Source organism: Rutidosis leptorrhynchoides, chromosome 6, assembly GCF_046630445.1.
Source record: "Rutidosis leptorrhynchoides isolate AG116_Rl617_1_P2 chromosome 6, CSIRO_AGI_Rlap_v1, whole genome shotgun sequence".
Classification (NCBI taxonomy): domain Eukaryota; kingdom Viridiplantae; phylum Streptophyta; class Magnoliopsida; order Asterales; family Asteraceae; genus Rutidosis; species Rutidosis leptorrhynchoides.
Window position 1 is genome coordinate 432,237,163 of NC_092338.1, and position 72,089 is coordinate 432,309,251.

Here is a 72,089-nt window from a genome sequence, read left to right on the forward strand (position 1 = left end):
TAATTATTCAAATTAAATTTCATATAACCCGAATACTCGGCCCAATTTCAGAATTCATGTACGGCCCAACTACGGTTTGACAACAACCCAGTTTCCAAAAACACAAAAAAAATAACCGTCCTTTATTCTGTTTTATTTCCTCTTCTTCTTCACTAAACAATTTGACAGCGAATTCCTCAAACTATTTCAATCAATTCTATTTCGGTTTTTGGCCTTCTAATTTATATCAAAGTCTACGTGTGTGATTAACAGAAGCAAACAACAATCGAGAAAAAAAAAATATATATATATACCCCTCTGTTGTGCCGTCGTATATAAAGAAAGGAAACAAAAATTGATTTTGGATTTTGAGATGTTTTTAACTATCGTTCCAATCATAAATTGTGTTTGAAATCATCCATAGAAACTTTCTCAAACATCAATTGTACCCAAAACGACCTGCAAAATCTTAATTTAAATAAAGAAATTCGTTTTATCTTTTTGATTTAAAAACTCGACTATCAAAATTCGAAGTTAATAAACCAAATTGGAGTATGAAAACTTTCAGGTAGTTCGAACTGATTATTCCTAACACTCCTGAAATTATGGATTTTCGAATTTTGTTAGGATTCTTGCTTTTAGAAATTTTCATCAAGAACCAAGGTATGAGCAGCAAAGGAAAAAAAATAATAATAATAAAGATATATCTGTTTTTCTTCAATCTCACAGCTAATATACCAACTAAAAATGATTGATGTCGAAAAGGAGAAGCAAATATATAACAGATCGAGACTAAGACAGGAGGTCACAGGTGAAATAGAAGAAGAAGAAAAAGAGAATGAAGATAAAATGGGATCTATGTGTTATAATAATAATAATAATATAGATATGGATAGTCAATTTTGGTGTATACATATAGTCAATTTTGGTACACAAAGTATGTATTTTTATATTGAGATTTTAGGCTATAAATACTCATGAATGCAAGCATTAAACTTGCACCATTTCTCACACTTACAAAGTGTTTCTTTCTTTCTCTCCATTATCATCTTTGTTCTTACACTTCATTATTAGTATTCTAAATCAAGAATCAAATCACTAAAGGTAGTTATAAGCCTACTGAATTATAACATCAAGAATCAAACCACTAAAGGTAGTTATAAGCCTACTGAATTATAACATCAAGAATCAAACCACTAAAGGTAGTTATAAGCCTACTGAATTATAACACGTTATCAGCACGATAATCTTAATACTAAATATGGTTGGCTCTGCCACCAAAATGATATATGGTCGGTTATACCACCAAAATGATATATGGTCGGTTATACCACCAAAATGATATATGGTCGGTTATACCACCAGAATGATATAGGTCGGTTATACCACCTGAAAAAATATATGGTCGACACTGTCGCCAAATTTTCATTTATGTTTACTAATATTTATATTTTTGTTATATAACATTTATTTATGATTACTTACACATGGTCGACACTGTCACCTACTTATCATTTATGTTATATTAAATTTATGTTTAATGTTTATATACTTATGAATATAAATTGACTCTAATTTATCATGATGTTTGTTTTAATTTTTGATAATAGAAAATGTCGAATCTGGAAAAGCTTAAATTTACTCCTTTAGAATCAACTGGAAACAACTACATGCCATGGGTTATAAAAGTAAAAATGCATCTTAAATCAATGGGCATTCTTGAAACCATAAATGAAAACAACACTTGTTCTGAAAAAGAACAAGCTACGGCATGTTGCTTTATTCATCAACATATTGATGAATGCTTACAAAATAATTATGTGACTGTAGAAGATCCCCATGTTTTATGGGAAGGTCTCAAAAGCAGATTCAATAATCAAAGAGAAATTTTACTTCCAGCTGCAATGGAACAATGGAGAACATTAAGGTTCCAAGACTTTAAGAAAGTAAATGAATACAGCTCAGCTCTGTATAATACATGTTCACAACTTAAATTCTGTGGACATGAAATTAGTGATGCAGACATGATGGAGAAAACTTTCTCCACAATGAATGCTGCAAACATCACAGTGCAAAGAAATTTGAGAATGCTAAAGTTCAAAACATATCCTGAACTTAATTCATATCTCTTAGTTGCAGAGCAAAATGATGAGCTATTAATGAAAAATCAGCAATCCCGTCCTACTGGTACACTTGCAATCCCTGAAGCAAATACTGCAAATAATTATAAACAGGGACAAGGACGCGGGCAAGGTCGTGGTTATAATAACCATCACCATCATCATGCCAAAAGCCATAACTATGGTAGAAACCATCCTTATGGTAATGGTAATGGGCGTGGACGTGGTCGTGGTCGTGGCCGTGGTGGTCAAAGAAATAGTAATCCACGAAAATATAAATATCAACCACAAAACAAGCCCATTAAACAAGATGTTGAAGAAAATTCTTCTAAAAATTCTGAAGAATCTTGCTACAGATGTGGTAGAATGGGCCACTGGGCTAATACTTGCCGAACATCTAAACATCTTGTTAAGATGTATCAGGATTCGCTGAAAGGTAAAGAAAAGGAAGTAAATTTTGTGGATAATATTGATCCAACAGTCACTGAGAAACCATCTGATTTATATGAAGATTTCTTGAATGTTTAAGTTGTGTGTCTTTTGAAAAATAAACGATTTAATATCGTCTGTCTTTGTCATTATGTTTGCTAAATGTTTCAGTACTATCTATTTGCGTTTAAAATATTGTGTAATATTAATGTACTCACTATTTATTTCTTATATATGAAGTTCAATATGAATTTTGCTGGAATACAACATCAATCAAGTGGTGGAGATCTCTGTATAGCAGACAGTGGAACTACACACACTATACTTAAATCCGAGAAATATTTTATTGATCTAAAACCAACGGAAGGAACTATACATACAATATCAGGACCTGCTAACTTGATAAAAGGGATAGGAAAGGCAAATTTCATACTACCAAATGGTACAAAATTTTTAATAAATGATGCCTTATTTTCTCCCAAGTCAAGCAGAAATTTGTTGAGTTTCTCCGACATATACCTTAACGGGTATGATTATCAGTCAGTGACAACAGAAAATGAGAAATATTTAAGTATCACTGACAAGAGTCATGTGGTTGAAAAACTGCCAAGACTTAGTTCTGGATTACATTATACACATATAAATGTACCAGAAATACATATGGTAGTTAACGAAAAATATATTGATCCTGGTGTATTCAGTTTATGGCATAACAGATTAGGCCATCCAGGATCAACAATGATGAAAAGGATTATTGAATGTACTCATGGACATCCACTAAAGGATAGAAAAATCCATCATGATACAATGGTTCCATGTACATCTTGCTCTCTTGGAAAATTGATAACTAGACCCTCACCACTTAAGGTTGAGAAAGAATCACCAATGTTTCTTGAAAGAATTCAAGGTGATATATGTGGACCAATTCATCCACCATGTGGACCATTTAGATATTTCATGGTTCTAATAGACGCATCTAGCAGATGGTCTCATGTTTGTCTGTTATCAAGCCGTAATGTGGCATTTGCAAAATTTCTTGCCCAAATTATTAAATTGAGAGCTCATTTTCCTGATTACACCATTAAAAGGGTGAGACTTGATAATGCTGGTGAATTTACATCTCAAGCATTTAATGACTATTGCATGTCTATAGGAATTGTTGTTGAACATTCTGTTGCTCATGTGCATACACAAAATGGTTTAGCCGAGTCATTGATTAAACGTTTACAGTTAATCGCTAGACCATTGATAATGAGAACAAAACTCCCTGTATCTATATGGGGTCATGCAATTTTACATGCTGCTGCATTGATTCGCATCAGACCAAGTGCAAGTCATAAATATTCCCCCCTACAACTTGCTTTTGGTCAAGAGCCAAATATTTCCCATCTTAGAACATTTGGTTGTGCAGTGTATGTTCCAATTGCGACACCACAACGTACAAAAATGGGTCCTCAAAGGAGGTTGGGAATATATGTTGGATATGAAACATCTTCAATATTAAGGTATATTGAACCTATGACAGGTGACGTTTTTACAGCACGTTTTGCTGATTGTCATTTTAATGAAACATTGTTCCCTAGATTAGGGGGAGAAATGAAAAATAAAGAAAATGATGTTTCATGGTGTGAACCTCAATTAAAGTATCTTGATCCTCGCACAAAAGAATGCGAGACAGAAGTTCAAAAGATAATGCATATACAAGAACTTGCAAATCAATTGCCTGATGCATTTACAGATACAAAAACGGTGACAAAATCATATATACCAGCAGTAAATACTCCAGCTCGAATTGAAATTCCAAAAGCTGGCAATAACGTCACTCATGAATCTTTGCCACGTCAGAAACGTGGAAGACCAATCGGTTCAAAGGATAAAAATCCTCGAAAAAGAAAATCAGCTGATAATGAAGTAAAAGAAAGTGTTCAAGAAGAACCACAAATCAGTACTCCTACTGCAGAGGAGATTGATGATGTCAATACAGAAATTGCAATCAATTATGCATATTCAAAAATATTATGGAACCGAAATGAAATGAAAAATCTTGATGAGAAATTTTCATTTAATGTTGCATATGACATCATGAATAATGATGATGATCCAGAACCAACATCTATGGTTGAATGTCAAAATAGACATGATTGGGCTCAATGGAAAGAAGCAATACGAGCTGAATTAGAATCACTCAATAAAAGAAAAGTTTTCGGATCCATCATTCTCACTCCTAAAGATGTGAAACCTGTAGGATACAGATGGATTTTTGTCCGAAAAAGAAATGAGAAAAATGAAGTTACAAGGTATAAAGCTAGACTTGTAGCTCAAGGTTTTTCTCAAAGACCGGGAATTGATTATGAAGAAACTTATTCTCCTGTTATGGATGCAATTACTTTTAGGTACTTAATCAGTCTGGCAGTTTCTAAAAATTTAGAAATGCATCTCATGGATGTTGTGACTGCTTATCTATATGGATCACTTGATAGTGATATATATATGAAGATACCTGAAGGATTTAAGGTACCAGAAGCATCAAATGCAAAACCCAAAGAAATGTATTCGATTAAATTACAAAGATCTTTATATGGGTTAAAACAATCGGGACGTATGTGGTATAACCGATTGAGTGATTACTTGATAAGCAAAGGGTATACAAATAATCTTACTTGCCCTTGTGTTTTCATTAAGAAAACAACATCCGAATATGTGATCATAGCTGTTTATGTTGATGATCTTAACATCATAGGTACAAATAAAGAGATCCATGAAGCCATTCAACTTCTAAAGAAAGAATTTGAAATGAAAGATCTCGGAAAAACCAAGTATTGCCTTGGTTTACAAATTGAGCATATGCCTAATGGTTTACTTGTACATCAAACAACATATACTGAAAAGATTTTGAAACGTTTCAATATGGACAAGGCAAAACCATTAAGTACTCCTATGGTTGTTAGATCACTCAATGTTGAAGCTGATCCATTTCGTCCATGTGAAGATCAAGAAGACATTCTTGGACCAGAAGTACCATATCTTAGTGCAATTGGAGCTCTTATGTATCTTACAAATTGTACAAGACCTGACATTTCTTTTGCAGTTAATTTGTTGGCAAGGTTCAGCTCTGCTCCTACCAAAAGACACTGGAATGGGATCAAACACATATTTCGATACCTTCGAGGAACTACTGATTTAGGATTATTTTATTCTAACGAATCAAAACAAGATTTGGTTGGTTATGCAGATGCAGGTTATTTATCTGATCCACATAAAGCTAAATCTCAAACTGGATATGTATTCCTAAATGGAGGTACTGCAATATCATGGCGTTCTCAAAAACAAACACTTGTTGCTACATCGTCAAATCATGCCGAAGTGATTGCATTACATGAAGCTACTCGAGAATGTTTTTGGTTGAGATCAATGACACAACTCATTACTGATTCTTGTGGACTAGAACGCGATAAAAGTCCAACAACTATCTATGAAGATAATGCAGCTTGCATAGCACAGATGAAAGAAGGGTATATCAAAAGTGACCGAACAAAACACATACCACCTAGATTCTTCTCATACACTCAAAATCTCATTAAGGACAACCAGATTGAAATGAGATATGTGCAATCTAGCAAAAACTCTGCTGATCTTTTCACGAAAGCACTTCCAACTGCTATTTTCAGAACACACGTTCATAACATTGGCATGAGACATGTTCAAAAGATGTAACAGCTGAAGCGATGTCTACTTGAGGGGGAGTCAACTCCATGCTGCACTCTTTTTCCCTTAGCTAAAGTTTTTTCCCACTGGGTTTTCTTTAGCAAGGTTTTTAACGAGGCAGTAATTTATAGTTGATCTTCAACAAAATAAAATTGCTATCCAAGGGGGAGTGTTATAATAATAATAATAATATAGATATGGATAGTCAATTTTGGTGTATACATATAGTCAATTTTGGTACACAAAGTATGTATTTTTATATTGAGATTTTAGGCTATAAATACTCATGAATGCAAGCATTAAACTTGCACCATTTCTCACACTTACAAAGTGTTTCTTTCTTTCTCTCCATTATCATCTTTGTTCTTACACTTCATTATTAGTATTCTAAATCAAGAATCAAATCACTAAAGGTAGTTATAAGCCTACTGAATTATAACATCAAGAATCAAACCACTAAAGGTAGTTATAAGCCTACTGAATTATAACATCAAGAATCAAACCACTAAAGGTAGTTATAAGCCTACTGAATTATAACACTATGCATATATCTGTCTTATACTCAATACGTTTTATTTTATTTACTTATTTTTTTTTTTTTTAAAACTATTAAATGTTAAATATCTTGATATTAATTATACTTGTTAGTATTATTAATAATAATAATAATTATCATCATAATACTAATAATTAATGATACAAGTATTAATATTATTAATAATAATATTATTTATAAAGATACTAATATGATACTATTAACAATGATGATAATTAAATTTGATATTAATAATCTTATTAATGATGCTAAAATAATATTAGTTATAATGATATTAATGATAGTGATAATAATAACATAATAACCTATACTCTTCTATAACAATATTAATAATAAAATTATTAATGATAATAAGATTATTAGTATAACTTGTATATTTTAACTTGTAATTAGATTTAAAATATAGAATTTATATCTTATTAACTATCTAATAATTAATGAATATATTATAATAACACATTTTGAATATTTATTACAATATACACATAATGTTCGTGAATCGTCAAGCATGGTCAATGGGTAACTGATTGTCCAAATATAGATTTCAAACTTTTCTAGACTCAATATTAGGATTTTTGCTTATCGTGTCGGAGGCATATAGAAGATAAAGTTTAAATTTGGTCGGAAATTTCCGGGTCGTTACAACCAGGGAAGGAAGATGGGTTTCGGTGTAGGAATATAGTTTCTACCTATATGTTGGCAATGAGCTATGATTTGGTTCTGATGAACTTGCCAATCTTCAAATGCTCTCTGTCTAGCATTTTCGTATTCCTGAGAAGCTATAAACCTTTGCATTTCTTGCATCTCATTCCCCCCTCCTACATTACCTTGCTGTTGGTTTCTCTCCACCTGTGGATGTCTACCATGGTATCGTACTGCGGCGTTATTTCGCCTCTTCAAAACTTTCGCACCATGGTATACATTTAAACCTATAGTATCGCGGGGTTCTGGTTCTTCTACTAATAATCCCCCCCGACTTATATCCACACCGAGATATTCACCAATCAAAGTAATAAAAATACCACCTCCTATTATGCTATGTGGTCTCATCCCCCGAACCATAGCTGATAAATAATAACCCACACAATATGGTATACTTACAGCGCTTTGTGGGTCTCGAATACACATATGGTAAAACAAATCCTGTTCATTTACTTTTTCCTTGTTCTTACCCCTTTGTGTAATCGAATTAGCTAAAAACCTATGTATCACTCTTAATTCGGCTCTATCTATATCCAAATAAGAGTAATTTCCCCCTTTGAAACGGTGATGGCTTGTCATTTGACTCCACACACCGTGTGTATCAAAATTTTCATCTATCTTTCTACCGTTTAGTATCAATCCTCTACAATCGGCAGACGCTAACTCCTCAGGCGTATATATACGTAAAGCCTGAGCCATGTCCAGTAAAGACATGTGGCGCATCGAACCGCCTAACAAAAATCTAATAAAAGAACGATCAGTTAAACTAGCTACCCGATCATTCAACTCTATACTACATAACAATTCTTCACACCATACTTTATATAGAGGTCTACGCATGGTGAATAAACGTACCCAGTCATTAAAAGAAGAATTACCATACCTCTGTACAAGTAATTCCCTAATTGGCCCGGCCAATTCTACAGCTTCTAAGGGTCCCCATTCTATGACCCTCGGTACCTCAACAACGTTAGAATGAAGAGTATGCAAACCCCTTTGATATTTTGGATAATCTATCCAAAGTCTGTCAAATCTCAGGTTCGGGTGCAACTCTTCCAAGTGCATATCAGAAAAGGTCATGACTGGATGAGGTATATCCTGCTTGTAGTAGTTATCCACCTCCTGTTGTTCCAAATTCTCAGCAGGAGCATTGCGGGCTTGGGATGAAGATTCACCCCTTTCATTCTGCAAAACACATCAAACACAATTTTTGTGCATCCAAATATGCATTAGTGTCAGCAAAATCATCAATCAAAATAATTACAATGACATTATCAATTTATATCAAACTTAAGCTCATTTTCACATTTTTATCAAATCTACACTTTTTCAAATAAGCATATACGAAAATGTTCGCCAAGTTCATAAGCATTCAACTCAAATAACATGTCAAAATAATCATTACTAGCAATTAAACAAGTCTCAAATGGCATTATCTTTCAAAAATCAAGTTCATGAATTTTTAGACTTGAAAAAAAGTCCACTTTAATTCTCAAAATCATGTTTGGGCTCAAAGTTTGGATCATTTAACTACCTAGACAAGTTACACTATTCAATTTAGCAACAATTCATGACAAAAATCGGCCATAACCTGTTTATATCAAAAAGCCCCAAATTTGCTCAAGAACACAAACCCTAGATTATTCAAAATTTGAAGTTTAAGGTTTCTAATCATGTTAAACAGCATCAATCTAGGTTATAAAAGCATAATACATAAACAATTTAAGCATAATTACACTAAAAAGCATCAAAATCAAATTGGGAAAAAAATGACTCAAGAACACCAAATTTCGGATTAAATGGTGTTTAGGTGTAGAAATTTACCGTTTTTCTTGAGTAATTCTTAGATAGCATCCTTCTCAACATGATTTTAGCAAAAGATTTGATGATTAACGGTTAAAAATTGTGATTTTGGGGGTTTTTTTCGTGTTTTTGCGGAGTGTTTTTCGCAGTATTTTTGAGTTGTGGTGTGTGAAACTGAGCTGTTGCAGCTCTTTATTTTTTTTTCTGTAATCCGACTCCTCCGCGAGTCGCGACGAATTGTACTTCAAACTCCGCGACTCGCGGAGTTTTTTTTTTTTTTTTTTTATTTTTAAAATCATTAACTTTTGAAACAATTAAGTACTTAATTTTAAAATTTTGTTTCCCTTGTTATTTAGGACGAGGTCGTTTCGGATCGATGTCCTAGTCCGTCCCTCGACAAAATTTTAAAATTTGTCTTTTTGTAGCGATTGTTTTAAAAGCTAAGATTTTTGGGGTTTTTTCAATGTTTTTGGCATACTTTAATTCAATAAGATTAAAAATAATGATAATAAAAGTTCTCGTCCCTCTCTCGGGTAAAGCAATTTCGGTTCAAAGACCTAGTCTTCAACTTACGACGAATTTAAAAATCATATTCTTAACTTAATGAGATAAAGTAAATTTTTGTTTTTAAATTCACACAACTTAAATATAAAGTTCAAAATTAATATTAAAAATTCACACCAAACTTAAAATTTGAAATGCATAAAATTAAAAATTCATATTATAAATTCACACCAAACTTATATTAATTTTTTAAATATTTACAATTTTAAATATATTGTTTTTACAAAGTTTACAATATTAATTTAAGATTTAAATATTAATTTTAAAAACATGGTAAAAATAAAATTAAAAATCTTTTTGTCTTTTTATCCCACTTTAATCAATCAAATATTATCAAAAATATGCGCCCCTCTTTTCGGTAAAGTAATTTCGGTTCCAAGACCTAATTTAACTCATGACGAATTTTTGAAATATTTTGGGTTGATTGTTTAAAGATATTTATACCTTAAGAATAAACGTTAAATTTCGCAGTGATGTAATAAATTTTTGAATGATATCAATAATTTCGGTCGCCAAACCTAATTTTATTTAATACCAATTTAATACTTTTTAGCGAACAAATTAGCGTTTATTATCAAAAGGTTAAAAATAAAAATAAAAATAAAAACTGTACAGACATACCTGTGGAATAGATTTCTTAGTTATATGATCTATCCCATTCATAAGATAGTCGGTTTAATTGATTTTCCATGGCTACATAGGCGTAACCTCGAGCATTCAGTGTCTTTTCTTCTAAACATATGAACGGTCCGTCTCTGCATAAAGTAACAAATTCGGTATTTGAATAGGTTTGATTATTTGAACATTTACCTCCATGTGACCATTTTCCGCATTTGTGACATCGTTCTAGGTGTCGTGCTCTTCTTTTCGCTGCGGATTTTGATTTTCCTTTACCAAATTGTAACTTATTATCTTCGCATCTGGATTCTTTTCTAACTTCGTCCATTCTTTCTCTGATTACTGATACTAGTTCACTCGGTAGTATGTCATTATTTCTTTTAGTGATCAAAGCGTGTAGCATTAGACCATGGTTTAGTTCACAGGCAGTCTTCATTTCGTAAAAACCTAAAAAAAAATAAAAATTCAGAATGGGGGGAGAAGACTAGTTCTTTAGGGTCTGCTAGGGAAAGACCATTCGGGTTCCATTTTCGAGAACTACACGAAAACAGACAATCTAACTCTAACAGAAATACATATTATCCTTTAAAGACTTGATTCTCCCCACACTTAGTTAGCTGTGGTGTCGAAATTGTGATTAACTTCGTTGTCGACTTCCATCGGACCATGTATGTAATGTTTAACTCTGTGACCATTAACTTTAAATTCAATCCCATTTGAATTTATCAATTCTATCGTTCCGTATGGGAAAAATCTTTTGACTATGAATGGTCCAGACCATCTTGATTTCAATTTTCCAGGAAATAGCTTGAATCGTGAATTGAAAAGAAGAACTCTGTCTCCTTCTTTAAATTCTTTTGAACTTATGATTCTTTTATCATGCCATTTCTTCGTTCTTTCTTTATAGATTAACGAATTTTCGTATGCTTCATGTCTTAATTCTTCTAATTCGTTTAGTTGACTTAATCGTAGACGTCCAGCTTCATGTAAATCAAGATTACATGTTTTCAAAGTCCAAAATGCTTTGTGTTCAATTTCTACTGGAAGATGACATGCTTTTCCATAAACAAGTCTAAAAGGTGTGGTTCCAATTGGAGTTTTGTAGGCTGTTCTAAAAGCCCAGAGTGCATCCTCCAATTTAATGGACCATTCCTTCGGATTTGATCCTACGGTTTTCTCTAGAATACGTTTTAAAGCTCGGTTGGTATTTTCAACTTGTCCACTTGTTTGTGGATGATATGCGGTGGAGATTTTATGAGTTACTCCATATCTTTTAAGAACTTTCTCAAGTTGATTATTACAGAAATGAGTACCCCGATCACTTATTAAAGCTTTCGGTGTTCCAAACCTTACAAAAAGACATTTTAAAAAGTTGACTACAACTCGTGCATCGTTAGTTGGGAGAGCTTGTGCTTCCGCCCATTTAGATACATAATCAATGGCTACGAGTATATATAGATTATTATGAGATTTTGGAAATGGACCCATAAAGTCAATACCCCAAATGTCAAATACTTCACATACTTGGATGACATTTTGTGGCATTTCATCATGTTGACTTATTTTTCCGGCCCTTTGACATGCATCACAGGATTTGCAAAGAAGGTGTGCGTCTTTGTAAATTGTAGGCCAATAGAATCCAGCATCATAAACTTTTCTTGCTGTTAGTTGAGGCCCATAATGCCCTCCTGTTGGTCCTGTGTGACAATGGTTTAAAATTTTACTAGCTTCATCTCCAAATACACATCGGCGTATTATTCCATCGGGACAACTTTTAAACAGGTGTGGATCTTCCCAGAAATAGTGTTTTATATCACTGAAGAATTTCTTTCGTCTTTGGTACGATAATCCTTTTTCAAGGAATCCACAAACTAAGTAGTTTGCATAGTCTGCAAACCATGGGATTTCATTATAATCTATCTTCAATAGATATTCATCAGGAAAGTTGTCTTGTATGGCCGATTCATTTAGAACTTCTAATTCGGGATTTTCAAGACGAGAAAGATGATCAGCGGCGAGATTTTCTGCTCCTCTTTTATCTCGGATTTCAATATCAAACTCTTGTAAGAGTAAGATCCAACGGATTAATCTTGGTTTAGCATCTTGTTTTGAAAATAGGTATCTAAGAGCAGAATGGTCGGTATAGACTATCGTTTTGGATAGAACGAGATATGAACGAAATTTGTCAAAAGCAAAGACAATAGCAAGGAGTTCTTTTTCAGTAGTTGTGTAATTCGTCTGTGCTCCTTGTAATGTCTTACTAGCGTAATAAATAGGTTGAAATCGTTTTTCAATCCTTTGTCCTAAAACGGCTCCCATTGCAAAATCACTTGCATCGCACATTAGTTCAAATGGTAGATTCCAATTTGGTGTTATCATGATCGGTGCATTAGTGAGTTTCTCTTTAAGAATATTAAAAGATTTGATACACTCATCTGAAAAGATGAATGGCGCATCCTTTTCTAGGAGTTTATTCATAGGAGTGGCAATTTTAGAAAAATCTTTTATGAAACGTCTGTAAAAACCGGCATGCCCTAGAAAACTCCTAACTCCTCTAACATTGGTGGGATGTGGAAGTTTAGCAATTACATCTACTTTAGCTCTATCCACTTCATTCCTTCTTTTGAAATTTTATGTCCAAGAATGATGCCTTCTTTAACCATGAAATGGCATTTCTCCCAATTAAGAACTAGATTTGATTTTTCGCATCTAATTAGCATTCGTTCCAGATTAACTAGACATGATTTAAATGTATCACCGAAGACTGAAAAGTCATCCATGAATACTTCCATGCATTCTTCTATCATGTCGTGAAAAATCGCCATCATACACCTTTGAAAGGTTGCAGGGGCGTTACAAAGTCCAAATGGCATGCGTTTGTAAGCAAAAGTACCATAAGGGCACGTGAATGTGGTTTTCTCTTGATCTTCGGGTGCTATTGGAATTTGAAAATATCCGGAAAATCCATCTAGAAAACAATAGTAACTATTTCCGGCTAATCTTTCCAACATTTGATCTATGAAAGGTAAGGGAAAGTGATCTTTTCTGGTGGCGTCATTTAATTTTCTATAATCAATACACACACGCCATCCTGTTACAGTCCTAGTAGGAATAAGCTCATTTTTCTCATTTGTAATGACAGTCATGCCACCCTTCTTAGGCACGCATTGAACTGGGCTTACCCATGGACTATCAGAGATTGGATAAATTAGACCTGCATTTAGCAGTTTAATAATCTCTTTCTTAACAACATCTTGCATATTTGGATTTAGTCTTCGTTGGCGTTGCACATACGTTTTATGACCTTCTTCCATAAGGATTTTATGTGTGCAATACGAAGGACTTATTCCTTTAATATCATGAATCTTCCATACAATGGCTGGTTTATGAGCTTTCAACACAGAAATGAGTTGTGATTTCTCATTTTCAGTAAGAGAAGACGATATTATTACAGGTAATTCAGATTCACCATGTAAATAAGCGTATTCCAGATGGTTTGGAAGTGGCTTTAACTCTACTTTCGGAGGTTCTTCTATCGATGATTTGTATCGATATCTGTCTTCTTCTTTTAGCATTTGAATTTCTTCTGTTGTTGGTTCATATCCATTAGCTATAAGTGTAGCTAACATTTCAGCTTCATCAATTGGTTCATTACCTTCTCCTAAAGAACATTCTCCTTTTCCTTGTAATTCTGGAAATTCTTCTAATAATTCTGCATGTGCATCTATAGTTTGAATATAATAACATGTATCATCTGCAGATTGTGGTTGTTGCATTGCTCTATCAACTGAAAAGGTAACACTCTCATCCTCTATACTTAGGGTCAGTTTCTTACCGAACACGTCTATCATTGCTTTAGCCGTGTTTAAGAATGGTCTTCCTAATATGAGAGGAACTTGAGAATCTTCTTCCATGTCCAAAACAACAAAATCTACTGGAAATACTAAAGTACCAATTTTAACTAGCATGTTCTCCATTATCCCTCTAGGATATTTTATTGATCTATCGGCTAGTTGTATGCTTATTCTGGTTGGTTTCAATTCTCCAAGGTCTAGTTTAGCATATAGTGAATACGGCATTAGATTTATACTAGCACCTAAGTCTGCCAATGCTTCTATTGAACTAAGACTACCCAGAAAACATGGAATTGTGAAACTTCCTGGATCAGATAGTTTTTCTGGTATTTTATTCAACAGCACTGCTGAACAATTAGCATTCATAGTAACAGCCGAGAGTTCTTCCATTTTCTTTCTATTTGAGATTAGATCTTTCAAGAATTTAGCATATCTAGGCATTCCTGAAATCACATCAATGAAAGGAAGATTTACATTTATCTGTTTAAACATATCCAAGAATTTGGATTGCTCGGCTTCAAGTTTTTCTTTCTTCATTTTACTCGGGTAAGGAAGTGGTGGTTGGTATGGTTTAACATAAGGTTTATCTTTAACTGTGTTATCTTCATTAACCTTTTCAACTACCGGTTCTTTTTCCTTATCTTGATCAGGTTGTGGTTCTTGTGGAGTAGGAATAGCTTCATCAGAAGTTACAGGTATTTCAGGTGGTTTAAGTGTTATACCACTTCTTGTGGTAATAGCTTTAGCTGTTTCATTCCGGGGGTTAGCATTTGTATCACTAGGTAGACTTCCCGGTTTTCTTTCACCTATTAACCTTGCTAGGTTACTTACTTCTTGTTCCAGATTTTGAATAGAAGCTTGTTGATTTCTAAATGCTTGAGCATTTTGTTCATTAGTTTGTTTCTGAGATGTGAAAAACTGCGTTTGAGTTTCAACTAGCTTCGTCATCATATCTTCTAAATTCGGCTTTTTATCATCGGTTTGTTGTGGTGGTTTGTTTTGAAAATTAGGTCTTTGCTGGTTGTAAGTATTATTGGATACTTGTTGATTGCTAGGACCTTGTTGGTTGTTGTATGGAATATTTCTGTTATAATTCTGGTTTTGATTGTAAATCGGTCTTGGCGGTTGATAATTATTCTGATAATTATTTCCAGGCCTTTGGTTTATGTATGAAATACTCTCTCTTTGTTCCATTGTTAATTCAATACTGAGACAATCTTTTGTCAAATGTGGTCCTCCACACTGCTCACAACTAATTCGTATTGAGTGAATATCTTTAGTCATCTTTTCCATTCGTCTCTCCACAGCATCTATCTTTGCGGAAATGGAATCTAAGTCATGGCTAGAATCGGCTCTAGCTGCTTTAGATGATCTAATGATGTCTTTTTCTTGGTGCCACTCATGTGAGTGGGAAGCAGTATTATCAATAATTTTGTAAGCATCAGTTTCGGTTTTCTTCATAATAGAACCACCAGCTGCTATATCTATGTCTTTTCTTGTAGTGATGTCGCATCCTTGGTAGAATATTTGTACTATTTGACAGGTGTCTAAACCATGTTGCGGACATCCTCTTAATAACTTTCCATATCTTGTCCGCACCTCATATAGAGTTTCATTTGGTTTCTGTGTGAACGTAACAATTTCTGCTTGAAGTCTTACGGCTTTAGATGCAGGAAAGAATTGTTTAAGAAATTTGTCAACTAAAACATCCCATGTATCAATCGCCCCTTCAGGTAACGATTCCAACCAATCTTTGGCTTCTCCCTTTAAAGTCCAGGGAAATAACATGAGATATATCTGTTCATCCTCCACTTCTCGAATTTTAAATAGTGTGCAGATCCTATTAAAGGTACGTAGATGTTCATTTGGATCTTCCTTAGGCGCACCACTAAATTGGCATTGATTAGTCACCATGTGTAGAATTTGTCCTTTGATTTCATAATCTGGTGCATTAATGTCTGGATGAGTAATTGCGTGACCTTGGCCAGTGCGTTTAGCTCTCATTCGGTCTTCCATACTTAAAGGTTCCAGATTTTCCATAATTGAATTTGTTGAATCGGTATCACTAGATGATTCTGATTTAATGGTTCGTTCCTCAACAATCTCTGTTTGAATGATTGGTGGCTCCGGAGAAAAGTTTAATGGTTCAGGATCTACGAACCGTTCCTGAATATTTTCCGGATTCTCAATTGTGAGGCTGGTTTCAAAAAATGGATTATCGGAAATTTGAACTGAAGTACTTGGTCTACTGGATGACGATTCTAAAGAAAAATCAACGGCGGTAATATTTGCTAAATGTCTTGATCTAGTTACAGGTGGTGAACGTACAAAAGGTGATGAACGTCTTGCTCGGTGCATTCACTGAATATCCTATTAGTTTTTAAAAGGAAAGAAAAATTATAATAAGTTATCCAATCAATAGACTTTTCTGATTTTGCCCACGTTTCGAATAGCCAAAAGATGCAGCAGAGGGGCAGGATTCGTTTGGTCTCAATATAATTGAGGACTGTTTGGCTCCAATAACCCGGTCCACGTACAAATCCAACTATTACTACGAACCAGAAAATTTTGATGTCTATTAATTTAACCACTTAAAATAAATTTTCGTAATTTTAAGAAATTTAGATAAGAAGTAGAATAAAAATCTATGTCCTAAAACTAGAATAGCGAGAAATAAGAAAGAAAAAGAGTTCGTCGAAAAAGGTCGAAAAAGAAAAAATGGTTGAAAAATAAAGGTGACGGAAAAATGAAAGAAACTTATAAAAACTTAAAAATACTTGACTAACCTAACCTTATTACTACAACTAACTTAAAATTATAATCGCAAATTGAGATTACTAATTGGAATGATAATTGATACATAGTAAAAAGTGTCTAAAAATATTAAAGCTTACAGGAAAAACTATATCCCAAATGGAAATAACTTAAAAAGAAACTAAAACTTAAAAAGGCGTCGCAAAATTCTAAAGTACCTAAATCTTAGTCTAAAGAAAAAGCACTTAAGAAATTCTACGGCAAAGCCTAAAAATCTAGGAGTAAAAATGACTATAGCAAAAACTAAGTTTAAAATTAAATATGAGCTAAAAATACAAATATTACGCTAAAACGATTAAAAAGGAACAAAATATAAAAATATACAAAAAGTTGTAAAAAGTACAATTTTTATAAAAATATTATTTTATATTATTTATTTAATAAAACTACTAATTTTACAATTTAATAAAACTAATTAATACTAAATACATAAATTAAATAAAAAGTAAAAGTTAAAATAAAATTAATTATAATAATAATAATAATTAGGGTTAATAATAATAATAATTATTAAATAACCCGTAATTAATGCTGAATTAGGGTTCTGTCGCGTGTCAGAGTCACTCCGCGAGTTGCGGTAATTTATAAAGAAAACCCCGCGAGTCGCGGGGTTCAGAAATTCAGATGACAGCTTATTAAATTCGACGCGTTTTTCTTTATTTATTTTTTTTTTATTTTCTGTTTTCTGTTTTTATATAAATAAAAGATATTTAAATAAAACTTATATTTTTATAAACTAAAATAAAAATAAAGAAACTTATAAAACTTAAATATTTAACAAAATCTTAAAAATACTTATATTTTTGTTTTTGTTTTTATATTTTTGAATAATTAAAACGTATTTTTACAAAAACGAATTTTAATAAAAGTTAACTAAAAATCTTTTTTTTTTTATATTAGCGTTGCGCTTCCGGCGTTTAAGAGTGTCCCCGGCAGCGGCGCCAAAAATACTTGATGTGCAGCGGGGTGTATATAAAATAGTTATTAATTTTAGCAGGAAATACTATTAAATACGATACAATTTTACACAAGATATTTATTTATTTAGAGAATGGATATACTTAAACCTTGCTACAACACTTATAGGCAGTGTACCTAATCGTACAGTAGTGTAGTTTTTAGTAAGTCCGGTTCATTCCACAGGGAAATCTTTAAACAAAGCTTAACGCTATTTTAGTTTACTTTTATAAAAATACAAATATATATATATAAGTAATATTATTATTATAAAGGGGGGTTTTTACCGTTTAATGACCGGTTTGTCGATTTTAAAACTTTAGTCGCAGTTAAAACCAAATGTAAAATATTAAAAATAATTACAAGACTTAAATTAAAGCATAAAGTAAATAACGATAATGAAATTGCGAATAATAAAAGTGCGATAAAATAAACTTGCGATAATTAAAGAGTACGATAATTAAAAGTGCAATTAAATAAAATAACAATAAAAATGCGATAATTAGAAGTGCAATTAAATATAAAATAAAAGAAATTAAATATGAAATAAAAGAATTATGCTTATTTAAACTTCCGTAATCATGATGTTTGACGTGTTGATTTTAGTTTTATGCCCATGGGTTAATTGTCCTTTGTCCTGGATTATTTAATATGTCCGTCTGGTTTTTGTCCATAACAGTCCATCAGTCATAAATATAAAGTGCGAGTGTCCTCGTCAAATTATCCTTATACCCGAAGTTAAATATTCCAACTAATTGGGGATTCGAATTGTAACAAGGTTTTAATACTTTGTTTAATGAATACACCAGGTTATCAACTGCGTGTAAACCAAGGTTTTACTACTTTGTTAGCAATTACACCAATTACCCTTGAATGTAATTTCACCCCTGTTTTAATTATTCTAGTGGCTATTAATCCATTCACGTGTCCGGTTAAATGAACGATCATTCGTACATATAAATACCCCGCCCATCGTGTCCGATCGAGTGTATATGGTAATTTATACGGACGCCCAATTGTAAATCTTTATATTAACATTAACAAACTATCATTTAGTTAAACAAATATAAAGCCCATTAATAGCCCATAGTCTAATTTCCACAAGTGTCGTTCTTTTGTCCAAACCCCAATTATGGTACAAAGCCCAATTACCCAATTTTAGTAATTAGCCCAACATCATGATTACTTCGTTTTAAATAAGCATAATAATAACTTAGCTACGAGACATTAATATAAAAAGGTTGAACATAACTTACAATGATTAAAAATAGCGTAGCGTTACACGGACAGAATTTCGACTTACACCCTTACAACATTCGCTAACATACCCTTATTATTAGAATTATAATTAAAATTAAAATATAAATTATAAATATATATATATATAATTTACGTATGATAAGAAGAAGAAAAAGATTATGAATTGCGATCAGAATTCGGTTGCTTTTATAGGAAAAGTCGACTTTTGGGGCTCCGCGACTCGCGGCATTTTTGCCTTCAAACTCCGCGAGTCGCGGAGAATGAAATTACAGCTCAGTCCCTTGGAGTCTTTCTCTGCCGACGGTTTTTATTTATAAATATAATATATATATATAATTAATATAATTAATTATATATTATATTATATTTATATACATAGTTAACTTGTAATTTTTAGTCCGTTGCGTCGAGCGTTAAGAGTTGACTCTGGTCCCGGTTCCGGATTTTCGAACGTCCTTGCGTACAATTTAATATCTTGTACTTTGCGTTTTGAATCTTGTACTCTTGTAATTTCGAGACGTTTCTTATCAATAATTGGAACCTTTTTGATTGTCTTTTGTACTTTTGAGCTTTTTGGTCATTTGCGTCTTCAATTCGTCGAATCTGTCTTTTGTCTTCACCTTTTATTATTTAAACGAATATCACTTGTAAATAGAACAATTGCAACTAAAAGCTTATCTTTCTTGAGGAATAATGCTATGAAATATATGTTCGTTTTTAGCATTATCAGATATTTTATTGATCTATCGGCTAGTTGTATGCTTATTCTGGTTGGTTTCAATTCTCCAAGGTCTAGTTTAGCGTATAGTGAATATGGCATTAGATTTATACTAGCACCTAAGTCTGCCAATGCTTCTATTGAACTAAGACTACCCAGAAAACATGGAATTGTGAAACTTCCTGGATCAGATAGTTTTTCTGGTATCTTATTCAACAGCACTGCTGAACAATTAGCATTCATAGTAACAGCCGAGAGTTCTTCCATTTTCTTTCTATTTGAGATTAGATCTTTCAAGAATTTAGCATATCTAGGCATTCCTGAAATAACATCAATGAAAGGAAGATTTACATTTATCTGTTTAAACATATCCAAGAATTTGGATTGCTCGGCTTCAAGTTTCTCTTTCTTCATTTTACTCGGGTAAGGAAGTGGTGGTTGGTATGGTTTAACATAAGGTTTAGCCTTAACTGTGTTATCTTCATTAACCTTTTCAACTACCGATTCCTTTTCCTTATCTTGATTAGGTTGTGGTTCTTGTGGAGTAGGAATAGCTTCATCAGAAGTTACAAGTATTTCAGGTGGTTTAAGTGTTGTACCACTTCTTGTGGTAATGGCTTTAGCTGTTTCATTCCGGGGATTAGCATTTGTATCACTAGGTAGACTTCCCAGTTTTCTTTCACCTATTAACCTTGCTAGGTTACTTACTTCTTGTTCCAGATTTTGAATAGAAGCTTGTTGATTTCTAAATGCTTGAGCATTTTGTTCATTAGTTTGTTTCTGAGATGTGAAAAACTGCGTTTGAGTTTCAACTAGCTTCGTCATCATATCTTCTAAATTCGGCTTTTTATCATCGGTTTGTTGTGGTGGTTTGTTTTGAAAATTAGGTCTTTGCTGATTGTAATTATTATTGGATACTTGTTGATTGCTAGGACCTTGTTGGTTGTTATATGGAATATTTCGGTTATAATTCTGGTTTTGATTGTAAATTGGTCTTGGCGGTTGATAATTATTCTGATAATTATTTCCAGGCCTTTGATTTATGTATGAAATATTCTCTCTTTGTTCCATTGTTAATTCAATACTGAGACAATCTTTTGTCAAATGTAGTCCTCCACACTGCTCACAACTAATTCGTATTGAGTGAATATCTTTAGTCATCTTTTCCATTCGTCTCTCCACAGCATCTATCTTTGCGGAAATGGAATCTAAGTCATGGCTAGAATCGGCTCTAGCTGCTTTAGATGATCTAACGATATCTTTTTCTTGGTGCCACTCATGTGAGTGGGAAGCAGTGTTATCAATAATTTTGTAAGCATCAGTTTCGGTTTTCTTCATAATAGAACCACCAGCTGCTATATCTATGTCTTTCCTTGTAGTGATGTCGCATCCTTGGTAGAATATTTGTACTATTTGACAGGTATCTAAACCATGTTGCGGACATCCTCTTAACAACTTTCTAAATCTAGTCCACGCCTCATATAGAGTTTCATTCGGCTTCTGTGTAAACGTAACAATTTCTGCTTGAAGTCTTACGGCTTTAGATGCCGGAAAGAATTGTTTAAGAAATTTTTCAACTAAAACATCCCATGTATCAATCGCCCCTTCAGGTAACGATTCCAACCAATCTTTGGCTTCTCCCTTTAAAGTCCAGGGAAATAACATGAGATATATCTGTTCATCCTCCACTTCTCGGATTTTAAATAGTGTGCAGATCCTATTAAAGGTACAAAGATGTTCATTTGGATCTTCCTTCGGCGCACCACTAAATTGGCATTGATTAGTCACCATGTGTAGAATTTGTCCTTTGATTTAATAATCTGGCGCATTAATGTCTGGATGAGTAATTGCGTGACCTTGGCCAGTGCGTTTAGCTCTCATTTGGTCTTCCATACTTAAAGGTTCCAGATTCTCCATAATTGAATTTGTTGAATCGGAATCACTAGAGGATTCTGATTTAATGGTTCGTTCCTCAACAATCTCTGTTTGAATGATTGGTGGTTCTGGAGGAAAATTTAATGGTTCAGGATCTACGAATTGTCCCTGAATATTCTCCGGATTCTCAATTGTGAGGCCGGGTTCAAAAAATGGATTATCGGAAATTTGAACTGGAGTACTTGGTCGACTGGATGACGATTCTAAAGAAAAATCAACGGCGGTAATATTTGCTAAATGTCTTGATCTAGTTACAGGTGGTGAACGTACAAAAGGTGGTGAGCGTCTTGCTCGGTGCATTCACTGAATATCCTATTAGTTTTTTTTTAAAAGGAAAGAAAAATTATATAAGTTATCCAATTAATAGACTTTTCTGATTTTGCTCACGTTTCGAATAGCCAAAAGATGCAGCAGAGGGGCAGGATTCGTTTGGTCTCAATATAATTGAGGACTGTTTGGCTCCAATAACCCGGTCCACGTACAAATCCAACTATTACTACGAACCAGAAAATTTTGATGTCTATCAATTTAACCACTTAAAATAAATTTTCGTAATTTTAAGAAATTTAGATAAGAAGTAGAATAAAAATCTATGTCCTAAAACTAGAATAGCGAGAAATAAGATAGAAAAAGAGTTCGTCGAAAAAGGTTGAAAAAGAAAAATGGTTGAAAAATAAAAGGTGACGGAAAAATAAAAGAAACTTATAACACTTAAAAACACTTGACTAACCTAACCTTATTACTACAACTAACTTAAAATTATAATCGCAAATTGAGATTACTAATTGGAATGATAATTGATACATAGGTAAAAGTCATCTAAAAATATTAAAGCTTACAAGAAAAACTATATCCCAAATGGAAATAACTTAAAAAGAAACTAAAACTTAAAAAGGCGTCGCAAAATTCTAAAGCACTTAAATCTTAGTCTAAAGAAAAAAAGCACTTAAGGAATTCTACGGCAAAGCCTAAAAATCTAGAAGTAAAAATAACTATGGCTAAAACTAAGTTTAAAACTAAATATGAGCTAAAAATACAAATATTACGCTATAACGATTAAAAAGGGACAAAATATAAAAATAAACTAAAAGTTGTAAAAAGTACAATTTTTATAAAAATATTATTTTTATATTATTTATTTTATAAAACTATTAATTTATATATATAATAAAACTAATTAAAATTTAAAGTACAATTTAATTTAAAAACTTAAACTAATTATATTAATAATTAAGTAATTAGGGTTTATTAATAATAATAATTATAAAATCCGTAATTAATGCGAAATTAGGTTCTGTCACGTGTGTCAGAGTGTCTCCGCGAGTCGCGGTATTCCAAGCAGCAAACTCCGCGAGTCGCGGGGTTCCAATTTTCAACTCAGGTACAGTTTAAAATTTGACGCGTTTTTTTTTTTTTTAAATCTAAAATATTTATATAATAAAAACTTATATTTTTATAAAATAAAAATAAAGAAACTTTATAAAACTTAAATATTTAACAAACTCTTAAAAATATTTATATTTTTGTTTTCTTTTTATATTTTCGAATAATTAAAAACGTATTTTTTACAAAAACGTATTTTTATAAAAGTAAACTAAAAATAAAAATCTTTTTTTTTATATTAGCGTTGCGCTTCCGGCTTTTAAGCTAGATTGGTCCCCGGCAGCGGCGCCAAAAATACTTGATGTCAAAGCTAAGGGGTATAAAATACTATTAAATTTTACAAGAAAATACAATTAAATACGATACAATTTTACACAAGATATTTATTTATTTAGAGAATGGATATACTTAAACCTTGCTACAACACTTATAGGCAGTGTACCTAATCGTACAGTAGTGTAGTTTTTAGTAAGTCCGGTTCGTTCCACAGGGAAAATCTTTAAACAAAGCTTAACGCTATATTAGTTTACTTTTATAAAAATACAAATGTATATATAAGTAATATTATTATTATAAAGGGGGTTTTTACCGTTTAATGACCGGTTTGTCGATTTTAAAAACTTTAGTTGCAGTTAAAACAAAATGTAAAATATTAAATAAATAAAAGACTTAATTTAAAGCGTAAAGTAAATAACGATAATGAAATTGCGAATAATAAAAGTGCGATAAAATAAACTTGCGATAATTAAAAAGTACGGTAATTAAAAGTGCAATTAAATACAATAATAAAAATGCGATAATTAAAAGTGCAATTAAATATAAAATAAATGAAATTAAATATGACTTAATTTAAAGCGTAAAGTAAATAACAATAATGAAATTGCGATAAATAAAAGTGCGATGAAATAAAATACAATAATTAAAAAGTACGATAATTAAAAGCGCAATTAAATACAATATCAATAAATTAAAGTGCGATAATTAGAAGTGCAATTAAATATAAAATAAAGGAAATTAAATATGAAATAAAAGAATTATGCTTATTTAAACTTCCGTAATCATGATGTTTGACGTGTTGATTTTAGTTTTATGCCCATGGGTTAATTGTCCTTTGTCCTGGATTATTTAATATGTCCGTCTGATTTTTGTCCATAACAGTCCATCAGTCATAAATATAAAGTGCGAGTGTCCTCGTCGAATTATTCTTATACCCGAAGTTAAATATTCCAACTAATTGGGGACTTAAACTGTAACAAGATTTTAATACTTTGTTTAATAATTACACCAGGATGTCGACTGAGTGTAACCCAAGGTTTTAATATTTTGTTATCAATTATACCAAGTGTCCTTGTACATAGCTTCACCCCTGTTTTAATTATTCTAGTGGCTATTAATTCATTCCCGTGTCCGGTAAAATGAACGATTATTCGTACATATAAATACCCCGCCCATCGTGTCCGATCGAGTGTATATGGTAATTTATAGGGACGCCCAATTGTAAATCTTTATATTAACATTAACAAACTATCATTTAGTTAAACAAATATAAAGCCCATTAATAGCCCATAGTCTAATTTTCACAAGTGTCGTTCTTTTGTCCAAACCCCAATTATGGTACAAAGCCCAATTACCCAATTTTAGTAATTAGCCCAACATCATGATTACTTCGGATTAAATAAGCATAATAATAACTTAGCTACGAGACATTAAATTAAAAAGGTTGAACATAACTTACAATGATTAAAAATAGCGTAGCGTTACACGGACAGAATTTCGACTTACACCCTTACAACATTTGCTAACATACCCTTATTATTAGGATTTAAAATTAAAATTAAAATTAAAATATAAATTATATATATATTTACGTATATATTGAGAGAGAGATAGATTATGGATTATGAAAATGATCAGAATTCGTTTGCTTTTATAGGAATTTTCGTCCAGGTAATCTCCGCGACTCGCGGTACATTTGGCCTTCGAACTCCGCAAGTCGCGGAGTTCGTTTTTACAGCTCATTCATCATTGGCTCTTTGTTTGCCGACGATTTTAAATATTAATATAATATATATATATATAATTTTTAAGAATTATTTATATATTATATTATATTCATGTGCATAGTTGACTTGTAATTTTTAGTCCGTTGCGTCGAGCGTTGAGAGTTGACTCTGGTCCCGGTTCCGGATTTTCGAACGTCCTTGAGTACAATTTAATATCTTGTACTTTGCGTTTTGAATCTTGTACTCTTGTAATTTCGAGACGTTTCTTATCAATAATTGGAACCTCTTTGATTGTATTTTGTACTTTTGAGCTTTTTGGTCGTTTGCGTCTTCAATTCGTCGAATCTGTCTTTTGTCTTTACCTTTTAATATTTAAACGAATATCACTTGTACATAGAACAATTGCAACTAAAAGCTTGTCTTTCTTGAGGAATAATGCTATGAAATATATGTTCATTTTTAGCATTATCAGGCACCCATGCGATCGCATGGGATTCTCCCTACACCTCCATGCGATCGCATGGAGGCAAATTTCGGGCCAGAAACAAATAGCTCAGAGAGCTGAGTTCTTCACACCACAACACACAAACATACGAAAATACTCCCAAATAACCTCTAAAATTTGCAATTTTTCATCGTAATTCGTCATTTTTCTTGCTCTAATTATGCCTAGATTCTCATTCTTCAGCAAAATGGTAAAAATTACACCCCTAAACTCTATAAATTCCTAGTTTTTGTGATAATTACCAATTTTTTACCTAATGCAATTTTGTTAATTTCTAGTGTAATTAGTGTTAAATTGTTAGTATTTTATGCATGTATAACCTAGATTGATGCTATTTAACATGATTTGAAGCCAAAAACTTCAAAATTTTTAGAAATCTAGGGTTTGTGTTCTTGAGCAATTTGGGGCTTTTTGATATAAACAGGTTATGGTCAATTTTTGTCATGAATTATTGCTAAATTGAGTAGTGTAACATGTTTAGGTAGTTAAATGATCCAAACATTGATCCTAAACATGATTTTTAGAGATTAAAGTGGACTTTTTAAATCCAAAATTCATGAACTTGATTAATTTGATGTAATTGCCATTTGAGACTTGTTTAATTATTAGTAATGACTATTTTGACATGTTATTTGAGTTAAATGCTTATAAACTTTGTATACATTTTCATATGTGCTCATTTGAAAAAGTGTATAATTGTGAAAAATTGTGAAAATGTGTATAAGTTTAATTTTGATTTAACATGTTATAGTGATTGTTTTAAGTTGTTATTTTGCTAACACTAATGCATACTTGGATGCACAAATTTTGTGTTTAATGTGTTTTGCAGAAAGCCGATACGGGAGGTTCAGGAGCATCATCATCTAGACGACCAGCACCAGCACCAGCACCAGAACCAGAACCAGAAATGCAACACGAACAAGAACCACAACAAGAACCACAACAACAGCCTGATTAGCACATACCTTATTATGATCTGGTACAGTTTGTTGATGAATTCATAGTATTCCCAACGAGGCCGCCAGTAGAATTCCCAACGATTCCTGAGCACACTCTGCATCCTAATCTGAGATTTGATAGGAGATGGAGAGATTACGAGACATATCAAAGGAACAAATTCAAATTGGTAACAAAAAATGTAGAGGTGCCAAGGCTAATCGATTGGGTTCCTTTGGAAACGGTCCATCTAGCTGACCGTGTTAGACAGCTTTTAGTTCAAAGGTATGACAGTTCTTCTTTTACAGATTGGGAACGTCTTTTCACCATTCGTAGACCTGTATATAAGGAATGGTGTGTTGAGTTGATGAGTACTGTATCACTTGATACAAATATAGTTAGAATAGATGATAGAAGATTTCTTAGGTTTATCCTTGGTGGTAGGATGTACAGAATGTCCATGCTGGACATGGCCAGGGCTTTACAGATATATACTCCTGGTGAGTTGCTACTACCTGATTGTACAAACTTGATTCATTATGGTGAAAGGGTAGATAGCAACTTTGACGCTGACGCCATTTGGAGGCGTATGTCACATTTTGATGTTTTTACACGAGCAGGAGGACACTCCTATACACATATTGACAGAGCCGAGCTTCGTATTATTCATAGATTTTTGGCTAACTCGATTACACAGAGAGGTCATAATAAAGAAAAAATTACCTTACATGATTTATTCTACCTAAAGTGTATTCGGGATCCTAGAAGCTTTGTCAATATCCCTTACTGTGTTGCTTTTTATTTATCTAAAATGGTAGAGGGAATGCAGGACGGGAGTATAATAGGAGGAGGTATTTTTGTTACTCTCATTGGAGAGTATTTAGGTGTTGATAGGAACTAAGGGGGTCCATTACAGCTTTGTAGAAAACAGGTTGAGCCCTTAGGATTGAAAGTTTATGTGGGTGCTAAGGTATTGAAAAGTAGACGTAACCAGGCAGTACCCTATGAGGGACCTCATCCACAGGTAGAAAGGGGCTCAGACGAGGAAATGGAGGAAGCGGAAGACATTAGGGATGTCTTTCGAGATACTATTCTTGACGTCCACGTTCGCATAGATGAGGAATCAATGACGAACGCGGCCAGACATAGTATGTATGAGCAATGGAACTCCGAGCGAGTATACGAGGATTATAGGCGACGCCAACACGATAGCTGGTTAGTTCATTAGCACCAAATCATGAGCCAGCTATCATATCAGGTACCAAATAACTATGTACCTACTTGACCTGCTTATTTTTCGCCACACAGCCCCGAGATCCGACCACCCTTTAACCGGTATGACTATAACCAAGCCTATCAGAACACCTATAACCGACAATGGAACCCACCTGACGAGATGAACTGGAACCCATATCCAGACTGATTTAGTTCCATTTAGTTATTTTTATGATTTTTATGTTTTTATCTTTTTAATTATTCATGTTTAAACTTATGTTATTAGATATATTTGTGTAATTTTTATCATTTTTATTATTATTGTGTACTAATATTTCACATTTAGGATTTGAAAGTGGGATATTAAGTTCCATTTCAAATTGCCATGCATGTTTATATTTGTATGTATGTATATTGTCGATTGTACAAAACAGGGTAAAACAGCGCATTTTCAAAGACTGGCATTAAGTTCAGCAAAAGCTACTAATTTTGACGACAAGATGGCAGATAAATATGATGTAACAACAGACGGAATGAACAAATGATATGCACCATTTATCATTCAGCAAACGAACGCCAATATGTTTGGAAACTTTGGTAAAATTTAATCATTTCTACGCTAATCACCCTCAATAATTTAAATTGTTAATGATTTCTTGCAAATGAGGGCATTGCAAGATCTTAAGTGTGGGAAGGGGTTAAATTCTTTCGGATTTTAAAATTTTTACTTTATACACTTGGTTACCATTAGAAATACTAGTAAAGCAGTAGTTGTATTAGAATCTAGTGCTCTCTGATAATAAAGAACAGCCCTAGTCTTATATACTGACTACCCAATTCTAGTAAAAATTTTCAAAATTTTCAATTAAATGAATTCAAAATCATGTTTATACATATTTATGAATGATAAAATTAGGTATTAACACCGAAATTATTGTTACCTCGGAAAGGACATAAATTGAGAAACAAACCAAAATGTTAAAATTCATTTAAAATGGAATAGAGGACAATAAAAAGGAAAATAAAAGCCAAGTGTGGGAAAATTTACCAAGTTATTTTAAACATATGTCACATATTTCTGTAATAAATAATTAAAGATACTTTTGCTTTGGACTAAACTAAACAGTTTTACCCGATTTACTGTAAGAAAGATGGATCTACACGATGAATCAATTCCATCATTAAAAGGAAGTAAAGTCTTCCGAAAAAGAAACGCGCTTCTTGATTTAGGTCATGAAGTTGTCGTCCAGACCAGCTGTAGGTTGATAAAAAATCTAGAAAAGTCATCTCTAAAATTAGCAGGAAATCCACGGACCTTAGCATCAAACAGGGTCGCCATGTGGTCAGACTTATCCTAACCATGAGAGGATCTGTCTCGTAAAATGGGGAGGGCGCCGTGCAAATTAGCTTGATAAGACTAATGAATCAGACCCCCAGAAAGGATAATCTCCTTAAAGATTAAAAATCAGCTTTTAAGCCTGATATTACTCAATCCTTGAGATTGACTTTAAAGATTGAGAATTACAAACTCATGGAATTCGATGATATCTAAACTCGAGCTTGAACGAGAAAATATTTTGATCAAAATTAAAACCGATTTGTTTTCTGAAAACCCATTTTTCAATGCGTTCATTACCATTGAACGTAAAATCCTAGAAATTCACCTGGAATTCATTAGGTCGCCTGAACCAAATCGGGTGTCAACCGTAAGAACGGTGGTTGCATAGCATGGTCAAAGACAGGACCTTGTGCCAGACCAAAAAATTATAAGGGTGAGCTTTACTATTGCTCCTACCAAGGGTAGTAATTGCTCCGACACGTTATAGACCATAATTAAAAGCATGTCAGGGGACATTGCCTTAACAGTTGCTTGTTCAACGCTTTCCTTTACAACCGGACGGTAGTTTACCGAAAGGTAATATTCGGAGCAAGTATACTGGACGTGTTGCTTTCCCAATACAAGGATAGCAAGTGGGTGACACAAAATCGTAAGTTTTGAGCTAAAATTTTCAAATATGAAACCCACCAAACCCACAAAAAGAATTTGCAAACACCGGTGAAGGGTTATTCCGGAAAACTTATCTAGGGTAAAAAGCTAGATTGAATTTTCAAAAAGATCAAATGTTTTCATAAAGATCCAATTTCTTAAAGGATCTAAATTTTTATAGTCATATGGGACTGTAAACCACATCGTTACTACCATTGTTTATACCACCGTAAAGAAATCACTAATGTACAAAGTGTGAAGAATAAAGAAGTGATTCTAGTATTTCAAGACGATATTGCTTGAGGACAAGCAACGCTCAAGAGTGGGAATATTTGATAATGCTAAAAACGAACATATATTTCATAGCATTATCCCTCAAGAAAGACAAGCTTTTAGTTGCAACTGTTCTATTTACAAGTGATATTCGTTTAAATAATAAAAGGTGAAGACAAAAGACAGATTCGACAAATTGAAGACGCAAACGACCAAAAAGCTCAAAAGTAAAAAATACAATCAAAGAGGTTCCAATTATTGATAAGAAACGTCTCGAAATTACAAGAGTACAAGATTCAAAACGCAAAGTACAAGATATTAAATTGTACGCAAGGACGTTCGAAAATCCGGAACCGGGACCAGAGTCAACTCTCAACGCTCGACGCAACGGACTAAAAATTACAAGTCAACTATGCACATAAATATAATATAATATTTAAATAATTCTTATAATTATTTATATATTATATTTATTTAATTAAAACGTCGACAAACAAGAAAACAAGAATTTTGAGCTGTCACCTACCACCATGCGATCGCATGGCCTGGAGGCACAAAAGCCATGCGATCGCATGGCCAACTTTTTCAGTTCACAGGCCTATAAATTTCGAGCTTTGGTGCACCATATATCCATATCTTTCTCTCTATCTCGTAAACATACATATATATATATATATATATATATATATATATATATATATATATATATATATATATATATATATATATATATATATATTATAATTTTAATTTTAATTTTAATTTTAATTCTAATAATAATAAGGGTATGTTAACGAATGTTGTAAGGGTGTAAGTCGAAATTCTGTCCGTGTAACGCTACGCTATTTTTAATCATTGTAAGTTATGTTCAACCTTTTTAATTTAATGTCTCGTAGCTAAGTTATTATTATGCTTATTTAATCCGAAGTAATCATGATGTTGGGGTAAAAATATTAAAATTGGGTAATTGGGCTTTGTACCATAATTGGGGTTTGGACAAAAGAACGACACTTGTGGAAATTAGAATATGAGCTATTAATGGGCTTTATATTTGTTTAACTAAATGATAATTTGTTAATTTTAATATAAAGATTTACAATTGGACGTCCCTATAAATAACCATATACACTCGATCGGACACGATGGGCGGGGTATTTATATGTACGAATAATCGTTCATTTAACCGGACACGGGAATGGATTAATAGTCACTAGAATTATTAAAACAGGGGTGAAATTATGTACAAGGACACTTGGCATAATTGATAACAAAGTATTAAAACATTGGGTTACACGCAGTCGATAACCTGGTGTAATTATTAAACAAAGTATTAAAATCTTGCTACAGTTTAAGTCCCCAATTAGTTGAAATATTTAACTTCGGGTATAAGGATAATTTGACGAGGATACTCGCACTTTATATTTATGACTGATGGACTGTTATGGACAAAAACCAGACGGACATATTAAATAATCCAGGACAAAGGACAATTAACCCATGGGCATAAAACTAAAATCAACACGTCAAACATCATGATTACGGAAGTTTAAATAAGCATAATTCTTTTATTTCATATTTAATTTCCTTTATTTTATATTTAATTGCACTTCTAATTATCGCACTTTAATTTATTGATATTGTATTTAACTGCACTTTTAATTATCGTACTTTTTAATTATTGTATTTTATTTCATCGCACTTTTATTTATCGCAATTTCATTATTGTTATTTACTTTACGCTTTAAATTAAGTTATATTAATTTTTATTATTTTACATTAGGTTTTAACTGCGACTAAAGTTTTAAAACAAACCGGTCATTAAACGGTAAAAATCCCCCTTTATAATAATAATATTACTTATATATATTTGTATTTTTATAAAATAAAACCAATATAGCGTTAAGCTTTGTTTAAAGATTTTTCCCTGTGGAACGAACCGGACTTACTAAAAACTACACTACTATACGATTAGGTACACTGCCTATAAGTGTTGTAGCAAGGTTTAAGTATATCCATTCTCTAAATAAATAAATATCTTGTGTAAAATTGTATCGTATTTAATAGTTTTTTATAGTAAAATATAAACTATTTCATATACACCTCGCATAACATCAATAGGCTCGATATCAAATAATATCTCTATTTATCAGGTACCCACAATTTACATCCGTGGCGGCAAAAGTGAAATATCTTAACAAAATCTTTGTTTTCATCACTTCCCAGAGTCCAACATACCATCAAATCAAAATACTTTGATAATAAGTGTGTTTATTAACAAGTAAGTTTGTTGACCATGATACAACACAAATTTACAAAACAAAACAAAAAACTGGAAAAATTGAGATGGCCACATTGACCAAGCCGAAAATACATAAAAATGACCACATATTGAAACAAAAAGAATTAGCATCCTTTAGAAAGTGTGTCTGTGTGTATATTCATCACCATATGACCCAAAAAGACCTTCTCACATATTGTACCTCGTGAATGATTTGCACATGCTTCATTATGCTCAGATTGTAAGCGCAAACCTTTTGCTCGGTTCAATACAACATTTGCAACCTAATTTGTCTACTCTTGAACTGTTTTACAACTTGAATTCAACTTTGGTTTCAAGGCAGCCATGATTTCAGCAAAAGTAGGCCGGAGTTTTGGATCTCTATAACACAAAATATATAAAAAATTTTAGTTTCTTATAACCACAAATTCGCCTTACTCATAGGCTCCAGTAAGATGCATATACATCTAATACAGATGCATTGCAATTATATTTGGATTTTTCTAACAGCCCTTAGGGTTGTCGTTAAGGTGCAAAAAAAAAAAAACTTGTACTTTTTAATAACCGCCATATCAAAGTCAACATTAATCACGATGTGTATGATTGTGCTTTGAGAAAAGAAGAACTAACGTTTGCCAACATCTTGTGATGATATCAGCAATGGTGGGGTCCATGTCGTTTGGAATATCAAGACGACGATGTTGAAATCCAACTGCACCAACAACTTGCATTGCATTCATTCCACCCCATGGTTGTTTCATAGTGCAAAGCTCCCATAAAACCACACCGAAGCTATAAACATCACACCTGCATAGTATCGTTTACGCAAACTTGTCAATTTCACAAATGAGTAGCAAATGTTTCGCATAAAACCTCGAGTATCATTTTATTGAAAAGATCATAGTTTCCCACATTATTTATTACTTATTATATCTATAACTTAACATAACATACAGTTAAAATATGTGGGAAAAAATATAGTAATGGTCCACCCAACCCGACCAGGCTCATTTCAAACAGCACCAAAAATTACCCATTTAAACCCATTGCCTAACTCATCCACCTTTAATTACTTTGGAAAAAAAAAAAAAGATTAAGAAGATAAAACTAACTTTTCATCTGAAGGCTCGTTTCGTAGGACTTCGGGAGCCATCCACTCTGCCTGACAAAAAAAGAAAAAACAAACCGTATAAGTTGGTCAATTGAAATCATTCGGCATTACACAATTATCAGCGAAGGGAGCTAAATATATTTGGAGAATTGGCTTATTTATAAGGCCTGTAGGTCAAAATGAGTAATAACAAACGTTTGAAACATAGTTTTTACAAAATTCTTTATACCCATTGAGTAATACATAAATGGGTCAAATTTCCCACATTTAGATACACTAAATAACACATACCGTTCCCGCAGTAGATCTTGAAGAAAGGAACGTGCTGTTCTTCATTCTCGATAACCCAAAATCACAAACCTGAATGCTAAAATATTAGCCCCCATTACATAATATACAAATTTAGTGCCTTTTTGAAGTTAGTAACGTACCTTCACGGCCCAATTCTTATCAACGAGAAGATTCGGAGACTTCAAATCACGGTGAACAATGACGGGTGAGCAGTTGTGCAGATAATTCATACCACGAGCCTAAAATTTTAATCGAAAAGGAGAATAAGATACTATACTTATATGATGATCGAAACCTTCATTAAAAAAGGTTAAGTGTCTGAAACGTATCAAACTCGATCCAAAATTTGATTGTATGCATCTAACGTTGAAAGTTTTTATTTTATGTAATCCAGCTTTCAATTACTCTTATCGTATTAATGTGATGACTCATCCATCTGGTAACCAGTAACCTTTTGTTGATGTGGCAGCCATATAAGTTGCCATGTCACTAGTTTACAAGTTACCGAGTATATGAGGTCAGATACATACGATAGCAATAACTGAAACTTGGTACATACAATAGAGATTTCAAAAATTGTGTAGATTCGATACATTTTCAGACACTAGACTATTTATAAAAAAACAACAAATTTGAAATAAGATAAAAGGTTAGGCGTTTGGATGTGCGGTTCCGAAGAGCTTATTCGAAATGAAATAAGAACCACATAATCGGTTGCATAAAACAAGGGAAAGTTAGGAAATTTTAGATTTTTGGTACAGCAACTTCTTACCTGATTATCCAAATCTGATAATCAGAAAACCGGGTTTACCCACATACTCAAACTGATTATTGTATATTACAATAATAAGCAAATGCCCCCTAAAAGAGTGCATACAGTATCAAGAGCCATCCTCAAACGCCGACGATAACCTAGTTGGTTGTTGGGCCGGCGTAGTAATTTATATAAACTACCTCTGCAAAAGATAACATATGTTCACAATTACTCCATAGACAAATATATATACTCCACAATAGTCATAAAACATATGGTATAACTATATAGCCACAGGTGCATCATTAAGTATTAAGTAACATAGTTAGAAGAACAACAATACAACAACAAAAATATGTAAGTTAACTTAGGTGTTTTTGAAACTACAGAAAATTTCAATTATGAATGGGTCAAATTAGTTGTTCCTTTATTATATATCCAACGAGTCAAGTGTGTCACATAATAAAATAGCTAAAGCAGTAACTGTTTAAATGGGTTTTAAAATCTCTAAAAGTTGCTATTTATTAACCTTGCATCTTGGTTTTTATAATCGATATCAGGTTTTTGTAATTAGAGCTAACAATCACTTTCCATAAAATATTTGAATGAATACAAACTGTTCTAATGCAAACCCATTTTGACCCATTACCTAACCCGCTTATCGTGCCCCACATAAAGGTAATAAAAAAGATACAAGAAAAATTAAATCTTACTCTGCATGATAATTTATTGTGTGACATACCTAGGAAGAAATTCGGTAACAATTGAAAGATGTGGTGCACGTGTTACAGCCCCCATGAAGAGTACAACATTTGGGTGTCTAACTCTTTTCATAATCCTGACCTTGTAAGCGAGCAAATTATTGAAAAATTGGTAAGAATAAGCACACAAGATACTAATAAGTTTTGAGTGCTAAAAGTTAAATAAATATACCTCGCTTCTGAATTCCTCAAGGGACTCTATCGTTATTTCTTGGTCTACGAACTTTTTAACAGCAACATCCTAAAAAATTATACTTCTAAGTTTAGATATATAATATATATATTTCTTGGTTATACAAATAAGTAATTTGTTGCTTTTAAGGTATAAAAAAATATGAACTTACAGTTCCATGTAAGTCACCACGGTAGACCTCTCCATATGATCCTGAAACAAAGAGAAGTTATATGTTAATTACACTTGTTAACGCGGATAATAAATATAATCTATATGTTGAGAAAAATAGCACAAGAAGATTTTGCTACTAGCATTTAACATATTTTCTAAACTCATACTTCAAAGTTGATTTAAGTAAAACGATATGTTGGTAGCTATAGAGATTTACCCAATCCGATACGTTCACCCAATCTCATATCCTCCCATGCAATTTCACAATCTGCAACATCCTCAAGCGAAACTTCCGATAACGCGCTTTCATTACCCATTGACCGATCCGATATCCTCTCCCCTTCTTCATATATCCGATATTGTTCTTCACTATCATAATCATCTCTTTTCGGGCAATCTAAATTATTAAAATTATTCTCATTGTGCGAAACACCCGACATTTCGTATTGCTTCACAACAGAAGCAGTTGTTGTTGCCACAACAACTGCCGCCGTCACAGTGGCTGCCGCCCGCACCTGTAGTTGTATATTTTGGTCCGTCATCGTTCTGGCGACAGCCACCACCATCGATGACGCTACTGCCGCTGCGGCAGCAGCCGCAGCAGGAACACTTCTTATGTATTGCACCGAATTTGCTTCGGGTCTTTGCGGGTACGACAATGGTGGTAAGAAACGAGGTTGACTTATTTGACTTTGACCATCACTAGTCTTGGTTGGTAATTCCTCTTCGTATACTTCGGTAAAAAGGTCGGGAGGAGCAACAACGCCACTTTCGAGTAATACATCGTGTAATTTCTGGGCTAATAGCGGGTTTTCTTTTGCAGCTTCCATTATGTATTGTGTAACATCTTTTACTTTTGATTTACGTACATCAGGTGAACTTATACCTTCGGTCCACGAAGGTGATCTTGCATGAGTGTAATATGAACTTCCCCTTTTCTCTTTATGTACTTTTTGATGAAGTGATGGTAACGATTTTTTTGGCTCTAAATCATCTTTCGTAGGTCGTGCTACACATGATGAAAGTGTGTATTGCACGATTTCATTGTTGTCTTCCATGTTATCTACGGACGAACTTGTGGGACCGCTCATTGGGGAAGCTAAAAGAGAGGAATCTTCGTCATGGGACAACGGACTCGAAACAAAAGATTCGTCATAACTTGCATTTGATCTTTTTGCGGGTGATATGTTAGATGGGACAAGTGTTCCAGGTTCCGACATCAAGTCAACAGTATACTCCCTGTTAGTCAAATTAACCATTACTTTAGTGGCACAATAGTTACATTTTATAGTTACCTAATAACAAATATATCATAGTTACATATTAAATGCTAAAGTATGAAATTGACATTGATAATAATCTCAAGAAAAAGATGTTACCTTCCATCACAAAGTTTTATAAAGTTCAAAGCATCATTGTTGGAACCGGTGTGCTGCTTTCCTTTCACTAAGCGACAAGGAATGCCCACACTATCCGCCAAAACCTACAAAAATATTATCGTGTTACATACGTACTCATCACATTTGAGAATATACATAAAAAAACAAACATGTTTCCTTATATTTTGCTCATTAATTGATAAGTTATATTATATATTAGAGTTGCAGGTTCCTGTAGAGTTATTTGGATCTATATATTACATATTATCCTCTAATCTTTGCTATGCTATTATTTATACTAGCATTGAAACTGATTTTTACTTCTATTGAATGTTACTTATAGTTGCAGGTTTCTTATTTTTACTTCTATTGAATGTTTCTTGCGGAAAGTCCCTGTGGTTTGCACATATCACGCGCTCAGTCCCTAAACTTCTATTCTTGCGTGCCCAATCCTCATGGTTTGCAATTGTTGCACGTACAGTCAGTGGCGAAAACAGGAATTTTTTTCACCCGGGGCGAAAATTTTTTTAAAGCGTATCAATTTTTTTTGGTAAAATATAGAGGTTTTGGGAAAAAATATGGCGATTTTTGAGCAAAATGTGGAGGTTTTTGGGCAAAATATGAAGGTTTTGGGGCAAAATACGGAGGTTTTGGGGCAAAAAATTTTTTCCACCGGGGGCAAAATCGAAAAACCCAAAATTTTTACACTAAAAATTGCAAATCGACTGGGGGCATCTGCCCCCCCTTGCCCCATGCTATTTCCGCCACTGCGTACAGTCCACATGCTATGCAGTATGCACATGAGGGTATTTTCGTCATTTCCACAAGGACTGAACGTGTAATCTGTGCAAACCATATGGACCATCGACGTAATTATGTCTATGATTATTACAACTAATTATCTGATTCTGATTATTCAACAGAACATATTCACTTGAAAAATATAATCTCAATGACACTCCGACGAAATTAAAGAGAGGATACCTTGAAAAGTAAAGCTCGATGATACGCCAATCCAATTTTCAACGAGCCTACCTGCTTCAAAAAGCAACCTTAAAAGCATTTTAAATTGTGCCTACCTGCTTCATCAACGGGAACTTTTCTTGAAACCAATTTTATAATCTCATTACTCTTTCACTTTTACCTTACTACTAGTTGCAAATTTAAATAATCATGGGAACATTCTCAAATTAGTAACTCTTCACTTCTGCTTTACTGACTTCAAAGTAATTAGAAAAAAGACTACAAAGGTTTCCATTATTAGTATCCCTTCACTTCTACCTTAAATAGCAAAGATTAGACCACCATTTACATTGTATATATATATATATATATATATATATATATATATATATATATATATATATATATATATATATATATATATGTGCATAACTTTCATGCTCGATGTAAGAAACTGGAATAAAAACACAACATACCCAATATCGATATGAAACGATTTCAGCAGGAGTATTAACAAGATCACTATTAACAAGATCACAAGAACCTAAACTGATCTGTTTAACAGCTTCAATCTGAACAGCTTCTGGATCTTCTATTGCACTTAACTCCAAAGCCAACTGAATTTGATATTCTTCTTCAACTTCTGGATCCCTTGAATTACCAAACCCTGAATCCAGTTGACTACTAGTAACTGAGTCAAACCCTTCAATTGACTTCAAATTTGAAGAAGATGTGGGCCTTAAACTTTTCTTATTAGTTACTGAATTTAGCCATCCTGTAATCCCAGATTGTGAACTTGAATCTGATTTTGATGATGATTGATTTGAATTAGGCTTAATGCTTAGTTTCTTTAAAAGGCTTTTCATAATCTTTCTTGACTCATGAAAATTGATAAAATTCAAGAAAGTTAATAACTTTGATCCAAAATAGTAACACCCAGATGGTGAATGAATAAAGATTGAAACTTTTTTGTTCTATTTTACTCATTTTCTTCTATTCAAGAAACGTAGAGTATCAATCAAAGCTTCAAACTTTGATACAAACCAAAATAATAATAAACAATACCCAGACGATGAAATTAAAAAAGAATGAAACTTTTTTCAGTTCTATTGGTGAAATTCTGAAAATAGTATACAAAAATATTATATACTCCTATACATATATTGATTGATGATTAAGAGGAGAAAGCGAAGATAGAAAGATTATAGAATTTGAAAAAGGGTAATGGGAGGAAGAAAGAGTGGAAGTAGGACACCAACAAAATATGAAGACCCCACTTGAGGATTTAAAAGGGATACATTTTGGGGTTCTTTTATATTTCTTTTTTGGGAATTTAATTAAAGTGGAAATGATTAAATATTTTTGGATAAGGTTCTTTATATGTAGCAACAAACATGGGTTATTGGGTATTTGGGTGGCGAGTTGTGGTGAACTAAGGGGCTGTAGCTGTGGGGAGTCACCACTTCATTCATATTTTTATCTTAATATATTGCTCCAATACATACGATAATCCAATATAACTAAAACGACACACATCTCCACTACATTTAGTATATAAGTATGAATATGAATATGAATATGAATATGAATATGAATATGAATATGAATATATTAATCGAGCTACAATATTATTTATATTATTACTAGGTTTTGAGCCCGTGCGTTGCGCAGCTACTCAAAATTCATTTTAAATAAGTCACTTATTTTAATTTTATGACGTTTGATCTACATTTTCAAGCAATAATTGGGGTTGCGTTTAAGGAGTACATGTCGACCCAATAGCTTAAGTGTGGTTATTTGAGCTGTGACAACCCGGAAATTTTTGACCAAATTTAAACTTTATCTTTATATTATTCCGACACGATAAGCAAAGTTTGTTAAGTTGAATATCAAGAAGTGTAAACTGTATTCATACATTCATTTAACCTTGACCAAACCCTAACGACTCACGAACCATTATAATTGGATTGGAAAATATACGTGTGTGTGTGTGTGTGTGTGTGTGTGTATATATATATATATATATATATATATATATATATATATATATATTACAAAAATATAATATTAACTTAGTAAAAAAAAGTCCTGATTTAAAAAAATATATTTTGATAAACAACGAGTCACTGATTTATAGAAGCAAATGATCACAACGCTCAATTTTATAAGTTACATTTTTTATAAGGTAATTTATTGATGAGTAAGTCAAATTATTAATAAGGGTACACGTCGCGTAACGTAAAAGGCTAGTTTTCTAAACGTACGAAAGTGCATTCGAAAAACCGAAAGTGGTACACGAGTCGAGTATCAACGTACGAGTCAACGGACCTAAAATTACAAGTCAACTATGTACATGAATATAATATAATATATATATATATATATATATATATATATATATATATATATATATATATATATATATATATATATATATATATATATTATATATATAATATGTCGACAAACAAGAAAACAAAAAAATTGTGAGCTGGATTTTGGGGCCATGCGACCGCATGAGAAATAGGCATAAAACCCATGCGATCGCATGGCAGGCAGAATTCAGAAACATTCTATAAATTGGCCAGTTTGCTCAACACACACACACACATATTAATATCTATATTACTCCGTATTATATTTTATATTTATTATTTATATTTATTATTTATAATATTATTATTATTAAGATTAATATTATTATTAATCTTATAGTTAGGAGTATTATTATTAGTATTATTATACATAAAATACTACGACGAGGTCATGAGCGAATTATTTTCAAACAAGCCTTCCGAGCGGGATAGAGCTAGGGAAACTATGGGTCAAAGCTAAGGAAGTTATGGGTATAGTTCGGGGGTATAGCTCGTGAGTCAAACCTAGTGTTTATCATCTCTGTTGCATCTACGTACTTTCCTCCAATATTGAATCACAATATTGATACGTGAGCATTCATATCTTATCTTTTATATATTAATAGTGTATCCATGGCTAGTGCTCGAGTATATATATTTATGCATGCTTGTATGCTAAATTTCGTCATTAAACGGTTTGTGATAAATCACGAATTAAATACATATATTACTGATAAAAGGTTTATGATATGCATGTTTTTGGAAAGCTGGCGAAAATTCAATAACTTTTCATTTAGAAATCGCGTAATTTCGATGAACGAATTTAAAGATATGGTCAACTGAATTATGATTAACATTAATTGAAATTGCTTTTGAATCTGCAATTGATATTTAAACAACTTGTTTATAAGATTGATAAATTGAATTTTCAAATATTACTAATCGAGTAAGCGAATTTTTATATAAGGCACGTCTCGTCTTGTTGAGCAATTGTCAAAACTAATTGTTTTATCATATTTTAAAGCCTTATAAAAACTATAGTTTAATTTTACAAGAATTGAGAAACTATGTGAAATGTTAAAATGTTTCGATTGACATGATCATTCAACTATAGTATTGAGTCAAATTGACTTTTTGAAATGACTTTTGATAACTTTTGTATGTCGATCTCGAGCATTAGGATTGTGATACACTATGACCCGACCTAGCTTGTTAGACATGTATTGACCAACATATGTTCTCTAGGTTGAGATCTACGGTTATCTTGCATTTCGAGTTTCGGTCACATTTCGGTGAATGACCTTATGTGCTGCTAAGGTGAGTTTCATTTGCTCCCTTTTTAATTGCTTTTGCAATCTATATTTTTGGGCTGAGAATACATGCACTTTATTTTAAACACAATGGATACAAGTACATACTAAATTCTACACTGAGTTTGAACCGAAAATCCCTTAGCTTTGGTAACTAGTAACTGCCGGTTATAAGAACTGGTGGGCGCGAGTAGTAGTATACGGATCCATAGGGCTTGATATCCCCGTCCGAGCTAGAGCACTAGCCTTTTAACGGACGTATGCTATTTGAGAAGCGTACACGTTGGTTTGCGTGTATTATTAAGATGATTATACAAAGGGTCTAAATTATATATACGTTAAGTTTAGTTACCAAGGTGCTCAATTTCGTAGAATATTTTGATAAACGTTTCTGGATGAAACAACTGAAAACTTGTGATCCACCTTTATATACAGATTATGCTCAACATTAAAACTATGAACTCACCAACATTTGTGTTGACACTATTAAACATGTTTATTCTCAGGTTCCCTAGAAGTCTTCCACTGTTTGCTTATATGTTAGACAAGCTATGTGCATGGAGTCTTACATGGTATATTTTTCAAGGAAACGTTGCATTCACCAAATCATCACCATGTATCTTATTTTGACTGCATTGTCAACGGAAGTACTATTGTAAACTATTATTTACGGTGATTGTCTATATGTAGTGTCATACCCCGTCCTAATCCGTCCGGACGAAGTCACCAACATCTGGTTCCATTGCGATGATCGACTCCAAATAATGTCTTTAAAATGAACAAATGCACAGCGGAAGATTTCTTTCATACCTGGGAATAAACATGCTTTCATGTGTCAACCAAAAGGTTGGTGAATTCATAAGTTTATCAATAAACAATAAAATTCATCATTTTGATAGACCACAAGATTTAAATGCTGCATGATATAAATGGGCCTGAATCATATACCCACCTGTAATGTACATGCGATATCTTTTAAATACAGTACACCTTTCTCGTGTACGAAATCTTTTTTTCATAAAACTTAGTAACCGTACACATATCTCGTGCACAAAAACTAATACACATAACCTGTGTATAAAAATTATTCTCTCGATACATAACATTAATATCAATTGGTGGCAATTATCATGTCCAGATAATTCAACGGTGGCAATTATCATGTCCACATAATTCAACGGTGGCAATTATCATGTCCACATAATTCAACGGTGGCAATTATCATGTCCACATAATTCAACGGTGGCAATTATCATGTCCACATAATTCAACGGTGGCAATTATCATGTCCACATAATTCAACGGTGGCAATTATCATGTCCACATAATTCAATAATAATCCGCAGAACTTCTGTCTGCATAATAATTCATTCGAGGAATGTTTTGCTTGTGTCTATCTCGTCAAACATTTATAAAAGCATTTCATGTATTCACAGTTTAAAATATATTTCAAAAGCATTTAATAAAGCAGTTATAAAAACAGCGCATGTATTCTCAGTCCCAAAAATATAAAGAGTAAAAGGGAGCAAATGAACTCACAATACGATATTTTGTAGTAAAAATATGCATACGACGGAACTGAACAATGCAAGGTTGGCCTCGGATTCACGAACCTATATCAATTATATATATATATTAACACATAATATTAATCAACTAAGTTTATATGTTATAATGTATTATGATTAATATCCTTATATATAATCATATTGTTTCTTATAATAGATTATATTATCTATATATGATATATAATTTAATTAATGTTATAATAATAATATTTTAGTTATTATATTAAAATATGGTAGTTTGTAATATTAGTTATATTTATGTTATATGTAATAATTATATTTTTATATAAAGAATATTTGTTGTAATAATAATAATACTAGTAGTAATATTAGTAATATATATATATATATATATATATATATATATATATATATATATATATATATATATATATATATATATATATATATATATATATATATATATATATATATATATATAATGATAGTAATAATAATAATGTTAAAAATAATAATCTTAATGTTAAAAAAAATAACGATGATAATAATAATAATAATAATAATTATAATAATAATAATAATTATAATATTCATAAAGTTAATAATAATAGTAATTTTCATAATAATAATAATGATATTAATAATAATATTCTAAAAGGAGACTACCTTCAAAGCAAGCCTAAAAATAAATGCCATAGGCAGGGCTCGAACCCACGACCTCTCGTTACACACAAACCCTCCAAACCATTCTTCCGTTTTTGCTTTTTCTGATTTAAATACCCCGGATTAAACTTATACCCTATATCTATCGGTTTCCATTTTTTTTCTCCTCCCCTCTTTCAGTCTAACAGTAAATCATTTAAATTGCCCGAATGGAAAACAGGATTACGGCCCAACTGATACATTTACGGACCTGATTTAATTACGGCCCAACTGATACTATTACGGCCCAACAATAAAACAAAGAGTTTGGCCCAATAAACCTTTAAATAATACGGATTCCTTTTGTGATGTGGCTTGACATTCGGGAAAAAAAATTATTAAACAGATGCAAGGATTGTAACCGTCATCTTTACCTCATCCCATGTCATTTTCCATTATCGAAAATCATAATAGCCATGTTACCGACAATTAACCAAAAGATACTTTGTGTAAACAAATAAATATTTAAGTATGATCATAATTATCATTATCTTCTTACTTTAATATCACTTGTAGCTTTGCGACAATCATCTCACTTACACTATGTTTGCTTCGATAAAAATGCTCCAAGTTTGTCATCAGACAACTAAGATAAACTTTATCATAAAAGTTGAGACACATCATTCATCGATGACATCATAGGGTGGTAGCTAAGTACTTAGCAATCAGTGACAGAAAAATAGAAATGGAAAACAGGAACAAATGGTGTTCAATGGTGGTTGTTTACGGTCACGATGGTTTCTCGGTGGTGGGTTTTTGAGTGACCGAAGAAAATAAAAAAAAGAGAGGAAGATATAGATGAAGGGAGAGATATAGTACGGTGGATTCTTCGTTGGTTTGGACCGTAGCAACAACAATAGTTTTTTTTTGTGGATGGAACGACACTTGCAATTATCGATAATTAACTCAAAGTGTTAAATGGTGATCGATGGTGATGTGGGTTTTAAGAATATGTCAGGTGAAGGTGGCGTTTGATTGTTTTAACAAAGAAGAGAGGAAAGAGTGTGGTTATGGTTGTTGATGGAAATGGGTGGCGGTTTGGAAAAAATATAGCAGCGAGCAATATAAAAAAAAATGGTGTTGATGATAGTAGTCATAGGTGATTGTGTGGGTTTGGTCTAAACGAACAGAAAAATAGAAGTACATAAGCATTGTAGTAGTGTAGTAAGGGTTGGATGGTGGTTGTTAACGTTGGTATTCTACCGGGACTTGTAGCCGATTACAAATTGAAGAATAAAGGTGGCTATGGGTTGAAGAAGATGGTGTGTTGTTCATAGTGGAAAACGCTTTCGATGGTGGAAGGTGATGGAGTGTGGTGGTGATGGCCGCCGGTTAGGGTGATGATTGTTGATGACGGTTGATGTTGTCCCGGTTCTAATAATGATACGGCTATAGTAATAGTTTGAAAGGGAAATTAGAATGAGATGACAATGATTCTGTGATTGATTGATGATAATTGGTGAAATGAATTGGTACTACTTTTTAAATGCCAAATGCATCTGTATGTAGATATTTATTAAGTTCAAAAGTGGTAGTAATAATTCACTAATCCACTAATGTTAATTAAAGCAAACATAAAAAAAAAACGTGTCCTACTTAAAATAATCAACAATCTTAATTTGTTAATAAATGCGGACAGTTTATTTCCGGTGTTGTCTCGTACTCCGTTATAAATCAGGGGCGGATAAAAGTACACTGAAAAATCCTAAATTTTTAGATTAACTATATTTATTTATTTTGGTCATTATGGTATAAAATTCGATCATTAACTATTAAATAAAAATTACATCACTGTCCGCGCTCGATTCCAGGTAAAATATGAAAAGTGTTACGTAGTAAAATTTAATAATTAGATCCTAAATACATTCTTAGTAAGCCTAAAATTTATAGAACTCATTTTCGGATCACCGTTTATTTTAAAATCATATAAGTTCGCATTAAGCTGGTTTAATATCCCTCGAATGGCAATTGAGTGTTACTGTGGCTTACTAATTAGATTCCAAATCACAAAATATATATTTAATATACTTTATTTATATATATAGATATGCTTTAAATAATAATTATCATAATATCATATTTTTATTTTATTTTGCATAAATAAATTTTATTATCAACAACATATAATATTTCAAATTATATTTTCAATTATTATTTATATATATATACACATATCAATTTACAAATAGTTGTTCGTGAATCGTCGGGAATGGTCGAAGGTCAATTGAATATATGAAACAGTCCAAAACTTTTGAGACTCAACATTATAGACTTTGCTTATCGTGTCGAAATCATTTACAGATTAAGTTTAAATTTGGTCGGAAATTCCGGGTCGTCACAATACCTACCCGTTAAAGAAATTTCGTCCCGAAATTTGAGTGAGGTGGTCGTGGCTAACAATAAAAATGTTTTCATGACGAAAATGAGCTGATAAATAGAGTTTTATCATCAGTGAGTAATATGGATAAAACAATTCGTTTATGTGAAGAGTACGAGTGAAACTATCACAAAAGAGTGAAATGAGAAAGACAAGTTTCATCATCACTTTTGACTAGTCATGGTTGAATTTAGAAAATAAAGTTCGTCTTAACTTTTGACGTTGTCTTGGTTGAATTCCGGAATTTAAGGGATTTAAAGAAAATCTTCGAAATCTAAAAGATTTGATTCCTCGTTAAATGAGGAAATTAGGATCTCTTTAATTAAATGCGATGATCTGTCTCGATTTTCTCTGTCGGATATTTTCACTATATATCCACCCCTTTTTGTTTCCATATTGTCACCACTCTCATCTTATTTTAAGTCAAGCGAATAATGGTCCAGAATTCGTAGATATGAAATTCAAAATGAACATAGCTAACGTTCTAAGAGAGAAATTGTAATAGCACGATCTTGATTGGTTAAATTACCAGAATTTAAAAGAAAATATAGAATTATCAGGAAGACATGTCCTTGATATGTTTATATATTAGATAGAATGTAAGAGTCGTGTAAAATGGCACATGATGACGTTATGGTCTGTGAATCATCACGTTCCATTAGAAACTCAGCATGACTTAATGTAGTATAATCACGTTGATCAAGTGTCATTATATTATACTAACTCATGCATCAATTTCCAACACTTTTTCAAAAACATTCATATTTTAAATTCTGAGTTTTCAGTGATTTAGAAACTAAAACAGTTTCCTTTTATGATATAACACAGATAGCGCGAAGAGATAATTAATATCGGACGAGAATATTTATGAAAATATCTTCAGAAATATCGAAGATATTTATGATGATATTTTGGAATTTCTAAGTTCGATTGATGATGAAGAAAGATTTTCCGTAAGATTTTAACATGAGTACGGAGCAAGATATTCGTTGAAGGTTTCATCGGATCCAGAATTACCTGGATTCTTTGAATATATGGTATGATACTTGTATTTGGCCTTGGTCTCCATCATGGTTTGCTCAATCTGTTTTTCAATATCAAATTTTTTTTTATCGAGCGTTCCTAACACTCCCTTCTTTATCATCAAACTTTTGGCCGTTTAGACCATCTACAATTTTTCCGTTTTCTCTGCATTTAATGCTACGATATCTGAATCATCGGTTATCAATCCGAGGTGGTTTCAAGAGAATTGTGTTTTTAGATGATTAACCGCGGATGGTAATATGGTGGAATAAAAAAGGTTCCCTGGTAACAATAAAAGAGCACGCATATATATCAAGGTTATAATAAGGTTGTTTCGAACTAAAAGTTGAAGTTGATTTGCTGGAGCTGTGACAAAATTGGCTAATTTGGAAAGGGATTTGCAGGGTTATTTTCGGAAATAACAACGCCAAAGGAGCTAGTACAGATATGTGTTAAACGTTTACTCAGGTTCCGAGTGTTTTCAGGTGTATAACTATATGCATAAATCTTTCCTTCCATAGATGAAGTACGGTTGGTTCATCCTCTCGATTGAGGTGTTTTCAAGAATCATGAAAGGTTTGAACGCAGATTGTAATCGTCAAGATACGAATGAGGTTTAAGATGAAATCAAGTGGCAAACTTGAAGGAATGTTTAGTTTCATATATTATAATCAATATTTTAATTCATTTTAATTGTCCAATGTTGGTAGTCCACAGTTAAAAGTCCACAGTTAGCAATTCAATAATTCATATATAATTTAATATATAATATTTGAATTAAATAATACGTATCGTGACCCGTGTACATGTCTCAGACTCGATCACAACTCAAAGTATATATATTATTGTAGAATCAACCTCAACCCTGTATAGAGAACTCGATCATTACTGCATATAGAGTGTCTATGGTTATTCCAAATAATATATATATATATATATATATATATATATATATATATATATATATATATATATATATATATATATATATATATATATATATATATATATATATATGCGTCGATATGATATGTCAAAACCTTGTATACGCGTCCCGATATTTAAAGTGCGTAAAATAAATACAGAAATTAAATGACGATAAATAAAATTGCGATAAATAAACTGCGATAAAATGTAATCAGTTAGCTAGGAACAGTTAGCTAGGATTTTGTTAGCGTGGATTCTTAACAGAATTTCTCATAGTTAATTTGTTTGTTTCTATCAAATTTTATTTTGTCCAATGTTTTCTTCATTATGCCACTTGTCGGATTCTGATAGATCAAAATTCAAATATGAAATTGAATGAAAATGGTTATTCTGTGGTGAACGGATACGTATATCTGTGGATGTAAGTAGGATAGTAAATGACTGTTGAATCAGATTGGAAGAATGTACTGTGTAACTTATTAATGTGAAATTTAAATATTCCTCGGGTATTACCTACCCGTTAAAATATTTTCACCATTAACAGTTTGTACAAAAGAATTTTTAATTACAATCTTTATGAAAATATACTTACATATATATTTTCTTCAGATGTAATCATAGATTTAATGAGTTAATATAATATTAATCTCATTTGATTTACCGTTAGAACTAGAATACATAATCTCTAAAACATTAGAGTTTACATAATCGCCATGAAGAACAAAGATAAATGATGTAGAACGTCATGTAGAACGATGATTATGCTCGAGGTACATAATGAGATATTGAGGTGTGAGATGTTGAACTTGGGTTGTTGGTAGTACTGGTATTGATGTTGATGGTACTGTTGGTGCCGTTGATGTTGTTGAAGCTGGTACGTTTTGCACCATATTTTTCAAGGCTACAACTCGGGCACGTAGTTTGTTGACTTATTACTCCGGGATAATTGTCTGTAAGAACGGGCGAATGAATAAGGTTTAGCATCTGAGTTATGATATAGTCGTGGCAAGATATTCGGGAAATGAGGGTGAAAATGGTGTTACGAACAGGTTCGCCGGTAAGTGCTTCAGGTTCTTCATCAAGAGGTGAATTCGATTAGTGGAAGGGATCGCCTTCTGCGCGTCTCCATTGATTAAGTCTACTACGAACCCATCAGATGAACTGGGAATGGATGATTGGTTGATTCATTCTGGTGACACTGCTTTCGGAGTTCAGGTGAAACTCCATATCGGAATAGCTGTCGGAATCCGAGGAATTCGAACTGGTTGAGGGATTCATCTCGTAAGATTAGATGAAGAATTTTCAATAAGAAATTGATTATAGGATGTAGATTAGTACCCTGCAATACATATTTTACATATGCATATATAATACTAAAATCCCATAAGTTACGGAGAAATCTACGGAAGCTGTCAGGCAAAGGTAACAATAACAGATACACTATGATATGAATTTATCAATACACAGTCTATGCAATAGAGGTAGTAAGACGTGTCTAGACTTAAGGATGATAAGCAAATAATTTTCGACACTAAATGAAGAGCAAAACTTTTGACATGCAGACACGGTCGAAGTCCAGACTCACTAATGCATCCTAATGACTTATCAGTTAGACACACTAATGCAGACCTGGTTGGCTAAGACCACCGCTCTGATACCACATGTCATACCCCGTCCTAATCCGTCCGGACGAAGTCACCAACATCTGGTTCCATTGCGATGATCGACTCCAAATAATGTCTTTAAAATGAGCAAATGCACATCGGAAGATTTTTTTCATACCTGAGAATAAACATGCTTTCAAGTGTCAACCAAAAGGTTGGTGAGTTCATAAGTTTATCAATAAACAATAAAATTCATCATTTTGATAGACCACAAGATTTAAATGCTGCATGATACAAATGGGCCCGAATCCTATACCCACCTGTAATGTACATGCGATATCTTTTAAATACAGTACACCTTTCTCGTGTACGAAATCTTTTTTTCATAAAACTTAGTAACCATACACATATATCGTGCACAAAAACTAATACACATAACCTGTGTATAAAAATCATTCTCTCGATACATAACATTAATATCAATTGGTGGCAATTATCATGTCCATATAATTCAACGGTGGCAATTATCATGTCCACATAATTCAACGGTGGCAATTATCATGTCCACATAATTCAACGGTGGCAATTATCATGTCCACATAATTCAATAATAATGCGCAGAACTTCTGTCTGCATAATAATTCATTCGAGGAATGTTTTGCTTGTGTCTATCTCGTCAAACATTTATAAAAGCATTTCATGTATTCGCAGTTCAAAATATATTTCAAAAGTATTTAATAAAGCAGTTATAAAAATAGCGCATGTATTCTCAGTCCCAAAAATATAAAGAGTAAAAGGGAGCAAATGAACTCACAATACGATATTTTGTAGTAAAAATATGCATACGACGGAACTGAACAATGCAAGGTTGGCCTCGGATTCACGAACCTATATCAATTATATATATATATTAACACATAATATTAATCAACTAAGTTTATATGTTATAATGTATTATGATTAATATCCTTATATATATTCATATTGTTTCTTATAATAGATTATATTATCTATATATGATATATAATTTAATTAATGTTATAATAATAATATTTTAGTTATTATATTAAAATATGGTAGTTTGTAATATTAGTTATATTTATGTTACATGTAATAATTATATTTTTATATAAAGAATATTTGTTGTAATAATAATAATACTAGTAGTAATATTAGTAATATATATATAATGATAGTAATAATAATAATGTTAAAAATAATAATCTTAATGTTAAAAAAAATAATAATGATGATAATAATAATAATAATAATAATTATAATATTCATAAAGTTAATAATAATAGTAATTTTCATAATAATAATAATGATATTAATAATAATATTCTAAAAGGAGACTACCTTCAAAGCAAGCCTAAAAATAAATGCCATAGGCAGGGCTCGAACTCACGACCTCTCGTTACACACAAACCATTCTTCTGTTTTTGCTTTTTCTGATTTGAATACCCCGGATTAAACTTATACCCCATATCTATCGGTTTCCATTTTTTTTTCTCCTCCCCTCTTTCAGTCTAACAGTAAATCATTTAAATTGCTCGAATGGAAAACAGGATTACGGCCCAACTGATACATTTACGGACCTGATTTAATTACGGCCCAACTGATACTATTACGGCCCAACAATAAAACAAAGAGTTTGGCCCAATAAACCTTTAAATAATACGGATTCCTTTTGTGATGTGGCTTGACATTCGGGAAAAAAAATTATTAAACAGATGCAAGGATTGTAACCGTCATCTTTACCTCATCCCATGTCATTTTCCATTATCGAAAATCATAATAGCCATCTTACCGACAATTACACCAAAAGATGCTTTGTGTAAACAAATAAATATTTAAGTATGATCATAATTATCATTATCTTCTTACTTTAATATCACTTGTAGCTTTGTGACAATCATCTCACTTACACTATGCTTGCTTCGATAAAAATGCTCCAAGTTTGTCATCAGACAACTAAGATAAACTTTATCATAAAAGTTGAGACACATCATTCATCGATGACATCATAGGGTGGTAGCTAAGTACTTAGCAATCAGTGACAGAAAAATAGAAATGGAAAACAGGAACAAATGGTGTTCAATGGTGGTTGTTTACGGTCATGATGGTTTCTCGATGGTGGGTTTTTGAGTGACCGAAGAAAAGAAAAAAGAGAGGAAGATTTCATCGGTGGATTCTTCGTTGGTTTGGACCGTAGCAACAACAATAGTTTTTTTTTGGATGGAACGACACTTGCAATTATCGATAATTAACTCAAAGTGTTAAATGGTGATCGATGGTGATGTGGGTTTTAAGAATATGGCAGGTGAAGGTGGCGTTTGATTGTTTTAACAAAGAAGAGAGGAAAGAGTGTGGTTATGGTTGTTGATGGAAATGGGTGGCGGTTTGGAAAAAATATAGCAGCGAGCAATATTAAAAAAATGGTGTTGATGATAGTTGTGACGATCGCTCCAAATCTATATGGACGAACACGTTATTCATCGATTTCATTGCGAGGTATTTGACCTCTATATGATACGTTTTGTAAACATTGCATTCTTTTGAAAATGCACATAATAAATGAATATTTAAATCAAAGGTTTTCGACATCTGATGATTTCTACATATAGACAATCACCGTAAATAATAGTTTACAATAGTACTTCCATTGACAATGCAGTCAAAATAAGATACATGGTGATGATTTGGTGAATGCAACGTTTCCTTGATAATTATGCCATGTAAGACTCCATGCACATAGCTTGTCTAACATATAAGCAAACAGCGGAAGACTTCTAGGAACCTGAGAATAAACATGCTAACAAGTGTCAACACAAAGGTTGGTGAGTTCATAGTTTTAGTATTTCGCATAATCTGTATATAAAAGTGGATCACACGATTTCAGTTATTTCATCCAGAAACGTTTATCAAAAGTTTGTCAATAGATTCTACGTAACAGAGCACCCTGGTAACTAAGCTTTAACGTTATAATGATAAATACCCCATTTGTTTTAATACACGCAAACCAACGTGTCCTAAACTCAAATAACACACGTCCGTTAAAAGGCTAGCGCTCTAGCTCGGACGGGGATGTCAAGCCCTATGGATCCATATACTGTTATTCGCGCCCACCAGTCCATATCCTATGTACTGGCAGCTACTAGTTACCAAAGCTAAGGGATTTTCGGTTCAAACTCAGTGTAGAATTAAGTATGTACTTGTATCCATTGCGTTTAAAATAAATTGCATGTATTCTCAGCCCAAAAATATATATTGCAAAAGCAATTAAAAAGGGAGCAAATGAAACTCACCTTAGCAGCATATAAAGTTGTTCATCAAAATGTGATCGAAACTCGGATTACCAATTAATCGTAGATCTCAACCTAGAGAACATATGTTGGTCAATAAATGTCTATCAAGCTAGGTCAGGTCATAGTGTATCACAATCCTAATGCTCGATATCGATATACAAAAGTTATCCAAAGTCGTTTCAAAAAGTCAATTTTGACACTAGTTCAACAAAACGAGATGTATCTTATATAAGGATTCATTTACTCGGCTGATAATATTTAAAATCCATTTTATCAATCTCGTAAACAAGTTGTTTAAATCTTAATTGGAGATTCAAAAGCAATTTCAATTAACGTCAATCATAATTCAGTTGATCATATCTTTTAATCCGTTCATCGAAACTATTCGATATCTAAATGAAAAGTTATTGATTTTTCGCCAGCTTTCCGAAAACATGTATATCATATACCTTTTACCAGTAATATATGTATTTAATTCGTGATTCATTATAAACTGTTTAACGACGAAATTTAGTATGCAAGTATGTATAAATATATATTCGAGCACTAGACATGGATACACTATTAATATATAATAGATAAGATATTAATGCTTACATATCAATATTGTGATTTAATATTGTAGGAAGGTACGTAGATGTAACGGAGATGATAAACACTAGGTTTGATTCACAAATATACCCCCGAACATTACCCATAACCTCCTTGGCAATAACCCATAATTTCCTTAGCCTTATCCCGCTCATAAAACTATGTTGAAAGTGACACGCTCATGACCTCGTCGTAGTATTTTATGTATAATACTAATAATAATACAAATACTACTAATAATAATAAGATTAATAATAATATTAATCTTAATATAATAATAATAATAATAATAATAATAATAATAATAATAATAATAATATAATTAATAAATATAATACGGAGTAATTGAAATGAAATCAAAAGCTGAAAACATCGGGCTTTTATAGATGTGGCCTGGACCAGGCTGCCATGCGATCGCATGGCCTCCAAGACCATTTCCCATGCGATCGCATGAGATGGATTTCCAGCTCATGATCTTTTAACTTCTAGTTTGTTAACATATTTTTTAATTATAAATATAATATATTTAATTTATATAATTAATTATATGTTATATTAAATTTACATGCATAGTTGACTTGTAATTTTTGTTTCGATAAGTCGTACGTTATCACTCGACTTATGTCCCGGTTACGGTTTTTCGAACGCCCTTTCGTACGCTGAGAAAACTAGTACTTTTCGTTTCGTGACTCGTACCTTTGTCAAAATATAAACTTAATCATTGATAACTATGTCACTATAAGTGTAGCTTTAATCAATTAAGTGTTTTGGTTATTTGCTTCTATAAATCATCGTCTCGTAGTATATATATATATATATATATATATATATATATATATATATATATATATATATATATATATATATATATATAATCTTGAAATAGTGTTTCACTGTAGCAAATAGTGATTTTCAAAAACACTGTAGCTTTTTGGGTATTGTAGCAATTTAAAAATACTGTTGCAAATTAGTGTTTTACTTGTTCATCTTAAACGTTTTAGTTCACTTATCTAAATATCAATCGAATTAACAAACGAATGTTACTATCGTTTACTAAATAACTTAAAATCATATATATATATATATATGCACATTAAGTTATATATATATATTGTTCATGAATCATAGAGAACAGTCAAAGAATAATTGATTACATGAATATAGTTCCAAAACTGTCGTGACTCAATATTACAGACTTTGCTTATCGTGTCAGAAATGTTAATCATACAAAGATTAAGTTTAAATTTGGTCAGAAATTTCCGGGCCATCACAGTACCTACCCGTTAAAGAAATTTCGTCCCGAAATTTGAGTGAGGTCGTCATGGCTAACAATAAAATTGTTTTAATGACGAATATGAGTTGATAATAGAGTTTTATCTATGTTTGAATAATATGGATAAAATAATCCAATTACTCGAAGCGTATGTGAGAATTTATCGTAATAGAGAGAAATGGAGAATAGTGATTCGTCTTATCTCTTGACGTTGTAACGATTGATTTCCCGGAATTTAAGGAATAGAAAATCTTCATAATCTAAATAAGATTTGATTCTTCGGAATTTGCGGAGATTAGGATTTTCTTTGCTTAATCTGCCTCGATTGCTATGTCTGATATTTTGCTATAAATTGACCACTTCCGTTTTATTATTTTCACCACTCCTAAATCTTCTTCCTCATTTCATACTTCCAAAAGATTGTGAAATGTTTCATCCAGTTCTGATTCTTGATATACTCCTAACCTTCATATCTGTCATTCTTCTCTTTCATTTACCACCGGAGGATTTTATTTACTTTTACTTTTATCTTGAGGTTATAGTGTTATTAATTTTCCTGTGTCTTTACGTTGCAATACGTATTGATATACACGGTTTGTAAATTTTTGGGGTTGTTTTCGGGCTTTATATTTTCCATTATATTTCGGAGCTTCATGCTTTCGTTTTCTCTTCCCGACTTTAAGTCAAGCGAATAATGGTCCAGAATTCGTAGGTATGAATTTCGGAATGAACATAATTAATGTTCTAAGAAAGAAACGGTAATGGCACAATCTGACTTGTCAAATTACCAGAATATCTGGAAAAGACCGAATCATCAAGAAATATATTTTCTTGATATATTTAGAGATTATATAGAATGAAAGAGTTATGTAACATGGTTTATAATGAGGGTGTGATCTGTAAACCTTTGTCACATTCCATTAGAAACTCAGCATGACTTACTGTAATATAATCACGTTGATCAAGTGTCATTATATTATACTAACTCATGCTTCAATTCCCAACATTACTTCAAAACATCTATATTTTAAACTTGAAAGTTTCAGAATTTAGAACTAAAATAGTTTCTTTTATGGTGTAACACAGACATCGTAAGGAGAAAATTGATTTCTGATAAGAATGATTATGAAATTATCTCCAGAAATATGGAGGATATTTATAATGAAAGATACGATGATATCTTAGAATTTCTAATATCAGAGGATGATGAAGAATATTGTCCGCAAGGGTTTAGATTCGGAAGCAAGGTATTCATTAATGGCTTCAGCAGATACTGAATCTTTTGGATTCTTTGAAGGCAGGTTTCGTCCTTGTGATTTATCCACAGCCTCCTTCATACTTTGCTCAATCCGTTTTTCAGTTCCAAACTTTCTCTTTTTCTGAGCTTTGCCAGCACACTATCCTTTATCATCAAACTTTTTACTGTTAAGGTCGTTTACAGTTTTTGCTGCTTCATCAGCATTTTTCAAGATTTCGAGAACTAGTTCGTAGTTTAAGGTGTTTTTCGGAAACTTCACATTCGAAGTATGTAAGTCCAGGAGGTAGACGTTATATGTACACATATAACTGTTGGTGTAGACGTGCTGCAAGATTTCAAAATACTGATTGCTAACTCCTGATAATTCGTATAGCAATTCTCGTTACAAGATGCAGATGAGTAAATGATAGGGTTTTAATGAGTATAAGGATTCTTCGAATGGTCAAAGATCAATGGAGTTGTTGGTAAATTTACTGCTAATGTGGTGGAACATAAAAGATTCCCCGATAACAAAAATGTATATGCCAAAGTTACAAGTCTGAAAGGTCGTCGTTGACTGGTTGAACGGTTGATAATACTGGATACTTTGAAAAGAAATTGCAAGGTTATTTTTAGTAATAACAAGGCTAAAGGATCTTTCACATTTTTGAAGTCAAAGTATAGCTTTGAAAGATGTAGAGATCTAAGAATGATGTCACCCGTTAAATCTTGACTTGGATTCTGATCCGTCAATATCAGAATATGTAATTGAATTTGTATGGAAACGATTGTATATCGCTGTGAGCATAGTTAATAATTTTTGAATCAAAGTTGAAGAATGTACAATATAACATATTAATTGTGAACTTATATATTTCCCGGGAATTTAAAGATTTCACAAGTAATATTTTGTACAAAAGAATTTTTATTACCGTCTTTATGAAAATATATGTATGTATATTTTCTTCAAATGTAATACAGATTTGATGAGTTAATATCATATTAAGCTCATTTGATTTTTGAATTGAATTAGAAATGAATAATCTCTAAAACATTAAAGATTTAATAATCTTTACGGAGTATTTCACTAACATAATCGATACTTTATTATTTATTCTTATTCCTCGGTGAAGGATGTTGATGCTCGTGGAATTTTTGTGAACCTTACAAGGCACATATGATGTTTTCTGGAAAGTTTCGAGTACATCGAAAATGAAAATGTAAAATCAATTATGTAATTGAATAATACACTTGGTTTATTATGAAATGGAATTCATTAAGTTGAAACAGAGATTGTAGTTAACAATCGTTAAGTTGTTAAGGAAGGATGTACATCATTGCATATTAGTAATATGAACTAACCGAGTAGTACCTACCAGTTAAGATTCACACGTAATAGCTTAGTACGAAAAGATTTATTTTGATTTCAAAATTCATATATATTAAATATACATAAAATTTCTTCAGAGGAAATGAGTTAATACTTCATCGGTTATTGTTGCTGGTATTTCTTGGTAACTACAGTGCGTATGACGTTGATGCTCGTAGGACAGATTGTGAAGTTGAGATTTGCGATGCGGATGTTGTTGGTGGTGGTAATGGTACTGTTGGTGTTGTTGTCGGTGGTACTATTGATGCCGATGATGCTGGTGGTGCTTGTAACCTTTGCACCATATTCTCCAAAGCCACTACCCGAGCGCGAAGTTCGTTGACTTCTTCTACTACACCGGGATGATTGTCGGTTCGGACGAGAGAATGAATAAGTTCCAGAATTTGAGAGAGTATATGATCATGACGAGATATTCTGGAGATGAGAGAGAAAATGGTATTACGAACAGGTTCGCCGGTAAGTGCTTCAGGTTCTTCGCCAAGAGGGCAATGTGGTGGATGGAAGGGATCGCCTTCTTCTTGTCTCCAATAATTAAGTAGGCTACGAACCCATCCCCAATTCATCCAGAATAGATGATGGCTAATTGATTGATCCATTCTGGTTACACTTTCTTGAGAGTTCAGGTGAATATCCATATCGGAATAGCTGTCAAAATTTAAGGAATTTGAATTGGATACGGGATCCATCTTGTATAATTAGATAGATGATTTTTGATATGAAATAGATTATAGAATTTAGATTGGTATTCTTCAATACATAATTTACATATGTATATATAATACCAAAATTCCGTAAACTACGGAGAAATTTTCGGAAGATGGCAGTCAAAGTTTATAGTAACAGATACGCTAATATATGAATTTTGTCTATACACTATTCATGCAATCAATGCAGTAAAACGTGTCTAGACTTAAGAATGATAAGCATGTAATTTCCGATAAGAAATGATAAGCAAAACTTTTAACATGCAGACACGGTCGAAGTCCAGACTTACTAATGTATCCTAACAACTATCAGTTAGACACACTCATGCAAGACCTGGTTCACTAGGACCAACGCTCTGATACCAACTGTGACGATCGCTCCAAATCCATATGGACGAACACGTTATTCATCGATTTCATTGCGAGGTATTTGACCTCTATATGATACGTTTTGTAAACATTGCATTCTTTTGAAAAGGCACATAATAAATGAATATTTAAATCAAAGGTTTTCGACATCTGATGATTTCTACATATAGACAATCACCGTAAATAATAGTTTACAATAGTACTTTCATTGACAATGCAGTCAAAATAAGATACATGGTGATGATTTGGTGAATGCAACGTTTCCTTGATAATTATGCCATGTAAGACTCCATGCACATAGCTTGTCTAACATATAAGCAAACAGCGGAAGACTTCTAGGAACCTGAGAATAAACATGCTAACAAGTGTCAACACAAAGGTTGGTGAGTTCATAGTTTTAGTATTTCGCATAAGTTGGTGAGTTCATAGTTTTAGTATTTCGCATAATCTGTATATAAAAGTGGATCACAAGATTTCAGTTGTTTCATCCAGAAACGTTTATCAAAAGTTTGTCAATAGATTCTACGTAACAGAGCACCCTGGTAACTAAGCTTTAACGTTATAATGATAAATACCCCATTTGTTTTAATACACGCAAACCAACGTGTCCTAAACTCAAATAACACACGTCCGTTAAAAGGCTAGCGCTCTAGCTCGGACGGGGATGTCAAGCCCTATGGATCCATATACTGTTATTCGCGCCCACCAGTCCATATCCTATGTGTAGTGACCCGAACTTTTCCATGTTTATATATTAATTGAGATTGATATTTACATGATTAAATGTTTCCAACATGTTAAGCAATCAAACTTGTTAAGACTTGATTAATTGAAATATGTTTCATATAGACAATTGACCACCCAAGTTGACCGGTGATTCACGAACGTTAAAACTTGTAAAAACTATATGATGACATATATATGGATATATATATAGTTAACATGATACTATGATAAGTAAACATATCATTAAGTATATTAACAATGAACTACATATGTAAAAACAAGACTACTAACTTAATGATTTTTAAACGAGACATATATGTAACGATTATCGTTGTAAAGACATTTAATGTATATATATCATATTAAGAGATATTCATACATGATAATATCATGATAATATAATAATTTAAAATCTCATTTGATATTATAAACATTGGGTTAACAACATTTAACAAGATCGTTAACCTAAAGGTTTCAAAACAACACTTACATGTAACGACTAACGACGACTTAACGACTCAGTTAAAATGTATATACATGTAGTGTTTTAATATGTATTTATACACTTTTGAAAGACTTCAATACACTTATCAAAATACTTCTACTTAACAAAAATTCTTACAATTACATCCTCGTTCAGTTTCATCAACAATTCTACTCGTATGCACCCGTATTCGTACTCGTACAATACACAGCTTTTAGATGAATGTACTATTGGTATATACACTCCAATGATCAGCTCTTAGCAGCCCATGTGAGTCACCTAACACATGTGGGAACCATCATTTGGCAACTAGCATGAAATATCTCATAAAATTACAAAAATATGAGTAATCATTCATGACTTATTTACATGAAAACAAAATTACATATCCTTTATATCTAATCCATACACCAAAGACCAAAAACACCTACAAACACTTTCATTCTTCAATTTTCTTCATCTAATTGATCTCTCTCAAGTTCTATCTTCAAGTTCTAAGTGTTCTTCATAAATTCCAAAAGTTCTAGTTTCATAAAATCAAGAATACTTTCAAGTTTGCTAGCTCACTTCCAATCTTATAAGGTGATCATCCAACCTCAAGAAATCTTTGCTTCTTACAGTAGGTTATCATTCTAATACAAGGTAATAATCATATTCAAACTTTGGTTCAATTTCTATAACTATAACAATCTTATTTCAAGTGATGATCCTACTTGAACTTGTTTTCGTGTCATGATTTTGCTTCAAGAACTTCGAGCCATCCAAGGATCCATTGAAGCTAGATCCATTTTTCTCTTTTCCAGTAGGTTTATCCAAGGAACTTAAGGTATTAATGATGTTCATAACATCATTCGATTCATACATATAAAGCTATCTTATTCGAAGGTTTAAACTTGTAATCACTAGAACATAGTTTAGTTAATTCTAAACTTGTTCGCAAACAAAAGTTAATCCTTCTAACTTGACTTTTAAAATCAACTAAACACATGTTCTATATCTATATGATATGCTAACTTAATGATTTAAAACCTGGAAACACGAAAAACACCGTAAAACCGGATTTACGCCGTCGTAGTAACACCGCGGGCTGTTTTGGGTTAGTTAATTAAAAACTATGATAAACTTGGATTTAAAAGTTGTTATTCTGAGAAAATGATTTTTATTATGAACATGAAACTATATCCAAAAATTATGGTTAAACTCAAAGTGGAAGTATGTTTTCTAAAATGGTCATCTAGACGTCGTTCTTTCGACTGAAATGACTACCTTTACAAAAACGACTTGTAACTTATTTTTTCGACTATAAACCTATACTTTTCTGTTTATATTCGTAAAATAGAGTTCAATATGAAACCATAGCAATTTGATTCACTCAAAACGGATTTAAAATGAAGAAGTTATGGGTAAAACAAGATTGGATAATTTTTCTCATTTTAACTACGTGAAAATTGGTAACAAATCTATTCCAACCATAACTTAATCAACTTGTATTGTATATTATGTAATCTTGAGATACCATAGACACGTATACAATGTTTCGACCTATCATGTCGACACATCTATATATATTTCGGAACAACCATAGACACTCTATATGTGAATGTTGGAGTTAGCTATACAGGGTTGAGGTTGATTCCAAAATATATATAGTTTGAGTTGTGATCAATACTGAGATACGTATACACTGGGTCGTGGATTGATTCAAGATAATATTTATCGATTTATTTCTGTACATCTAACTGTAAACAACTAGTTGTAGGTTACTAACGAGGACAGCTGACTTAATAAACTTAAAACATCAAAATATATTAAAAGTGTTGTAAATATATTTTGAACATAATTTGATATATATGTATATATTGTTATAGGTTCGTGAATCAACCAGTGGCCAAGTCTTACTTCCCGACAAAGTAAAAATCTGTGAAAGTGAGTTATAGTCCCACTTTTAAAATCTAATATTTTTGGGATGAGAATACATGCAGGTTTTATAAATGATTTACAAAATAGACACAAGTACGTGAAACTACATTCTATGGTTGAATTATCGAAATCGAATATGCCCCTTTTTATTAAGTCTGGTAATCTAAGAATTAGGGAACAGACACCCTAATTGACGCGAATCCTAAAGATAGATCTATTGGGCCTAACAAACCCCATCCAAAGTACCGGATGCTTTAGTACTTCGAAATTTATATCATATCCGAAGGGTGTCCCGGAATGATGGGGATATTCTTATATATGCATCTTGTTAATGTCGGTTACCAGGTGTTCACCATATGAATGATTTTTATCTCTATGTATGAGATGTGTATTGAAATATGAAATCTTGTGGTCTATTATTAAGATTTGATATATATAGGTTAAACCTATAACTCACCAACATTTTTGTTGACGTTTTAAGCATGTTTATTCTCAGGTGATTATTAAGAGCTTCCGATGTTGCATACTTAAATAAGGACGAGATTTGGAGTCCATGCTTGTATGATATTATGTAAAAACTGCATTCAAGAAACTTATTTTGTTGTAACATATTTGTATTGTAAACCATTATGTAATGGTCGTGTGTAAACAGGATATTTTAGATTATCATTATTTGATAATCTACGTAAAGCTTTTTAAACCTTTATTGATGAAAAAAATTTTATGGTTTGTTTTAAAATGAATGCAGTCTTTGAAAAATGTCTCATATGGAGGTCAAAACCTCGCAACGAAATCAATTAATATGGAACGTTTTTAATCAATAAGAACGGGACATTTCAGTTGGTATCAGAGCGTTGGTCTTAGAGAACCAGAATTTTGCATTAGTGTGTCTTATCGAGTTTGTTAGGATGCATTAGTGAGTCTGGACTTCGACCGTGTTTACTTGAAAAAATGATTGCTTAACAAATTTTGTTGGAAACTATATATTTTTAACATGTGAATATTATGTGATATATTAATTTCTTAACGCGTTTGATATTATGTGATAGATGTCTACCTCTAGAACAAGTCCCATTGACTCACCTAATAATAATGAAGAGTCAAATGTAAATTGGAATGATTCGTGGACTGATTCACAAGTTCCCGAAGAGGAACCGGAAGAAGAGTCGGAACCGGAAGAAGAATCGGAACCGGAAGAAGAATCGGAACCGGATGAAGAAATAGAACCGGTGGGGGAAATAATAAAACGGTTAAGTAAAAGAAAATCCTCAACCAACCGACAAAGGTTAATTATGGTCAATGGTGTTTCCGCCAAGGAAGCAAAATATTGGGAGGATTACCAATTCTCCGATGAATCGGATTCCGAAGAGAATTCCGATGATGTTATAGAAATTACCCCAACTGAATTTAAAAAGGCAAAAGAAAATAATAAGGGAAAGGGCATAAAAATAGAGAAATCTAATTCCAACCCCGATGAACTTTATATGTATCGTCAACCCCCGAAGTCCTTAAGTTGTAACAATGACCCGGGAACCTCTAAACCACCAGGTTTTTCTAAACCAATGTGGAAAACGACGGCTCATATTAGGGGAACATCATATATCCCTAGAAACTTGGCAAAACGAACCAAAACCGAAGAAGAAGAAACAAGCAAGTCGGAATAAGATAGTTGTATTCGTGTGGTGTAATATATGTAATATAGTGTGCTTATGCTTTATGATATATGTAAAAATTGCTTGTATTAATAAGTATTTTTTTTATGAATCTAACTCTTGTCTATTTTACAGTATAAAAACACAAAATAGATAGACAACCCAATATTTTAAGAGACCTACCCGGAGACATGATTGATGAAATCTTGTCTAGAGTCGGTCAGAATTCTTCGGCACAACTATTTAAGGCGAGATCAGTTTGTAAGACATTCGAAGAACGTTCCAAGAATGCCTTGGTTTATAAAAGGCTTTCGTTCGAAAGATGGGGGATATCACATTGGGAAATCCATAAGTTACGATGTGTTTACTTTGACGCATATATTGCGGGGAACCCAAATGCTATTTTACGCAATGGGTTAAGAAATTATTTTGACTCAAAATATCCGAATATTGGACTTCGTGATTTAGAAAAAGCGGCTAACATGCAACATAAAGAAGCATGTTATGCTTACGGATTAGTAATGTTCGCTTCTCACCAAAGTGAGAACAAGAACATTGGGCTACAACTATTAAACAAAACGTTCCCACAAGTGACGGAGTCGGTAATTGGGGTAAGTAATGAGGTTTTTAGATTGTTACGGGACTGTTGGACATTACGTAACCCTCGTCCCTTTAACGACGTTACAACATGTTGTCTTATCAACGGCCATAACGGTTATGTTCCACAAGACCAAGGATGGGAAGTAATCCTAGTAAAACCAGAATGCATGACGTGTTTCTGGACGTATGAATTACGTGTCTTTATTGCCTTTGCTGAACGACTTGTGTACTAGCTAGAATTATCTTCACAACCATCTTGTATCAAATTTATTGTGTGCTATATTTCATGCTATATGTAAAATAAGCGGTATTGTAAGTTTGTAAAATATTGTGTAAAAGTTTGAACGCGAAATATTATTATAATCAGTTTTTCATATAGAATTGTAGTAGTTGAATTGTATATTAGCTACTAAGTATGAATTTAACGGGTAGGTACTACCCGAATTTAAACTTATAAAACGCTAATATGAAGAAAAAGCTTTTATAAATGAGTTCATATTATGCTACGAAATACTATTAACTACTCTTAATATTCTTTATGATTAACTTGTTCCATTTGACTATTTTGAAGGAAATGGCACCGACTACTCGACACACCGTGAATATGAATGAAGAGGAATTCTGTACTTTTCTAGCTTCAAACATAGCCGCAGTACAGGCTGCGCTACATACCAACAATAACCTTGGATCTAGCAGTACAGGAAATCATGTAGGATGCACCTACAAAGAATTCACTGCCTGCAAACCTTTGGAATTTGATGGAACCGAAGGACCGATCGGATTGAAACGGTGGACCTAGAAGGTCGAATCGGTGTTTGCCATAAGTAAGTGTACTGAAGAGGAAAAAGTGAAGTACGCCACGCATACCTTCACAGGTTCTGCGTTAACATGGTGGAATACCTATCTAGAGCAAGTGGGACAAGACGATGCGTACGCACTACCGTGGTCAGCATTTAAGCACTTGATGAACGAGAAGTACCGTCCCAGAACCGAGGTCAATAAGCTCAAGACAGAACTTAGAAGGTTACGAACCCAAGGATTTGATATTCTCACGTACGAAAGACGATTCACAAAATTGTGCCTATTGTGTCCGGGAGCATTCGAAGATGAGGAAGAGAAGATCGACGCGTTTGTGAAAGGATTACCAGAAAGAATCTAAGAAGATATACGTTCACACGAGCCCGCCTCCATACAACAGGCATGTAGAATGGCTCACAAACAAGTGAACCAGATTGAAGAAAGAATTAAAGAACAGACTGCTGAAGAGGCCAATGTGAAGCAAGTCAAAAGAAAGTGGGAGGAAAACGGTGATAAGAATCACCAATACAACAACAACAGCAATTACAACAATAATCGCAACAATTATCCCAACAATCGCAACATCAATCGCAACTACAACAAACGGCCCAACAACAACAACAACAACAGCAACTACAACAATCATCCCAACAACAATAATAACTGCAACAACAACAACAACAATCAGAAGCAGCTATGCCAAAGGTGTGAAAAGTATCACTCGGGGTTCTGCACCAAATTTTGCAACAAGTGTAAAAGAAATGGTCATAGCGCGGCGAAGTGTGAGGTCTACGGACCAGGGATTAATAGAACGAAAGGAACAAATGGTGTCGGAACGAGTAATGGCGGAGCAAGTAGTGTCGGAGCGAGTTATGCCAATGTAGTTTGTTATAAATGTGGAAAACTGGGCCACATTATTAGAAATTGCCCGAACCAGGAGAACACGAATGGACAAGGCCGCGGAAGAGTTTTCAATATTAATACGGCAGAGGCACAGGAAGACCCGAAGCTTGTTATGGGTACGTTTCTTATTGACAATAAATCTGCTTACGTTTTATTTGATTCGGGTGCGGATAGAAGCTATATGAGTAGAGATTTTTGTGCTAAATTAAGTTGTCCATTGACGCCTTTGGATAGTAAATTTTTACTTAAATTAGCAAATGGTAAATTAATTTCAGCAGATAATATATGTCGGAATCGAGAAATTAAACTGGTTAGAGAAACATTTAAGATTGATTTGATACCAGTAGAGTTAGGGAGTTTTGATGTGATAATCGGTATGGACTGGTTGAAAGAAGTGAAAGCAGAGATCGTTTGTTACAAAAATGCAATTCGCATTATACGAGAAAAAGGAAAACCCTTAATGGTGTACGGAGAAAAGGGCAACACGAAGCTACATCTTATTAGTAATTTGAAGGCACAAAAACTAATAAGAAAAGGTTGCTATGCTGTTCTAGCACACGTCGAGAAAGTACAAACTGAAGAAAAGAGCATCAATGATGTTCCCATTGCAAAAGAATTTCCCGATGTATTTCCGAAAGAATTACCGGCATTACCCCCACATCGATCCGTTGAATTTCAAATAGATCTTGTACCAGGAGCTGCACCAATAGCTCGTGCTCCTTACAGACTCGCACACAGTGAGATGAAAGAACTGCAAAGCCAATTACAAGAACTTTTAGAGCGTGGTTTCATTCGACCAAGCACATCACCGTGGGGAGCTCCTGTTTTGTTTGTCAAGAAGAAAGATGGTACATTCAGGTTGTGTATCGACTACCGGGAGTTGAACAAACTTACCATCAAGAACCGCTACCCACTACCGAGAATCGACGAATTATTTGATCAACTACAAGGCTCGTCTGTTTATTCAAAGATTGACTTACGTTCCGGGTATCATCAAATGCGGGTGAAAGAAGATGATATTCCAAAGACTGCTTTCAGAACACGTTACGGTCATTACGAGTTTATGGTCATGCCGTTTGGTTTAACTAATGCACCAGCTGTGTTCATGGACCTTATGAACCGAGTGTGTGGACCATACCTTGACAAGTTTGTCATTGTTTTCATTGATGACATACTTATTTACTCAAAGAATGACCAAGAACACGGTGAACATTTGAGAAAGGTGTTAGAAGTATTGAGGAAGGAAGAATTGTACGCTAAGTTTTCAAAGTGTGCATTTTGGTTGGAAGAAGTTCAATTCCTCGGTCACATAGTGAACAAAGAAGGTATTAAGGTGGATCCGGCAAAGATAGAAACTGTTGAAAAGTGGGAAACCCCGAAAACTCCGAAACACATACGCCAGTTTTTAGGACTAGCTGGTTACTACAGAAGGTTCATCCAAGACTTTTCCAGAATAGCAAAACCCTTGACTGCATTAACGCATAAAGGGAAGAAATTTGAATGGAATGATGAACAAGAGAAAGCTTTTCAGTTATTGAAGAAAAAGCTAACTACGGCACCTATATTGTCATTGCCTGAAGGGAATGATGATTTTGTGATTTATTGTGACGCATCAAAGCAAGGTCTCGGTTGTGTATTAATGCAACGAACGAAGGTGATTGCTTATGCGTCTAGACAATTGAAGATTCACGAACAAAATTATACGACGCATGATTTGGAATTAGGCGCGGTTGTTTTTGCATTAAAGACTTGGAGGCACTACTTATATGGGGTCAAAAGTATTATATATACCTACCACAAAAGTCTTCAACACATATTTAATCAGAAACAACTGAATATGAGGCAGCGTAGGTGGATTGAATTGTTGAATGATTACGACTTTGAGATTCGTTACCACCCGGGGAAGGCAAATGTGGTAGCCGATGCCTTGAGCAGGAAGGACAGAGAACCCATTCGAGTAAAATCTATGAATATAATGATTCATAATAACCTTACTACTCAAATAAAGGAGGCGCAACAAGGAGTTTTAAAAGAGGGAAATTTAAAGGATGAAATACCCAAAGGATCGGAGAAGCATCTTAATATTCGGGAAGACGGAACCCGGTATAGGGCTGAAAGGATTTGGGTACCAAAATTTGGAGATATGAGAGAAATGGTACTTAGAGAAGCTCATAAAACCAGATACTCAATACATCCTGGAACGGGGAAGATGTACAAGGATCTCAAGAAAGATTTTTGGTGGCCGGATATGAAAGCCGATGTTGCTAAATACGTAGGAGAATGTTTGACATGTTCTAAGGTCAAAGCTAAGCATCAGAAACCATCAGGTCTACTTCAACAACCCGAAATCCCGGAATGGAAATGGGAAAACATTACCATGGATTTCATCACTAAATTGCCAAGGACTGCAAGTGGTTTTGATACTATTTGGGTAATAGTTGATCGTCTCACCAAATCAGCACACTTCCTGCCAATAAGAGAAGATGACAAGATGGAGAAGTTAGCACGACTGTATTTGAAGGAAGTCGTCTCCAGACATGGAATACCAATCTCTATTATCTCTGATAGGGATGGCAGATTTATTTCAAGATTCTGGCAGACATTACAGCAAGCATTAGGAACTCGTCTAGACATGAGTACTGCCTATCATCCACAAACTGATGGGCAGAGCGAAAGGACGATACAAATGCTTGAAGACATGCTACGAGCATGTGTTATTGATTTCAGAAACAGTTGGGATCGACATCTACCGTTAGCAGAATTTTCCTACAACAACAACTACCATTCAAGCATTGAGATGGCGCCGTTTGAAGTACTTTATGGTAGAAAGTGCAGGTCTCCGATTTGTTGGAGTGAAGTGGGGGATAGACAGATTACGGGTCCGGAGATTATACAAGAAACTACCGAGAAGATCATCCAAATTCAACAACGGTTGAAAACCGCCCAAAGTCGACAAAAGAGCTACGCTGACATTAAAAGAAAAGATATAGAATTTGAAATTAGAGAGATGGTCATGCTTAAAGTTGCACCTTGGAAAGGCGTTGTTCGATTTGGTAAACGAGGGAAATTAAATCCAAGGTATATTGGACCATTCAAGATTATTGATCGTGTCGGACCAGTAGCTTACCGACTTGAGTTACCTCAACAACTCGCGGCTGTACATAACACTTTCCACGTCTCGAATTTGAAGAAATGTTTTGCTAAAGAAGATCTCACTATTCCGTTAGATGAAATCCAAATCAACGAAAAACTTCAATTCATCGAAGAACCCGTCAAAATAATGGATCGTGAGGTTAAAAGACTTAAGCAAAACAAGATACCAATTGTTAAGGTTCGATGGAATGCTCGTAGAGGACCCGAGTTCACCTGGGAGCGTGAAGATCAGATGAAGAAGAAATGCCCGCATCTATTTCCAGAAGATTCATCAACACCTTCAACAGCTTAAAATTTCGGGACGAAATTTATTTAACGGGTAGGTACTGTAGTGACCCGAACTTTTCCATGTTTATATATTAATTGAGATTGATATTTACATGATTAAATGTTTCCAACATGTTAAGCAATCAAACTTGTTAAGATTTGATTAATTGAAATATGTTTCATATAGACAATTGACCACCCAAGTTGACCGGTGATTCACGAACGTTAAAACTTGTAAAAACTATATGATGACATATATATGGATATATATATAGTTAACATGATACTATGATAAGTAAACATATCATTAAGTATATTAACAATGAACTACATATGTAAAAACAAGACTACTAACTTAATGATTTTTAAACGAGACATATATGTAACGATTATCGTTGTAAAGACATTTAATGTATATATATCATATTAAGAGATATTCATACATGATAATATCATGATAATATAATAATTTAAAATCTCATTTGATATTATAAACATTGGGTTAACAACATTTAACAAGATCGTTAACCTAAAGGTTTCAAAACAACACTTACATGTAACGACTAACGACGACTTAACGACTCAGTTAAAATGTATATACATGTAGTGTTTTAATATGTATTTATACACTTTTGAAAGACTTCAATACACTTATCAAAATACTTCTACTTAAAAAAATGCTTACAATTACATCCTCGTTCAGTTTCATCAACAATTCTACTCGTATGCACCCGTATTCGTACTCGTACAATACACAGCTTTTAGATGAATGTACTATTGGTATATACACTCCAATGATCAGCTCTTAGCAGCCCATGTGAGTCACCTAACACATGTGGGAACCATCATTTGGCAACTAGCATGAAATATCTCATAAAATTACAAAAATATGAGTAATCATTCATGACTTATTTACATGAAAACAAAATTACATATCCTTTATATCTAATCCATACACCAACGACCAAAAACACCTACAAACACTTTCATTCTTCAATTTTATTCATCTAATTGATCTCTCTCAAGTTCTATCTTCAAGTTCTAAGTGTTCTTCATAAATTCCAAAAGTTCTAGTTTCATAAAATCAAGAATACTTTCAAGTTTGCTAGCTCACTTCCAATCTTGTAAGGTGATCATCCAACCTCAAGAAATCTTTGCTTCTTACAGTAGGTTATCATTCTAATACGAGGTAATAATCATATTCAAACTTTGGTTCAATTTCTATAACTATAACAATCTTATTTCAAGTGATGATCTTACTTGAACTTGTTTTCGTGTCATGATTTTGCTTCAAGAACTTCGAGCCATCCAAGGATCCATTGAAGCTAGATCCATTTTTCTCTTTTACAGTAGGTTTATCCAAGGAACTTAAGGTAGTAATGATGTTCATAACATCATTCGATTCATACATATAAAGCTATCTTATTCGAAGGTTTAAACTTGTAATCACTAGAACATAGTTTAGTTAATTCTAAACTTGTTCGCAAACAAAAGTTAATCCTTCTAACTTGACTTTTAAAATCAACTAAACACATGTTCTATATCTATATGATATGCTAACTTAATGATTTAAAACCTGGAAACACGAAAAACACCGTAAAACCGGATTTACGCCGTCGTAGTAACACCGCGGGCTGTTTTGGGTTAGTTAATTAAAAACTATGATAAACTTGGATTTAAAAGTTGTTATTCTGAGAAAATGATTTTTATTATGAACATGAAACTATATCCAAAAATTATGGTTAAACTCAAAGTGGAAGTATGTTTTCTAAAATGGTCATCTAGACGTCGTTCTTTCGACTGAAATGACTACCTTTACAAAAACGACTTGTAACTTATTTTTTCGACTATAAACCTATACTTTTCTGTTTAGATTCGTAAAATAGAGTTCAATATGAAACCATAGCAATTTGATTCACTCAAAACGGATTTAAAATGAAGAAGTTATGGGTAAAACAAGATTGGATAATTTTTCTCATTTTAGCTACGTGAAAATTGGTAACAAATCTATTCCAACCATAACTTAATCAACTTGTATTGTATATTATGTAATCTTGAGATACCATAGACACGTATACAATGTTTCGACCTATCATGTCGACACATCTATATATATTTCGGAACAACCATAGACACTCTATATGTGAATGTTGGAGTTAGCTATACAGGGTTGAGGTTGATTCCAAAATATATATAGTTTGAGTTGTGATCAATACTGAGATACGTATACACTGGGTCGTGGATTGATTCAAGATAATATTTATCGATTTATTTCTGTACATCTAACTGTAAACAACTAGTTGTAGGTTACTAACGAGGACAGCTGACTTAATAAACTTAAAACATCAAAATATATTAAAAGTGTTGTAAATATATTTTGAACATACTTTGATATATATGTATATATTGTTATAGGTTCGTGAATCAACCAGTGGCCAAGTCTTACTTCCCGACGAAGTAAAAATCTGTGAAAGTGAGTTATAGTCCCACTTTTAAAATCTAATATTTTTGGGATGAGAATACATGCAGGTTTTATAAATGATTTACAAAATAGACACAAGTACGTGAAACTACATTCTATGGTTGAATTATCGAAATCGAATATGCCCCTTTTTATTAAGTCTGGTAATCTAAGAATTAGGGAACAGACACCCTAATTGACGCGAATCCTAAAGATAGATCTATTGGG

The 72,089-nt window shown here is 32.9% G+C and overlaps 1 protein-coding gene across 1 annotated transcript; it reads right to left on the bottom strand.

Moving 5' to 3' along the window:
• Positions 1-32,475: 32,475 nt before the first annotated feature.
• On the bottom strand, positions 32,476-39,255 carry LOC139855269 (probable serine/threonine-protein kinase SIS8). Its single transcript, XM_071844506.1, has 13 exons — positions 38,676-39,255; positions 38,221-38,271; positions 37,237-37,340; positions 36,075-37,096; positions 35,856-35,896; positions 35,684-35,752; positions 35,493-35,593; positions 34,874-34,952; positions 34,137-34,235; positions 33,997-34,065; positions 33,707-33,756; positions 33,225-33,401; positions 32,476-32,975 (listed from the first exon to the last, which is right to left on the bottom strand). The coding sequence occupies exons 1-13, from the start codon at positions 39,063-39,065 to the stop codon at positions 32,888-32,890; spliced, it is 2,340 nt and encodes a 779-aa protein (XP_071700607.1). The 5' UTR covers positions 39,066-39,255; the 3' UTR covers positions 32,476-32,887.
• Between the last annotated feature and the right edge of the window lie 32,834 nt (positions 39,256-72,089).

Coding starts and splice junctions, on each gene's coding strand:
- LOC139855269 (XM_071844506.1), bottom strand. CDS start 39,065: ATGAAAAGCCTTTTAAAGAAACTAAGCATTAAGCCTAATTCAAATCAA. Junction 34,953..35,492: donor GTTACCGAATTTCTTCCTAG/GTATGTCACACA, acceptor TATCTTTTGCAG/AGGTAGTTTATATAAATTAC. Junction 33,757..33,996: donor CAAGATCTACTGCGGGAACG/GTATGTGTTATT, acceptor TTTTTTTGTCAG/GCAGAGTGGATGGCTCCCGA.